At 45.9% G+C, this 71,054-nt stretch overlaps 4 protein-coding genes across 4 annotated transcripts in view; all 4 read right to left on the reverse strand.

Moving 5' to 3' along the window:
• The window catches only part of LOC102951453 (interstitial collagenase-like), a 15,341-nt gene extending 5,823 nt beyond the window's left edge, over positions 1-9,518 (reverse strand). Inside the window, 10 exon segments of the mRNA XM_015534785.2 lie at positions 3,150-3,248; positions 3,414-3,518; positions 4,103-4,264; positions 4,767-4,888; positions 6,303-6,420; positions 6,796-6,951; positions 7,951-8,076; positions 8,524-8,674; positions 8,768-9,010; positions 9,420-9,518. Of these exon segments, the coding sequence (XP_015390271.2) occupies positions 3,150-3,248; positions 3,414-3,518; positions 4,103-4,264; positions 4,767-4,888; positions 6,303-6,420; positions 6,796-6,951; positions 7,951-8,076; positions 8,524-8,674; positions 8,768-9,010; positions 9,420-9,518 (1,381 nt within the window).
• Positions 9,519-24,116: 14,598 nt separating this feature from the next.
• Positions 24,117-33,865, reverse strand: LOC102951156 (stromelysin-1-like). The gene is given in 11 exon segments (XM_015534784.2): positions 24,117-24,217; positions 25,238-25,341; positions 26,069-26,228; positions 29,037-29,170; positions 30,480-30,627; positions 30,813-30,977; positions 32,427-32,552; positions 32,656-32,778; positions 32,781-32,803; positions 32,895-33,139; positions 33,761-33,865. Coding segments are annotated over 11 exon segments (1,434 nt in total).
• Positions 33,866-43,721: 9,856 nt separating this feature from the next.
• Positions 43,722-50,422, reverse strand: LOC102970572 (interstitial collagenase). The gene is made up of 10 exons (XM_007075965.3): positions 50,315-50,422; positions 49,640-49,884; positions 49,398-49,546; positions 49,044-49,169; positions 48,729-48,884; positions 48,481-48,598; positions 46,302-46,435; positions 44,642-44,804; positions 44,017-44,120; positions 43,722-43,831 (listed from the first exon to the last, which is right to left on the reverse strand). The coding sequence occupies exons 1-10, from the start codon at positions 50,420-50,422 to the stop codon at positions 43,722-43,724; spliced, it is 1,413 nt and encodes a 470-aa protein (XP_007076027.1).
• A 17,444-nt stretch (positions 50,423-67,866) lies between these two features.
• Positions 67,867-71,054, reverse strand: part of LOC102970292 (stromelysin-1) — an 8,082-nt gene continuing 4,894 nt past the window's right edge. Inside the window, exons 8-10 of the mRNA XM_042958196.1 lie at positions 70,620-70,779; positions 69,445-69,548; positions 67,867-68,204 (exon numbers count right to left, since the gene is read on the reverse strand). Coding sequence (XP_042814130.1) covers positions 68,104-68,204; positions 69,445-69,548; positions 70,620-70,779 — 365 coding nt within the window. The 3' untranslated portion in view covers positions 67,867-68,103. The remainder of the gene's footprint in view (positions 68,205-69,444; positions 69,549-70,619; positions 70,780-71,054) is intronic.

A 71,054-nucleotide genomic window follows, 5' to 3' on the forward strand; every position in this document is an offset into this window, starting at 1 on the left:
TGCTGGTGGGAATGCAAACTGGTGCAGCCACTCTGGAAAACAGTATGGAAGTTCCTCAAAAAACTAAAAATAGAACTACCCTATGACCCAGCAATTGCACCACTAGGTATTTATCCAAAGGATAAACATGTGCTGTTCTGAAGGGGCACATGCACCCCAATGTTTATAGCATCACTATCGACAATAGCTAAAGTATGGAAAGAGCCCAAATGTCCATCAACTGATGAATGGATAAAGAAGATGTGGTCTATATATACAATGGAGTATTACTCGGCAATCAAAAAGAATGAAATCTTGCCATTTGCAACAACGTGGATGGAACTAGAGGGGATTATGCTAAGTGAGATTAGTCAGAGAAAGACGAATATCATAGGACTTCATTCATATGAGGAATTTAAGATACAAAACACATGAACATAAGGGAAGGGAGCAAAAATAATATAAAAACAAGGAGGGGACAAAACATAAGAGACTCTTAAATACAGAGAACAAACTGAGGGTTGCTGGAGGGGTTGTGGGTGGGGGATGGGCTAAATGGGCAAAGGGCATTAAGGAGGACACTTGTCGGGATGGGCACTCAGTGTCATATGTAAGTGATGAATCACTGGATTCGATTCCTGAAATCATTATTGCACTATAGGCAATAATGATGTAAATTAAAAAAAAAAGACTTCTGTGTATTTTTACTTGGGTTGTCATTTTATTATTGCTTTGTAGGAACTTTTTATCTCTACTGGGTCCAAGTCCTTAGTCAGATGTAGGTATTAGAAACACACATTTCCCCTGTGATCTCGTATTTCCACGAAACTGTCAGTCTCCCTGGACCCTGTGGATGGTTTTAAGGCCTGGGTCCTGGCGTGTTCTCTGCGAGCTGGACCAAGATAGAATGGAAGCAGCTTGGGGCAGATGTTTGGTAAGACAGTCCGCACTCCACTGTTCTCATTTTTCTCATCCTCATCAGTGGGTCCCGCCCCACCAGGAACCGCTCAGAAATTCTGTGTCCGGCTCCGAGCATTTCTGGGAGCCGCTGCCGTGTCCGGGCTGGGGGGACGGGGAGCCGGGTCCTTCAGGAGCTGGTCAAGCTGACCCCACACCTTGTTACTGGCGTCCCGGCTCCGCTGGCATCCCGCCTCAATTCTGTATTAATTTGTTAATTTTTTGCGTGTACCTCCTTGGCTCCCGAATTATAACAATGACAAACATCAAACAGAAACTAACAATGGCCCCTGTCCTCACGAGCCTGCTTTGTAGAGGGCAGACAGGCAGTAAACACCAGATGTAAGGAGAGACTGAATTACAGAATATGCTAGAAGGTGACCACTGTAGAGTGGTGTAGGACAGTCAAGACTCCGCGTCTCTGTGGAGGGGTGGTGCACACTGTACTAGTGACAGAGGCAGCCAGCGATGGCCCCCTGAGAAGGACATTTGAGCAGAGTTGCAGGAGACGTGAAGGACTCAACTATGCAAGTATTTGGGGGAATCGTGGTGAAAAGGCACTGAGGTCCGAATACATGTCACACGCTCCACAAATAACAAAGAAGCCAGTGCAGCTGGAATGCAGCAACCAAGAGGGAGAACGCTAGACAACCAGGTGCAGAGAGAGCAGGCTTGGAGGGCCTTGTAGGGACCTGAGCCTTCGCTGAGCGTGAAATAGGGTCACTGCCCTGACCTCACCCCTCGTCTCTCGCTCGTCCTGCCCCTTCCAGGCCTGCCGTGCCTATGTGGGGTCCACAGCAACGCGTGAGAGAAGGGGCAGCAGTAGAACCCGCTTCCACAATCCCGCCCCCGCAAGGAGGCAGCTGTCCCTCACCCATCGCGGTGCTGTTTCCTCTTCCCATGCCGCTCAGGCTTTCTCCCCGCTTGCGTCTATTCTAGGATTCACCGGCCTCCCCTTACTTCTGCGCCCTTGATTCACAGGAAGGAGCCCGCAGGCGGCTTGCCATCTTGCCCAGAATTACTGAGCATGCATTTATTATCTTGGTAAACAGAAAAAGAAAATACTCAACCACAAACATTATACAAATAGTTCACTATAAAATCGAGGCACCTTGAGCACAGAGCAGCATCAGGAAACCTAAGAGAAATCGGTTGTAAGAGCAGAAGAGAGGATTTGCACGGTCTCGATTGTTTTTCAGCAGCAATCACTAGCCTCTGCAAAGTGTATCTGCATAATGTGACCCACCCAGAGTGCTCTGCACGGAACAGTCCCTGGAGGACAAGAGCCCTCAGGCTACTGTTCGGGGACCAGCTCCTAACCTGATGAAGATAGCTAGGATGATAGCGGAGAAGTCTAAGCAGCCCGCTCATGTTTCTGCAGTAAATTTGAGGCTATGTGCTGGCTTCAGGCTCTGGACTTTGTCACTGAGAAATTGGAGAGAAGTCACCTCAATAGGGCTGAGGGAATATACATAAACCTACCGAATCCAGGGCTCCCTCCGGGACCCCCAGCCAAAGCTCAGTAAATCCCTACCACTGTGATTATTTATTAAAAAGCTGCTCATTTTTATTCTTTCTTTTCTTTATATATATATTTCTAAGTAAGTTCTATGCCCAATGTGGGGCTTGAACTCACCACCCCGAGATCAAGAGTCACATGCTCTACCGACTGAGCCAGCCAGGCACTCCCAATCCCTTCCATTATTTGACCTAAGGCTTAGTTTATAATCAAAACCAGAGAGGTGGGTCAATAACCAGCCCCTTCCCCTCAGGTGATGCCTCCGCCAGGAGAAAGGAATGTGCTTGAAACTCTGTACATCCTGTCCTCCCACAAACTTCATGGTGAACTTGCCTAGCCTTAGAGACACAACATGTGAGAAGGTGTTATCTTGAGAAGCATAATTACTTAAAATATCATAGAATATTGACAAAAAGCTTTTCTGTAGGTAAACCTAGGGATGAGCTACAGCCATGAGACCCTCAGCACTCAGGTCAAGCTACGGTGTGGAAGTTCGTGAAGGAGTACAATCTCGTTAACCCAGACTATCTCCAGATCGAGGTTAAATCAGATTGTACTCATATGCCTGTGCCTCAGTATCACCGAGAGACAAGAATAAAATACTGAAATATCTGGGTCCTCAGGGAAACACCTCCCCTGGGCTCATCAGGGGTATTTTTTCTTTTCTCCTTTGTGATAGTCAATCATCATTTACTTCTGCAGTGGAACCAGCTGTTGGTTTTCAGGACAGTCAAAATTTGCTTGGTTTTAGGATCAAATTTGTACTGCCTTTTTCCACGAAAGAAATAGAAATCTTAGGAAGAAAATGAAAGGTAACAATCCTATGAGACAAATAGATGGTGATTTTACACATGAACTCTTGAAAAAAAATATCCATTTCCACACAGGCAATTTGCTTTCATATCTAAGGAACAGTACATTTGTCATTTCTATGGCCACGAAAGGGAGACATCTTTACCTCCATCTTGGAAGACAGCATCAACTTTTTTGCCAATTCTGGGAAGGTCTTGAGTTACCTCTTTGGGAAAACCCACATCCATGGACTGCGTGTTTTCATCATACCCGGTAAAAAAAAAATATTAGAAATTTCAGAATGTGTGATTAATAACAATAAGTAATACTCAGCATTAAGTATCAAGTCACTGTTCTGAGTGGTTTAAGTATACTGCTTCCTTAACTCTTCACAATAAATCTGAGAAGTGGGGGCTGCCTTCATTTTCATTTTGTAGAAAACCACCGCTGTAGACAGTTGTGAGTGGGTGCATTGCCAGCATGGAAATAATAGGTTTCAACTGGCAAGGGTCCCAGTTCAATAGGGTTATGGGAGACTGGAACAGACTAGAGCAGCATCAACCCTAAAATCTGATTCAAACTTTATCTCAGACTCCATTGTCTGCCCTATCAAGGAGAACTACCGTGGGAAAGAAGGTTCCTTTCTGTTCCCGCTTTCTATCGTCCTTTTCAACTCCATCCTACAGGTCCCTTGCCTCGCAAGGACAGACATGGCGTGACGATAACAGAGAGGCTTCCGAGTGACTCTTGGTCTAGCTGCGTCCATTCACCAAGGGAGGATGGAGGTTCTGCAGGGTTTGAGAATGATTTTTAAAAAGGCAACTCCTTCCGCTGAGTGATCTGCCTGTCTTTGCCGCCAATGCTCGCTGGCAACAAAGAAGTACGTCATCCCAGTCTCCTCCTCGTGAACGGCAGCATCGATTTTCTTCACCCTTTGGGGGAAGCCGAAGGAGCTGTAGATGTCCCTGGGATAGCCATACAGTGCCCGGTGCCCCTTGATGGCCCAGTATTTACCACCTGTCAACAGAAAAACCAAGCATGAAAACACTGTGCCCAGGGCTCTGAGGACAGTAGTCAGGCTTTCCCGCAGACACTCATTCACGAGAGGTGGATACAGGGTTTTATTCCCAAGTGTGGTGTCCCCGAGCCAGGCATTTGTCCAGGGTGCAGGCGGCTGGCTTCCCCAGATGCACAGGGGTCCTGCGGCCATGGCGTCTCCCCGGGAGGCCCCTCTCAGCTCCTGGCAAAGGACTTGGTATGTGCTCGCTTAGCATCTCCAGCACATCAGCGCATCAGTCATGATGCCGCAGTATGAGCACAAACACGCGACCTCCTCACAAGAAGGCAGCGTGAGACCTCGTGTGTATATAAACCCTCCTGTTTTCTCCACACACGTTAGATCTGTTTCAACATTCTTGACTTATGGAAATGGCCCCCTTAATTTTCAACAACCAACAAAAACCTGATGAAACATGTAACTCATAAGCCCATCAACCAAAAAAACCCCCGGAAGCTTTACCTTTAAAAAATAAAACTTCATCTCTTCTAGCAACTTCATAAGCAGCGTCTACTCCGTTACCTAAGTCAGAAATGACATCGGGATCCACTGTTTCGTAGAAGACACCTGTGCATAGGAAGAACCTGATTCAGAAGAGAGGAAAAGATTGTCAGCGCAGCAGCCTGGGTTGATGACCAGCTCTTCTCCCTGGACACGAGTCTGCCCCCCACATGCTGGGCCCTCTGCGTGCGGGATGTCTCATCTCACAGAGATCCTACATGCCAGCAGATGACACAGGCCGACCGACGAGGCTAAAGAAGGTGTGAGAGGCTCCGACCAAGCTTCTTCATCGTAGGGTTTTCCGGTTGGGAGTTTTGCCGCGTTTGTGTCACGTCCTGGGGACCAGGGTGACAGCTCAGCACAGGCTCCTACGTGGGCTGACGGGAGTGTTCTGAAGACCATAGACACCAAATGGAAGCATACAGTGAGCCACCAGCCTTGGGAAGGACCAGAGGGCTCATGTCCTGGAAAGAACCTTCCTCGTTAGCCTCCTAGCAGGCCCAGCTGCTGCTCGCAGTCCCTGGACCCACCACCAAGCCCCCTGCAGTGTCGGCACTGGCCCCCATCATCCCTCTCAGCTCTTGACATCCCCTGGACCTTCCTTTTCGGGCCCTAGACTACATTGCCCTCAGCGCGGTGTAGACATCTGATTTGAGCAGTGTTGCTCGGAAGAACCTATTTGTTCCTACTCACTAACACGTTTATCATCCCAGACAGCAGAAACGTGAAAGGAGTTTCACAGCTCAGGGGTTGGTGAAAGGAGTTGGAAGACGAGTTCCAGCTCCATTACTGACAAGCCTGTGATCTGTCTGTCTGCCTAACCCACAAGTTTGCCTGTGGGCCAGTGTGGAGTGGAAGCCTTATAATACCTTTGACTTTATGAATTTTCTGGTGATTGAATGACTTACCTATGATAAAAATTTGGTTTTCTTCTTTCTATTTTTGTTTAAGTAATTTCTACACCCAGCGTGGGGCTTAAACTCACAACCCTGAGGTCGAGAGTCGTATGCTCTTCTGGCTGAGCCAGCTAGGTGCCCCTTATCTGTGATAAAAATTTTCAAAGAATAAATCACTTCATGCAAATGCACTACTATTAAAATGACCAATTAAAATATATTGCTAAAGAAACAGAGACCGTTCAACAAAAATGTCAGAACAACTTAAAAGCATAAATCAGTATTAATGGTGATTTTTTTCTTTCTTTCTTCAATTCTTTCTTTCTTTCTTTTTTTCTTTCTCTCTTTAAAAATTTTTAATGTTTATTTATTTTTGAGAGAGAAAGAGAGAGAGAGAGAGAGAGCAAGCATGGGTGGAAGAGGGGCTGAGAGAGAGAGAGGGAGACACAGAATCCAAAGCAGGTTCCAGGCTCTGAGCTGTCAGCACAGAGCCCGACGTGGGGCTCAAACCCATGAGCTGTGAGATCATGACCTGAGCTGAAGTCCGATGCTTAACTGACTGAGCCACCCAGGAGCCCCTCTTTTTTTCTTTCTTTTTTACATGTTTTTAAAGAAGAATGATTCTGCACGAATTTTGGTGACAGCATCAAATGTTAACTTGCTATCACAGGCTTGTGGGATTGGCGGTTCTTTTGGCTGGATGGGATTTTTGGAAGGTCCTAAAAAAGAAATAGAAGTTCTGAAGTAAGTTAAGTTGGCATATTATGTTAACACAAAAACATTTAGAATGAAGCCTCTATTTTTATTATTTTAGAGAGACAGAGGGCGAGCGAACGAAAGAGCAAGCAGGGGAGGGGCGGAGAGAGAGAGAGAATCCCAAGCAGGCTCTACACTCGTCACAGAGCCCAACCCAGGGCTTGATCTCACCACCCTGAGATCATGACCTGAGCCACAATCAAGAGTCAGATGCTCAACTGACTGAGCCATCCAGTTGCCCCACAGAACAAAGGCTCTTTGTTAAAGGACGCAGCTGAAAGCTGTTTATTTGAAACCCACATCTAGTTGTTTGTCCAGCATTTTTACTTTGTGCTCACCATAGATGGCCTAGATGGCATCGATGTCCTTCGGAGACGGCAGGGCATCACCATAGTAGATGTATCTGGGGAACATCAAAGAGCCAATGTCATCACTATGGAGTAGTCCAAGGGAATGGCCCAACTCATATGCCGCCACATAATACAAGTTGTAGTCTAAAAAGACCAACAGAACATGTTTGCAATTACTGGAATGCACTTTTGAGGAACCCAAGAGGGAAATATAAACATCCAAACCTCAGAAGCTTTATTTTTGACTTTCTTTGCGCAGATTTGGTGTGTAGCTGGTGGTATGTCTGTGTGGGGTATACGTGTGTGTGTACGTTTCGTCAAAGAAAGAAGAATGTCTTAATAATTTTAGGTGGGCTGAGGAAAGTCTGAATTTCTGAGATTGGACTAGTATAATTCCCGGAAGAAACTCAACTGACAAAGAAAAATCCCACTGATTAATAACTATCATAAAATAAGGTAGAAAGTGTTATATTCTAGAGGAATAATAGGATTCTATTGAAATGTATTATTGTTTTCTGCTCCTAAATCTTATATTATCTTCTATGTCTACTTCTGAAAATTTAGATAACGTAGGAAAGCGCCAAGAAAAATCCTCCCAAATCACTTTACCAAAAATAACCATTTGGGTATGTAATAATATCTGTGACAGTGTGATTTAAAACATCCTAGCAACATTTTTAGAGTAACGTACTTTTGTGGGTAAAATGGTATTACTTGCAGAAATAATATTCCCTTATTTTAAATAAATGAGACCAGGGGTGCCTGGGTGGCTCAGCTGGTTAAGCGTACAACTTTGGCTCAGGTCATGATCTCACTGTTCCTGCGTTCGAGCCCTGCGTTGGCTCTGTGCTCACAGCTCAGGGCCTAGAGCCTGCTTCAGATTCTGTGTCTCCTTCTCTCTCTGCCCCATCCCCACTCATGCTCTGTCTCTCTCTGTCTTAAAAGTAAATAAAACATTTAAAAAAAATAAATGAGATCAAAGAGTTACCATTGGCTTTCTAACCAATTATAGTTTTAATAAAAGCTTATGTTTACTAAAGTATTTAAGGCTGATCACAAAGCTGGCCCACTTGACTAAAGGCATTCTTGTAGAGAAAACACTGACCCACAAAAGCGGGAAATAGGAAGAATTTGTGGACTCACTTCTGAAGTCATCAGTCCATGTTTTTTCCTCATCAAAATGAACACCTCCTCCCATGCCCCTTCCTGGTGGGAACACATGAGCAAGCGGGCTTCTGATTCTGCCAAAGTCGGACTTATCACCATGATCTGTGAAGAACAGGACAGCAGGGGCGTATCCCCGTTATTCCTGGCTTCCCCGGGAAAGGCGAGGGCGGTGACAAAGAGCCCAAAGCTATTCTTAAAAAAAAAAAAAATAATAATGTTTATTTATTTTTGAGACAAAGAGAGAAACAGAGTATGAGTGGGGATGGGGCAGAGAGAGAGGGAGACACAGAATCCAAAACAGGCTCTAGGCTCCGAGCTGTCAGCACAGAGCCCGACGCCGGGCTTGAACTCACGGACCGTGAGATCATGACCTGAGCCGAGGTCGGACGCTCAACCAATTGAGCCACCCAGGTGCCCCCCAAAGCTATTCTTGATCTTTGAAGCTTCCTTTCTTTGGCCCATGAAATCAACACCCCTCCACCCCCAGTGGAGAAGGCCTGCGAGCATCAGGAGGTAAAGTCCAGAATGGATTTGGGAGATAAGAAGGGCTTACCTCCCCAAAGGATAACATTATGTCTGCCTGACCCTCAGAGAGCTTGGTGAAGGTCAGGGGTGAGACATCACTCCAGAGTTGAAAACCTTTGTCAATGGCACAGTCCACCTCTGCTCTTGGCAGGTCTGGTGTGTAATTCTCAATCCTTCACGTGAAATAAAACAGAGACATGTCAGACCTCCTCTGTCATGGCTCTGATGGGGAATAGAGTCCTTGCTCTGGTGCCGGTTCTCATTAACTGTAGGTCAGGTGTGTATGTTCCCATCGAGGGTTCCCCTCAGTGAGGACATAGGGAGCCACGTCGGGCACCCCACACCAGCCCTGCTGCATCACGTGCAGGGTCTCAGCATCTGGCCGCCCAGTCACCTTCAGCCCAAAGAATTTCTGCATTTGCTTCAGCTTCTCAACCACTAAACCGCTGTTTCTCTGCCTTCCAGATTTGTTGGTTCCAGTCTTCAAGTTGTCGTACTTTTGTAGGTATTTCTGATAAGGAGGCAAATATCGAAACACGAAACGTGAAACCCTTCTCATTTACTTCCTGAAAATCTTCAGGATTTCACTGTGGGGATAGAGAAGTTCTTTTGTCTTGAAGATTTCGGGCAAAGAGGGGGGAAAAAACCTTTCTGCATCTGTGATGATTTCATAGCCTTTATGAGGCTTACCAATAAATAATAACACTGTGAAGTCAGTGTTAAGGTAGTCAGGGGTCTCTCTCTCTCTGTTTCCCTCTTCCAAAGAAATGTCTACAGATGTGTAAAGAGATGTTTCGTTTTGTTATGAGGGAATCTGTTTCAGAGAAAGTAGTTACCCCAGAATGAATCCCAGACTTGCTTGAGCTTCTAGACCTTGACCTTGGAAAACGTGAGGATGGCGTGTGGGAATCAGCATTTACCTGGACCATCGTGGCATCTCGCTCTCGTGTTTCAGCAGGCGCTGTGAAGACGTGAACCCCCACGCCCCAGAGCAGCAGCAGCAGGGGAAGCCTGGGCATGCTCACCTAGGTTGTCCTTCTCTGCGGAAGACCTCCGACGCCCCCCACCTCCTGCTGCTCCAGGGTGTTCGCCTTAGGGCTCCCCCTTTTGTAGGGTCCTTGCAGCCCCAGAAAAACAAAGGCCAGCTGATGCACATCTGCCCAGAAGAGCCGCATCCTCTTGATTTGCAACGGGTGGGCTCAACTTTCAAAAATCGTGACTTCAAGCGGGGTAACCTTTCATCTTTCCTTTTGTCTTTACAATCTTGTGATTATGATCGAACAGGACATCGACAGAGACACACTTCCCCCCACACAGTTCTCTCATTGGTTCCTTTGCAAGGACAGTTTGCAGTCACTCCCGCCGTGGGCCCTTCGGAGAGGACCCGCAAGTGTGGACTGGACGAAGGAGCTGAAGTTCACAGGTTCAATTATCTGCAGAAACACTTCCCTGGATGATGAGATTCAGTGTGTTTTACTCTCCTTGGGAGGAATAATTTTTTAAGAGACGCCAGTGAGAGTGCGAGCGGCTGCTGAGTGGGTGTTTCGAGGGAAGGTCACTTCGCTTCCGCGCTGTCTCCATGCTTTGTTCGTGTGCGGCCAGAAACGTCGCCTCGCGGGTGTGCCTTATGAAATAATCCGGAAGGTGTTCCGAGTTAGGGCACACCCTTGATGAGGGCGCCGCCCTCACACGAGCCGACCTTCTCTGGCAGGTGCGGCTCTTCTGAAGAAGAGCCTCGGCGGGGACGAGCCAGGACCTCACTTGTCTGCCCCCGCGTGGAGGTTTGAGATGTATGGGGATGCCCGGGGCATCTCTGTGGGCTCTTAGTCATGCTGCAATCCAGACTATGACTTCCCTAATGTGTGTTGATTTCCTGCCTTCAGATCCCTTTTCTGTGAATCAGGTTCTGATTATGAAACAGATTATGTTCTGTTTTGCTGAATTTGCCTCAATTTGGACAGAGGAATTTTCACATGATGCATTGTTGTCTTATTTGTCTAGGTTACTCATGCCTCTGTCCTAATTTACTATGAGGCCAACTAGTTTGATCTATTGCTTTTCGTCAATTAGTCAACTCTTGGTCAAATGCGCACTGGATGAAAAGTACCACACGTACGTCCGCAGAGCTTCGTGCCTTTTACAACGTGAGCTTAACTTCGTCTTCGCCACACTTCTATAGAGCACTTAGGGTGGATATCGTTAGTTCCACCTGATAGATGAGGAAGCTAGCTCCTCACAATAATTAAGGGGACAGGCCTGAGGTTGCAAAGCCACCACCTGGCTGGGGAGGGTCTGCGACCCAGGTCTTTCGAACACAAAACAGGCAACCAAGCTCTAAGTACATCTCAGCGAATGATGCAGACATCTTGGCTTTTGAATGAGTTACTGAGAGAAGACAGATAGAAAGATAGTTGGATGGATAGATAAGTAGATAGATAGATAGATCATTATTAAATATTGATTCACAGGGCCTCCAACCAAACCATGATGTTATATTATTTAATTTTATTGACACAGACCTAGAAGTATGCTTTGTATTCTATGACTAGTGAGAACTGACTGGTTTTACTTTTGTTCTCCCACACAGATGACTGAAAGTTCAAGTCTCTTTGGAGCACATTAAATCAGCATAAAGTTGAGTGTTTGGCCCAGAATTTGCTCAACACATGATGCTGGCAGATAGTGTCTACACTTTGAGGGAATCCATCTAGTGTACTCCTAATCGAGGCACGTGATGTCAAGCCCGCAGGAGCAAAGGCAGACCATAAAGCACAATATTCGAAAGTTGAAATGTCTCCCAAATCAGGGCACATGGTTTCCCTCACGTGGGCGCCGCAGTCCTGCAGAGAGCTCTCAGCAATTCACCTGTTACTTCAGCTCATGCTGCGTTGCTTTTTACCAAGATCCTAGAGGATATCTGTACAATGACGAGGGAGGACAATCCCTCCCCAAACACCTACAAGTGACAAGGAATTGGGACTTAGATGACCCTCCTTGGGGTGACACATACCTGAGATTTAGGACCAGAATGAATGGATTTCTAAGTCAGTGTTCCTTCTGGTTTTCGTGGTTTGCTCCCTAGAGTGACAACCTGGGGTCTGAAGACAGTCACGCACGGGTAAAGGTGGAGGTGGCACTTTGATACCTTCCAAGCAGCACGTTTGATGAAGCCCAGCTGAGAGTCAGCGGGCTGGGGTTTGAATCCCAGCTCCATCCCTTGTAAACTGAGCACACAGACCGTCTTCTTAACGTCTATGATGCTCAGTTATAAACAAGGAAATTATAACGCTTCTCCCTCCAGGTTATTAAAAGCGAACTTATATTAATGAATCCTCCCTCAGTTGTACTGATGAAATTGTGATAATTATTATTTCCCTGGTAGATTTCCCCTATCATCAGGAATTACAAAGGTGAAGCGTTGCTCACAAAGCATCTCTCTGACATCAAAAGAGAGAGTACAAACTAAAGTAGTGAAAACACAGGACAAGTTTGATACAACCCTTAAGTGATTGAGACCTTAAGTAGCTTCACTGAAAATCTGAATAATTTCATGATCAAGGGTTCATGGGATGTTGGACGGAAGGCAGCCCTTTACAGGGAAAGGATTAATTTCACTTAACATCATCCTCTCTAGCTACATCCACATCGCTGCAGACGGCAAGATGGCCAAGTAATATTCCGTTGCGTATACACCGCATCTTCTTTATCCATTCATCAGTCGATGGACACTCAGGTTGCTTCCACAGTTTGGCTGTTGTTGACGGTGCTGCTGTAAACAGTAGGGTGCGTGTAACCCTGCTTACTGCTTTTGTACTTTTGGGGTAAATAGCCAGTAGTGTAATTCCTGGATCATAGGGTGTTTGTAGTTGTAACTTTTTGAGGAGGCTTCATACTGTTTACCACGGTGGCTGCGCCAGTGTTCATTCCCATCAGTAGTGCACAACTGTACTCAAATAAAAATAAACTGAAAGGATTAAGATTTTGGTGAGAGGCAGAGAGGAGTGTGAACCCTGACTGTCTTCTCTACTGGGCATGCAGAACGTGGCTGGCGGATTTTCCTGTGAAGCCTGCTTCCTTTGCAGGAGAACAGAGACAAGAATAATAATATCTCCCTAAAAGGTTTTCGGGAGAGTCCCACTCACTAATGTGTGTGATGTGTATGTATCAGTTCCTGTCACACTGAGATACATTGCTCAGTGAGTACTGATGTTTTTTTTTTTTTTTTTTAGAATGGAAAGCTATCTGTTAAAAAATAACCCAATTAAACCTCCTTACATGACAGAAGGGAAAACTGAGATCTGGAAGTGATTCAAGGGATGGGTGAGATCGGCCAAGGTGGATTTCAGCCCCTTAAAGGAGGTGTGACCCTGAAACAAATTGTTTCTGCAGTGAGACAAAACAAAGACAAAACACTTTCAGCTGTATCCACATTACAGACTCTGCATTGAATCATCTCCTTTATGACTTTGGGAGCCTCGCCCAAGAAACAGCCGTGTGGTCACGTGTTCCTTCATCATCACCATCACCACAAGTGTAATGCGATACTAGGAATAAGGAATACTTTCCAAAATAACATGCTTCCAAGAGAGATAAACTGTGCCTTGAGTCACGTATCTTACATAAGCAAGCCTGTGGTTTAGCTAATGACAGCGCAATGCCGCCCCTCGAATCTTTTCAGGAAAGCTTACTGATACAATCGTTTACAAATCAGGTTCAGGTATCAACTGATCTATCTCTTATCAAGTCCAGGCTCCAGGAAAGACTCTCCCCCAGACAGCTGTGTGCTCTATTGACTTTTCAGGGATCGAGTTTGCACGAATCCTTAAGTATCTGTGTGGCAGATAAACAATGGCCTTCAGTTTTTAGCATTCCAGCTCTCCTCCACCCCAGCCTTTGAGAGATCGGGTCTGTGTCCTTGATCTTGAATCCGGATGAATTCCGTGGTGGCTCTGGCCATCAGAATAACACAGAAATGGTGCAGTGCCGTAAGAGATTGGTAGCCTTTGGTTTTTGTCTGAGAACACTTGCTTTTGGAGCCCTGAGCGTCCTTGTACAAGATGTGACTTTGCTGAGGTCACATGCCCTGAGGGAGCCCAGCCCAGCCAGAGAGGCTGCAGGCGCGGGATCTGGTAACTTCCGCCCTTCCAGGCAGGCACCGGACAAGCGATGGAAGACGCGTGCAATGACCCCAGCCCGAGTAATCATCTGAGTAGAACCACGTGTGAGCCTGAGCAAGCAGTAGGGAGCTGCAAGTCAACCCACACAACCATGAGGGATCGTCGTTTTAAGCTCCTAAGGTTTAGAGTGTGTTTATTTTTTTATTATTATTTTTAATGTTTATTTATTTTTGAGAGAGAGAGAGAGAGAGAGAATGAGCAGGGGAGGGGCAGAGAGACAGGGAGACACAGAATTGGAAGCAGGCTCCAGGCTCCGAGCTGTCAGCACAGAGCCCGACGCAGGGCTCGAACCCACGAGCCTTCGAGCTGTGAGATCATGACCTGAGCCGAAGTCGGCTGCCCAACTGACTGAGCCACCCAGGCTAGAGTGTGTTTATTTGTATACAACAACAGATAACCAGATGATCTCCCTTGATCACGTCTGTCAGAGGACAGGCCATTCCTTCCCCCGCACACTTACCAAAATAGTGTGGGTGCACTGGGGGATTGAAGAAATGGAATAGGCTGTGTGTCCTAGCCGAGCACCTTCTTTTTCAGCTTAAGTTTTGCTTGTTTAAAAAAAAATGGGTTTGATGCTGTGATTAAATGATTATTGAATGAACAAATGAATGGTAAATGAATGAATCCTAGAAAACAAAAGGTAAAGCCAGACATGAACTCTGTGGAAACTTTTAACTCAATTGTTTCATATATTGAATAAAATCTCAGGCTCTTAATTATAAGTTGACAAGTTGAATGCTTCAAACATTTATCTCCACAATGTGCGTCAAAAGGGCCTACTGTTTTCTGGACTCTAACCAAACATCTTCCGAGTCCCCAAGCGTGGCATGTCCTCTCACACCTCTATGCCATTCCTCATACTGTTCCCTGCCCTTGGAATGCCCTTCCCCCTCAGATCTGTGGCCTGACAACTCCCAGTCTCTACTGTAAGCTGCAGCATTATTTCCTTTGGACCCATTTCTGCATTCACTCAACAATCTGGTATTGACCACCTGCTTCATGTCAATCCTTGTGCCCTTGAGTAGGTTAGAGTAGTAAATAATTCAAGAAGGTTGCAGCCTGATATGGGATAAATTTGAGGCAAGAAGTTACAGTGGAACATGAGAAGTATTTTAGGAGCCCCTGGGCACGATGTGTGTAACACACGTGGGAGAACAGAGCTGAGCCGTGGAGAACAAGGGAGAGAGGCGTGGGGACAGCCTTTGTGGTTTGTTTGAGCTTCTGTTTGTTTTGTTTTTAATCAAGTTTATGTTGTTTATGTTTTTAATCAAGTCCGTCACATTGCACAAAAGAGGGTTTATAGTCAGTCAGTAGAAGACTTGCATGGCACCCAGTGATAAGCACTTAGAAGAAGGGGTAGAAAGGGAGAGTGAGTTCCCCATCACTTCTTCCAGCTCGTTCCCTATCACTTCTTCCAGCTCGTTCCCCATCACTTCTTCCAGCTCGTTCCCCAACTCTCCCTGTTCCAGTTGCCAGGGCCCCACTCTCTCTCTCAGAATATTTGCCCTGGTGTTAGCAAGTGGGGGTCTGGAAGATTCAACTGTGACAATTCAGTCAGGTGCATGGGTAGTTTCCAGACCTGGTTTTCAAGAGTCTGAACACTGGCTACACCCGGGAAGTGCTTTCGGCAGGAGAGTCCGAGGTCCCCCTGTCCGTGATACATCTCTTCACTTGCAAACCGTAGGTCAGGGCTGCTCCAAGTGTTCTTTGTGCCCGTGAACTGTTGGTCACCCTCCTGTCGTTAAACACAGGAAAGGAGAACGAGTGTCTGGAAGTTCTCGCGGTTCGACAGTGAGTTGTGTCTATTGAATCGAGTAGTTTAAAAACTGAGCCCTCTTAAAATCTTTGACATTTCACTTTCCTAGTAATTCCTTTTCAATGCATTTTTACAAAAATATTGGTGTGTAATTTGTTGAAAGTTTAAGAAACTGGTCCTTTACTGCAGGTATTGTTAGGACCTCAGAGTGTGAGGTCCTAACGCCTCCCCAGACTCTCCTTGCTCCCTACCTGGGCCACCACCCTTCCCCTTGGCTCCTAAATCCTTGCTCTTTGGTTTTCCATGTGGATGTTTCTTCCTCTCGGTGACCTGCAGTGACCCTTCAGTATTGGATATTGGGATGGAGCCCCTTCTAGGTGATTCCACAGCTCCATGGGCTTCCCCCATCATGGCTGGGGTGCTTGGTACCAGATCAGCCAGACTGCTCGCTTCTCCATCCACAACATAGAGCCTTGTCTGCAGTGCTCTGTGCCCTGTGTCCTTGGTCTGGCACCCACTTGGAGAGCAATCAAGGCCGGCTTCGTAGGTGGACCAGCTCCACTCTCTCTGTTCCTGGTACGTGAGGCATAAGGACCTCGTGCCACGTTTTCTGTCTCACCTCAGGGCTGGGGTGACACTGCTCCCCAGGCTGCTCTCCCCTCTCCAACCCCCAGGTTACTTTGTAGGTGGCCTGGCCCCAGTGTAACTTCCTCACGTGGTTCTACACGATGTCATCCCAACCCTTTCCTTCTCCACTCACGGTGCCTCTCCTTCTCTCCACCAGTTCAGACTTCTTCTTCTTTGGTCTGCTCATGACCGGATCACCTTTGTGCATTTCAAATACTGTTCGCACGTCCTGGATCTCCACCATGTCACCTTTTCTTTTCTCTCTCTTGCTGTCTTCCCTTGTCTGTTTCACTGTCTCTAATCTCTCTCCCTCCCTCTCTCTCTGTTTTACTCTGACTCTACTATTTCTCTCTACATGTGTATTTAACACATGTACCCTCATAATTCTCAATAGCAAGACAGGGACATTATAACTCAAATGCATCAAACTCGTCATCATTCATAATTTCCTTAATGACTGAAAATGCAGTGTGATAGTGCTGCCTGATGCCTGATAAGAGGGTAAGTAAAAAATGCAGGAAGAGAAAGAGAAAGATACCCCAAATCAAACAAGGGCATCATTGACCAATTTTCCCTACTTCAAAAATTTGCCTTGAAGCTCCCCTTAGACACAGTCACGTCTGTCTATGTCAAGGGTATTGTGAGCTCCAAAAGGGGGTAAGACATTTCTGCCTCCAGACCTTCTTTAGCAGAACTGGATTTTGGCCTGAGTTCTCTGGATAATTGCTATGTGCCTGTAACCCCACCTACAATCATGTGCCATGTTAGATATGTATTGCTGCTTTTAAACTTACCACAAACTTGATGGATTAGAACATTATTTATTTTAGTTTATTATTTTAGTTTCTGTGGTCGTGGCATAGCGGGGTTCATAAAATCCCAAGGCATTGGCTGGATTGCATTCTCATCTGGATATGGGGGAGAATCTACTCCCAAGCTTACTCAGGTTGTATTCACTTCCTTTCTCTGCCATCTCATTGCCCCATCCTATGGCCATGTCTTGACGAGTTCCAGCCTGTTCACAACCCCAACATTCCTTGGTCTCCTCAAAGCTTTCCTGCAGATGAGGGCATCCTTTTTCCAATCGCCTGGACCAAAACTGGCCAGAGGTCAGTCAGTAACCTCTGATGCGCCTCTCTCTGGGAATCCTTGCCAGCTGAACATCAGTGCTGGACTCTGGCCGATGGGGGTCCTAATTGATTGCCACCTGGCTTTCCTGGTACCGCTTGCCTACAGCTGCACTGCCCAGCGGTCCTCCTGCTGCCGGTGTCTCCACCACAACTTGAAAGTTCACGCGCTTGACTAGGTTATGACCCGCCTCGGTTTGATACCCCTTTTGGATGTGTGTTTTTTGCCCTGGACTGAATCTCCTCATCGGCACCTGCTGGAGCTGTGTCTCGCTCTAAGAGAGTGGTTATGCTTAAACTGATTTCAAGACTGCGCGAATCTCCGTCAGAAGTTAATATTGCGTGGGAGGATAGCATGGACAAGGTGGAAGACGGTCCAGGCCATGAGGGGTGGTCGGTGTGGTGCAAGTAGAGATGGGGAGAGGGTTGAGAATCAGGGCAGCCTGAGCACAGCATGCAGTTAGACAATTACGAAGGCTGAACAACATCTCCCACGTGGCCTCCTCCCATCCCATCTGCCACTCTCCGGCTGACGCCCTTTATTTTGCTCTCTCTACACATGGCACATGCAGAATCCAGACGGCACGGCAACTGAGGGAATGTGGCCTGTGAGCCGGAGAAGATTCCAAGATGAATATGTAAGAAGAAGGTGGTGGGGCGCCTGGGTGTCTCAGTGGGTTAAGTGTGACACTCTTGATTTCAGCTCAGGTCATGATCTCACCAGAACAGTCCCCGTGTCGGGCTCTGCATTGACAGTGGACAGCCTGCTTGGGATTCTCTCTCTCTCCCTTTCTCCTTGCCCCTCCCTTGCTCATGCTCTCTAAATAAATAAATAAATAAATAAGTAAAGTTAAAAAAAAAAGAAGTTTGTGCTATTATCTGAACCAGGGAAGGCAGAAGAAAGAACAAGCCTGGGAAGGCCACATGTGTTAAGGGAACAGCAGAACCATAGGAGTCAAGTCTCTCCTGTCTCCAAGAATCTAAAGGGTTCCACACATGGCACAAAGGGCCATGAGCCCGACACTTGTCTGCCAGTTCTGAGGGTGAGCCAGAATCTTGTTTTGTCTCAGGGCTAACTGTCCTCCCCTGTTTTGATCTGCTGAGGTCTACACAATCAGGAACACCCTGTGCATTTAGTGCAGCTATCTCAGAGAACCACAATCTCGATGAACTTGTGTGCCTTTAAAAGCAAAGACGTTAACTAGCACATGATGGAGACAAAGCTAAACTAGTGTGGGTTGACTTGAGGTCTCTGATCTAGCCTCAAGAAGAGCAAGACGTTTGACCCACAGAGGTCTGGAGTAGGATCTCGGTGAGACTGTTGACTAGTTGTGGATCACGGGAAAGTGTATCCCCCAGAGTCTGATTCCTGCAATAGTTAGACATTACTGTTTACTATTGTTTTTATGAAGCCTGAATGGATTGCACAAATAAAGCACCTTATATGGGGCCTGTAGATTGAAAGTCCACTTTTTCCTTACCCCTCAACCAAATGAAGGCATCCATTAGCCTGGAAGCATAAGAGAAAACAGCTTCAGCAGATTTTTCTTTGCCAAAACCTCCCCGAGATTGTGCCCACTTTCCACTTTCTCACTTCATATCATTCTCAGTGGAAAACGTCAATGTTGTCATCTCTACATCAAGTGTGCCCTCACTTGCTCGCTGGCTGCGGCACGGAGTTTGGGGCTGAGCAAGTCTGAGCCAGTCCCGGGTGTGGGGTCCTCTCTCCTTCCCGCAGTGGTGGACGTAGCGTGGCCCATGAGGCACAGTTCACAGATGGTATGGACAGAGATAACAGATGGAGGAAAGATAAGGCCAGTGGCTTTTGGGCCCCACGAGAGAATCCGGCCTGAAGGATACAGCTGTTATTCTGAACATGGAGCCCAAACAGTAGTGGACACAACTCTTACACCACAACTGGAGATGGCCCTAAGACCTGCCAATCCGTCTACACTCAAACCATCCCGGGACACCGCAGCCACACTGCATGGAGTAAGTGGCACAGAACAGATGCACGGATGACGGGAGTAAGAACAGATGCACGGATGACGGGAGCGGTGCTGGGAAAGACAACTGGGGAAGCTGGAGGGAGAAAAACTTTATACTCAATAAATATGCTTTCTTCCTTTGGACTTTGGTCCATTATACTTCCAGTTCAGAGTCTAATGTGAAATACTTGAAGAAAAAATGTAAATGTTACATTTTTTTGAACGAAACAATCCCCTGTGGTGATGATTTGTGGTTAATTACTAAGTATTTCCGACTCCCCTCAGGCGCATGACAGGATGTTATGTGTGGATCCATGGCATTCGATGAGGCAAAGTGAACTTCCTTTGGCCAATGAAATGCAGACAGAAAGATGTTTGTTATATCCGCACAGAGTTGGGAGTCGGTGAGACACAGCAACAACCTTTCCCTCCGCACAGCAACAGACAAAGCTCGAGGGGGTGGCCATTCCATCTGCTGGGTCTGGAAGGAGGCAACTTGGAGTAGAAATCCCAACAGGACACCATGGTGGGCTTTTAGCTTTAACCCGCAGAAAGTTGGGAGCTGTTCGTGAGCACAGCATAGCGTGGTCTAGCCTGGGTGACACTCATGCCATGGACTTTGGTCCCTTACCACCCTCTCCTCCCTGCAGCTCTCCGAGCATGCCCACCTGTTCCCATGACTTCACAGACACCCCAATCTCCCACAGCATCATCTGCTCTGTGTTGGGCTCCACACTCCTTCATCAAATGGCCCATTGATGCCTTTACTTGGTTATCTCACAGGAATTTCTAACTTTGGAAAGTGAGATGGTTCTTCCTCACTCTTAACTATCTCTCACAAAACTGCTCCCCTCCCAGTGCCCCTCAACTACCCTGGAGTCACTGCTACTCCCGGTACTCATGCTGGGAACCCAGCGGTTGCTGTGAACACCTTCTTTGCCCTCAGGGATAGCCTGTTGCTGAATCAGATGATGTTAAGACACAGCTCATGCCCATCACATGTCCCAGTCCCCCATCACCTCCTTTAATGTGTTGTCCAACTTGCAAAATGACTTCCTTCCAATTCTCTCCAGCTAGGGAACTCACTCAGCATACACACTGGCTTGTGTTGGTTTTTTGCTTAAAAACTCCTTCAGCAAATCCATAATGCACTTAAAATACAATACAGCTCTTTAATACATCAGAAGTGACTGGATCCTTCCTTCCTGCCTGATACCTTCTTACTCCACTTTCCAACACACTTTCCAACTTCCCAACACACTACTTTCCAACACACTACTCAGGCGCCCACCTTCTTTCAATTCTGGGAGCATGGCAAGATTCTTTCACCTCGGAGCCTTGACATTATTGTGCATTTTCTCTTCCCAGAATGCTGGATCTCCTTCCACCCACTGGCCTGGCCAACGGAATTTATGCATTTTTTTCTTCGTTCTTGTCCCAGAGGGACATTTTGGAACAACTGGGCTTTAGCTGGTAGCTCCCTCCCAACCCTAACATTACTCTCCCTTATCATTCTGTCATTTCTTTAATAATATTTTTACTATTTATAATTATATATTAATTTGTGTTCGTGTTCTTTGATTTCTTACTCCCACCAGGCAGAACTCAAAGAGGTTGGGTCAAATGTTTTCCTCACTGTCCTACATGTTGTACTCAAGAAAGTGCCTGTCATGTAGGTGAATCAATAAAAGAATGACCAAGTCTCTGTAGGGTACCTGGAAAGGTGTGACGCATATAACTGAGTGATGATAAACCCACTTCAGCAAAACCATACAATTGGCAGGTCTATGGGAGCTATTATCGCTCAGGAGCTGCCAGCTACAAAATGGTAATGAGAGAATATTTTAATGAAAGAATGAGAAGGAAACGAGATATCTGGTCTCCAGGGCAGTCAGGGAGCACCACTGAAATAACACTTGGGTTCAAAAATGGTGGCTGGAGCCAGAGGAGCCAAGATAGAGGAACAGCATGGAAGTTTTTGTGTGTCTCGCATCCATGAAATACAGCCAGACCAACACTAAACTGTCCTGCACACCCAGAAAACTGATCTGAGGATTAACACAACAATCTGCACAACCTGAACCACAGAACTCTGCACGTACATGGTGCGGAGAGGTGAACTGGGGGAGAGAGAAGCCACAGAGGGCTGGAAGCTGTTTCTGCTTGTGGAGAGAGGACGGAGATGGGGTTGGGGGAGAGTTTGGGAAAATCACCGCCCCCCCCCCAAAAGCAGCCACAGAGAAAGTGGAAAAGTGGGAACAGACACAGGGACTGAACTAAAAAGGGAGAAAGGAGAAAGGAGAGGGTTTAAATTCCATTCAGACTATAAACAGGGGGAGCGTAGAGTCTGCAACTCCACAGCTGATACCTGGCGGTGCTCTGGTGGGAAGGGCGAAGGCTGGTGCCAGATGCGTGTTGTGATTTTCCATAATCCCTGAGGCGCTGCTGCAACAGGATCGTGAAAATGTTCCTGGGGGTGCCTGGCTCCAGCCACTGCTCAGTGAGACCCTCTGGCAGAGGATCTGAGCTGGTCAAAGCCACAGTCCCTCAGAAGCGAGGGGGCGGGAAACACAGCTGCATCTGAGATAAAACTCAGGAGGGAGGTGCCGCCTGGCAGCCTGAAGGCTTGGTCACGGACAGTGTAAAAGCGAGGAGTGAACGGAAGCCGGAGACAAAGGACGGGTACCCGATTGCTGGTCGTGGAGAACAGAGTTCCGATACTAGAGACTGGGTAGCTGGGTGACGCCATTTTCACCACTCTAGCACATGCGCATATGCACCTACAGGCATCATAACAATCCACCCCTGTAAACTAAGCAGCGCCATCTAGTGGATAACAGAGCCGTTACACTAAGCCCCGCCTGACTGGGCCAACCTCTCTCTTCAGGAACATGAGTCTCTCCCGCCTGCTTAGTTTACAGACTATAAAGCACTTCATAGTCTGACTTCTAGGGGAAACATGTAATTCCGATCGTATTTCAGTCTTTTCCCTACTCCATCTATTCAATTTTCTTTTTTCTCCTTTTTTTCTTTTCTTTTTTTTGAATACAGAAAGAGAAAAGGGTTATTTCTATTTCCAATTTTTATTAAAAATATTTTCTTTAATTTTTTTCTACTATATTTTTTACTTTTTTGTCAATTTTTCAAATTGTATTTTACTTCCATCATTTCATTTTATTCTATTTCCTTGTATTCATTTTTTCAAAATTTCAAACATTTTCCTTCCCTACCCCTCTTTTTCTCCAATCTATCAAAGTCCTTTCAACACCTAGACCAAAACACACCTAGGATCTAGCATCATTTGTTTGGTGTGTGTGTGTGTGTGTGTGTGTGTGTGTTGTTTTAATTTTTTAATTTTAATTTTTTTACCTTATTAATTCCTTTTCTTACTTTAAAATGACAAAATGAAGGAATTCACCCCAAAAGAAAGAACAGGAAGAAATGACAGCCAGGGACTTAATCAACACAGATACAAGCAAGATGTCTGAACCAGAAATCAGAATCACAATAATCAGAATACTAGCTGGCATTGAAAATGAATTACAATCCCTTTCTGTGGAGATAAAAGAAGTAAAAGCTAGTCAGGATGAAATAGAAAATGCTATAACTGAGCTGCAATCTCCAATGGATGCCATGGTGTCAAGGACAGATGAGGCAGAACTATGAATCAGTGATATAGAGGACAAACTTATGGAGAATACTGAAGCAGAAAAAAAGAGGGAGACTAAGGAAAAGAGCATGATTTAAGAATTAGAGAAATCAGTGACTCATTAAAAAGGAACAACATCAGAATCATAGGGGTCCCGGAAGATGAAGAGAGAGAAAAAGACGTAGAAGGGTTATGTGAGCAAATCATAACAGAAAACTTTCCTAACCTGGGAAAAGACACACACATCAAAATCCAGGAAGCACAGAGGACTCCCATTAGATTCAACAAAAACCAACCATCAACAAGGCATATCATAGTCAAATTCACCAAATTCTCAGTCAAGGAAAGAATCATGAAAGCAGCAAGGGAAAAAAGTCCTTAACCTACAAGGGAAGACAGATCAGGTTCACAGCAGACCTATCCATACAAACATGGCAGGTAAGAAAGGAGTGGCAGGATATATTCAATGTGCTGAATCAGAAAAATATGCAGCCAATGATTCCTTATCCAGTAAGGCTGTCATTCAAAATAGAAGGAGAGATAAAAAGTTTCCCAGACAAACAAAACTTAAAGGAGTTTGTGACCACTAAACAAGCCCTCAAGAAATTTTAAGGGGGACTCTCTGAGGAGAGAAAAGTCGAAAAAAAATGGTGGCTTGATTCCAAACTAGTTTTGTTTCCATGCCTGTGAGTGATAACATGCAGTAGATGATTTGCTAGGTTCTTAAGCTCCAATATTCTAGAATTCTATTTTCCAACATTGTTCAGACCCAGTCCTACTGGACAACTACGGGCTAAGCTCTTTCTTCCTTAGATGTGTAAGGAATGCTTACGATATCTGGGAGGTAAAAATAAAGATCCTGTTGGTGGAGAGAATGGGAGAGGGTACATGACCACCATATGCCACATCCCTGGAGCGTGTGTTTCCATTACACCTACCAGCAGAACAGCTGTTAAGTGCTCAGTCCACCCTGTGGTCCTTATATTAAAAATGAATTATTCTACAAAGAAGGAACAGGTCAAAAATAAAAATCTTTATTAAGTAGCAAATAAAACACCCACGGAAATACGTTCTCTGACTAGTGCACATGGATGTATCCAACTTCTAGTCAATGTAATTCAACAGCAAGTGAAGTGGCCCAGATAAATGCTCCATGACACGTGAAAGTGCCTGCAAGGCTCCTCTTCTTTGGCCACTGCACACACAGGAAAAATTCATCCCTCTGACTTAAAATAAAATAGGTGAATAATTATTAGATTCATTTAAAATGAATCTATCTCTTTCACTTCTCACTTAACCATATAACCGGTTGTTACTCTTCAATACACGTGTCACCATCTTGGCATTCGGGTCAAACTCAAACTGTAACGGTCCTCTGAAGAAATGGAAAAATCCTGTAAGTATAGATGAGGAAAATGATGAGACATTCTTCAAATAAATGAATTTTGTAACATGCAAAGCTCAGAATGAGAGGGAACTAATAATGAACGGCATTTATTCAGTTGTTACTCTGCGCCAGCCACTGTGCTGAGTGCTTACACGCTTTATGTCTTCTCTCTTAACTAAAAAAGTGTGAGATGTCACGAATGGGGGTAAAAATGAGAACTAGGGAGGTTTTGCAATTTCTGCAAGGTAACATCTCTAATGAAAGGTGGAGAGAGAACTGCATCTCTTCTGACTTCAAAGCCAGGGCTCTAAAACATTGGATTGTACTGCCTCCATGCTGACAATATTCTATGGTATTTTAAATACCCCACTTCCCCCTCTAGGTCCTAAAGTGCAGGTTGGGAGGCAACTGGACCCAGGAGAATCAGGCCAACAACACAAAACACTGGAGGTCATTTCCTACTCTGTATGCACAAAGGTCAAGATACCTTAGCAATAAGATCACACGCCTCATGACTGTCGAGCCCCAGCATCTCCCTCCAAAATGCCTTCAGAACAAGCACGCATGTCACCATCCCACCTAGCCAAGACCAGGAATTGAATTTTGTGTATTTTGAGCATAAGGGAAGACTACTATTTATTTACAAATGAATTACTCAATGTAGGCAACTACAGACTTCAACACAAGGCCACACAAGGCCCCCTGGGATGGGACGGGAGAGAGGAGAATGGCAGCCTGCCATCAGTAACCTGGCTCATACTTGCTTGTGTTTTTTTTACCAAATAGTGACCTGATGAATACTGACTACGGTGTGAGGAAGCACCCTTTCATTTTATGTGCAGGTATGAAACAGAGACTTGGAAAGTATCCAGGAAAAATAAATGTAAGCTAAAAGTTAAAATTTTCAAAAGTTGAGAGAATAAAGGGTATAAGACTGAATGATTTGAAGATTGACTCTCCACATCATTTTGATTCCATAAAATGCCCCATAGTGTCCCCACTGGCGATGAAGTGGGTACCTTCTTACCAAATTCCTGAAATACAGCATCAACCTTCGGCCCAACTCCTGGGAAGTCGTCAGCTATTAGTCTGGGGAAGCCTTGCTCCATGGACTGGCTATTTTCATCAAATCTGTACCAAGTGAAAGAAATACAGCCCAACATTGTTCAGAGGCCCCATTACATACGACAGTATGATATCAACATCAAGCAGAGGCCCCATTGCATACAACAGTAGGAAATAATGTTACTGCTCCAGTGTGGAATCCCAGATAATTCTCAGGTAGGGTAAAGAAGTGGTAAGCATTTTCAGGACTACAAAAATGTGCAACTTTCCTAGACCGTAAGCTTAGCACACAAACCAACGTTTACTCCAGAGGCAAGGATATCATGCTATTCCATCGGGGCTCCATTTGTATGTCTGAGGTCAAGTTTCTGAGCCTCAACACAGAGCCCAAGTGCCTTTCTGCCACAAATGCATGAGGACTGCATACATATAAGATGAGAAGTGAATTAATCATTTGGCTAAAAACAAACTCTGGTTATTTATCACACTTGCCCTGTAGATCATGTCTCTACAGCCTGATACACCTGGGCTTCCTATGGTGGCTTGCTGTCTGGACCTCAGGTGGCCTTTCGTGATGTCTTCTGCTGTCTGGATATATGACCCGGGGACCAGCCATTCTGAGAGCCCTATATTATATCTGAGAAGTGGGGTAACTCTAAGCCGTCTTCTCCATAATCAGGAAGTTGGAGGTTAGACCAAGTTAGAGGGTGGGACTGGAGGGAGGATATCCGTAAAGAAAGAACCTAACATCCCTAACCAGGCTCCTTACAGAGTCATTCCAACCGTGTCTTACCGCCAGTATTTGTCCTCTACAAAGAAGTACGTTTTCTTCTTTTCCTCATCAGAAACAGCGGCATCTATTTTTCCCAAGGCTGGAGGAAAACCCAGGGTGTGGATGTCTTTTGGATAACCTGCTTGTACCTCAGTTCCTCTGATGGCCCAGAAGTGATTTCCTTTGAAAAAAGGAAGCCAAGAAATTTTAGTGAAACCTTGTGGTTTTAGAGAAGCTATTAGCACATTGTTGTGGGAAACAGGAAATTCTGGTTTTAGTTCCAACCACTAACCCAACGCCCAGGTGATAGTATTTAGCAAACATTCCCTGAATGAGTGAATGAATGAATGAGTAGTTAACTCTGGTCTCTGTCCTTTCTGGGTCTTATATTTATTATCTATAAATAATACAGTTGATTGCAGTTTGTAATTACAGTGACTCGTCCTGGTCATCTCTTAAAATTGCTGGTGACTCCTTGGTCTGAGTTTCTACCTAGGAACCCTCTTGTAACTGCACATCACAAAGTCAGGTACTTATTGGATACTTTTCTTGGGTCCCACATGGTCACTAGTCCAGACTGTGCTTCTTATGAATAGCCTAGGAAGCCACCCAAATGTGAGTGAATCAGGACACTGAATGCTCATCAGTCTCTCTGCTTTTACTTCATCACACCCCCTGCCATGCCCCGAATCCCTCCCTAACGTTATTGCCAGGGTAACTGACCTAAAACACAGTCTGTCGTGTGTCTGTCTTGCCTCACCCGAATGACCTGCACCTGTCTGGGCAGCTCCAGATGTACTCTTGCCTTTGTGTAGACTGTCCCTCCTCCTTGAAGGCCTTTCCACTCTACACACTCGGTACTTTCCCACACAACAAAGTTCTCCGTCAGCACTCATCCTGACCATCATCCCGTCCCAGGGTCTTTGCTGAGCCCTGGATGCAGGGCCAGCGCTGTCCCCCATGGCACCTGCGAGCTCCCCTCAATCCCAGCTCTTATCATTCCTAACGCGTTCGATTTCAGCCCTGCTGCCCTCTCCAGAATAGGAGCCTCTTTCGGGTTTGAACTACACTAAGAAGTACCCTGCCTGGCACATTGCAAGGATAAATAAATGTCACATAAATCACCGGGTGAAAGCAACGCCTCAGAGTTAGAGAACATTTACAGTAGCCAGTGCAACTTCAGGTGATTTCATTTTTTCCTCATAAAAGTGAGATTGTCAGAAATACCTGACTTTTAAAAATCCCCACAGAGTTTGATGTTTACAAACACTCCCAAATAACTCTGAAGCAAGGGGAAAAATTAAAAATGGAAAAAAATTTCTAAAAACTTAAAAATGAACACAATGAAACTACTACACATCAAAACTGGTAGGAATGGAACAAAAGTTGAGAAGACAGGGATATTTTTAGGCATAAATGTTTATACCAGGAAAGAAGAAAGGGCTGGGAGTACCAAACTGAAGTTATAAAAAACAGTAACAGAATACATTCAAAAACAGCAAAAACGTGGGCAATAGTGACGTGGACAGAAAATCAAAATGCAGAGAGGGGATGACACAGCTGAGAGTCCTCTGAGATGCTGAATGAAATTGTTAAGTATCCTGTTATCCGATGAGACGGGCGAAGAGAGAGGCACAAAGACCCAAGAGCAGGAAGGAGAAAGGCAACAGAACTTCAGCGATAAGTGAAATAACAAAATAATACTCAGAAAGCTTCATCCCAGTCGATTTGAAAATGGACAGAATGGACACATTCCTAGGAAGATACGTTAGCAGCGCTGACTCCAGAAGTTAAAGAACTCAAAGAGCATATTCACAGTGGAAGAGACTGAACCAGCAGGTGTAAAATCTGAGAAAGGGCCAGAGAGTCCTGGCCGCCTGTTAGTGTCAACACGCTGACACGGTGTTCTCCACTCCAGTTCCAGCATGCGGCCATCGTCCCCGGCTCGTCCTACCTGGCTCGTCCTCCCTGGCTTGTCCTCCCTGGCTCATTCTCCTCCAGCTGTACCCTGGCTATTCTCGGCCTTTGCTTTCCCACGCAAGTTAGGGAACCAATTTGTCAAGTTCCATGAAAACTATTTTGGCATTTGAATGGAAAATATCTTGTATTTATAGATAAGTTGATATTTTTACTACACTGTCTCTATGTTTCCTACATTACATTATTACTATTTCCCTGTTCATGAACGTGGGGTAGCTTCTATTATTTAGGTATCATTGAATTTTTTTTTTAAGCAGGCTTCATGCCCAGTGCATAGAGCCCAACGTGGGGCTTGAACTCATGACCCTGAGATCAAGACCTGAGCTGAGGGGCACCTGGGTGGCTCAGTCAGTTAAGCATCAGACTTTGGCTCAGGTGATGATCTCACTGTTCGTGGGTTCAAGCCCTGTGTTGGGCTCTGTGCTGACAGTTCAGAGCCTGAAGCCTGCTTCTAATTCTGTGTCTCCCTCTCTCTGCCCTTCCCCTGCTTGTGCTCTGTCTCTCTTTCTCAAAAATAAGTACACATTAAAAAAAATTTGGGGGAGCCTGGGTGGCTCAGCCAAAGTTAAGCATCTGACTTTGGTTCAGGTTATGATCTCACAATTTGTGAGTTTGAGCCCCACGTCGGGCTCTGTGCTGACAGCTCGGAGCCTGGAGCCTACTTCAGATTCTGTGTCTCCCTCTCTCTCTCTGACCCTCCCCCACTCACACTCTGTCTGTCTGTCTCTCTCAAAAATAAATAAACATTAAAAAAATTAAAAAGAAATTGTTTTAACAAAAAGACTTGACCTGAGATCAAGAATTTGGACACTCAGCCAGGTGCCCCAGTGTCATTGAATAATGGAAAGTAAAACTTAGAATGTTCTTATACACATCTTGTCTAAGTATTGGCACTAGGTCTTTGCAGTAATAAATCATATAAAATTTAACATAATGGAGAAAATTCACGTCAGTGAAATTTTGGCAAGAGAACTTTTCCAACAACTTAAAATTCTTATATCTTATTTGCCTTTAAACACAAAGACGGTATCCTTGTTATTAACTTCATAGGCAGCATCCAAGCCTGATGGGAGAGAGGGCCAAAATGTAGAAATCAAATGAAATTCAGGTTCAAGGTTCCAGCGAGATCTACGCCAAAAATATCTGGAAAACATAAAAATTAATTACAATTGTTTTTCTCCTTTCAGTGTATATATAAAAGAACATATTCTCTCTCTTTCCATCAATGACAACTCAGAAGTCTGTACTGGGCCATCTTCTTTCCTATGATCCAAGATGATGAAATCCATGGTAATATAACTACTTAGCTCAGTGCCCATTGAAGGGAAGGAGAATTCTGCTCTACCTTCGGGTAGAATTAAATTTATGTGAGGCAGATTAACCAGAGAAAAAAAACCGAAGTTGTATTACGTGCCTGTGGAGGCCCAATAATGAAATTGGGACCCAGAGAAGTGAGTGACGTAGGGAATTGTCATAGTTTCGAGACAAAGAAACCATAAATCTGTGAGGCATTGACAGAGCAAGGAGAACTGAACTGTGGGATCTTTAATTAGTAAGGAATCCTCAACGGACTTTGGGCTGGGGGAGCACATAGTAAAAAGTAGCAAGGGTTGTTTACCCAGCCTTCTTGGCTCTAAACGTCCCATCTCTGGGGATGAAGATGTGTCTTTACCGCTTGGTACAGAGACGGCACCTTTCCCCTGGAGATTTATTTCCTGCACAGGCTGTCTCTTAAGTAACTTTTATTTAATCGATAAGCTACACCACTCTAGAAGTCCATAAAATGGTATGTATATTATGCCCTCATTAGTATTTTTTTAAAAAGTAAGAAAAAACATACCCATTTATGTTTGTATGTGAATAGAATAGCTTTGTAAAGAGACGAAGGAAGTTGTTAGCAGTGGTTGAACCTACGGGGAGAATAGGGACTACCTAGGTCAGAGACGGGAGAGAGATTTCGCTTTTCCTTCTGTGTCTTTTGGTGCTATGTTAATATTGTGCCAGAAACATATATCACTTTTTCTCAAATTAATCAATTTAAATAGTAGTATTTGTTAGCACAGGTCAAGGTACGGCTCGACTTCCAGAAGTAGAAGTTACCTGGTTTATGATAGTTAAATACACCAATTAGTCATTCAGTTGTTCGCCTTACACACTGCATGTCCTGGGCCCGTTATAGGCCCCCAGGATCAAAGAGTGAACAACACAGAGAGAACCCCGTGCCTTCACCTGGCTTACATTCTAGTGACCCAGAATCATCCTTCGTACGTCTGTAAAAAAAATGATTCAGGCTACTTTAAGGAGATGATAAAATGCAATAAGAACCAGATCTGAATGATTGTAAAGTGTAGAGGAAATATCTTATTTAAATATTTCTGTCAAGTTTCTGCTTTCCTTTCGAAGCATTGTACATTAAAAGAATAGATAGGGAAATAGAATCTTCTGGTCTGACCTGTCTTTAAAGAACAGGATTTCTCCCCTCAGAGAGCTGACGGCATCGAAGGACAAAGCAGGATCGCACGTGGCTGGTGTCCCAGGTTCTGGAGGCACGGATTCTGTGGGCACCACGGGGCCATCAGGGGATGATGTAGGGGGAGGTCCTAAAGGAAACAGACGTGGGGACCAAACATGAGGAGAAATGGGATGCTTCCGTCAATTTCTATGCTTTCCAAACACTCTCTGAGTGTGTTGAGACGGATTGCAAATGCTTTATGCAGCATTTTAAAGCTTTCCCGAAGACCATGGCTGCAAAGCTCCAATGCCTCATTTTTCCAGCATCACTCACCATACAGGGACTGGATGCCGTTCACATCATCTTGGGCAAGGTGGAAGCGGGTCAGGTCTGTGAGTGGGTTGTAGACGGGATACATCAAAGCTGTGGGGTCGGCCGAGTGATGGAGACCCAGGGAATGGCCGAATTCATGAGCAGCAACGAGGAATAAGTTGGTTCCTATTTGAAAAACCATAAATGTTCAGAACTGAAAAGCTGTTCTGTGAACACATACGTATAAACACATGCCAGTGACTATCCTTGGGACCACGTGGTACTATTCTCCTTATTTGTGGATTAGTTCGTTGATTGGCATATTCCATACTTCATAGAAATTTAATTATTTTTCAAGGTTGACTTGAAGTCAATATAATAAGAGATGGTTTCACCATATTCCTCCTCCCCAGTTTTCTCTTTAGCCAGGAAAACCTCGTCATTTCGCCTAGACTGACAGTGATAAACATTGTTTCCAAAATAATTTTTTGGAGGTACCAAGACTACATGTCAATACAGATAACTCTTCATTGTCTCTACAAATACAAAGTTAGTTATTGTTCAAATTTAGTAACATGTGCCAGCTGTAACCTAAGTTCAAATTAATCACAGGGTATTCGCCATGTTCCTCCACTCTTACACAACGAAACTAGTCATTTCCTGTGAGGACTTAATCTGACTTGTCCTTCCTCTTCTTCAAACATAATCACACAATTTTTGGTGGTTAACAAACGTCTTCTGTAGTCAGTGCCAATGGATAGGTACAATCTCTAGCTTAGAATAGAAATATGTCCAATAACAGCTTTCTGCAGCACAAACACAGCTGGCTTCAGCTTTTCTTTACCTTCTAAAAATTTTTATTGAAATTAATAGTAGAAATTATTTAAGCAAGTCTCCAAGCAATTATGCAGAAAAGAATGGTCGTTCCAATAAAGCAAGATCGTTGTTCGCGGCACGTGTGTACCCTCAGCAAAGATGCTCTTTGCATTTGCACCGAACATCCCGACCCACCTTGAAAATAACAGTTGTTCAACTGTGTGTTTCCAAACTTTAGAAGCCCCTCAAAAAAAAAATGTAGTTAATTTTGGTCATTGTGTTTAAACTTAGTAAAGTCTTTCAGAATTAATTTAGAAAAAGAAAAGGCTCCTAATGTAAAGATAGTTATATGTTTCCTTAAAGAGATGATGTAACAATTTCCTTTATTTTCTGGCATTTTGCTGATTTTTTAAGAGAAAAGGAGGCAAATGGAAAGAAAAGAAGAAACCCCAGGGCACATTTTAGGTTGGAACCAATTCAGTGCAATTCCTTCTACCTTTGTCATTGCTAGTTAAAGAAATGAGAAGCATTTGTTAACATGCTGATCCTAAAAAAGCTCCATGGGACCCTGAGCTGTGGAAATAAGATTGAATGGTGCCTCCCATATTGTGCTTGTTGGGAGCAAGGAAGCAAACACAGACATTAGAAAATGTTCATCAATGATGATTGAAACACCAGTGCTTCTGGCTGTTAGCACTCAAACCATCACAAATTTTAGTTATTAGGATGTTACATTTACTGCTCATACTGAATGATCTAACTATTCTTGGATAGCGTTAGACGTTGTTCCTGAAACCATCCAGAGAACCTGGTGCCCACCTGATTTATCCTTCCTCCACAGCTCGTCATCATCAAAGTGAACATCTCCATCTAAACCAGGGCCAGGTGGATAGGCATGAGCCAAAACGTTTCCTGATCCATCAAAAGGGATAAAGTCTCCATGTTCTGGCAGAGGGAAAAAAAATAATGGTAATACAAGCGTTTAGAATTTCTTTATGCCCTTTTCCAGTAAGCGCCAGATAGATGATACATGTAATTTTTTTTTTACCTCTAACTGCAAAAAAGATCATTATGTCAGCCTCTCCTTCGGAAATCTTGGAGAAAGTAAGTGGTGTCACCTCCTCCCAGGCTTTCAGAGCCTTCTCAAAGGCAGAGTCAACAGCCTCTCTCGCAAATCCAGTGTGTAATTCACAATCCTTTAAGAAAAAAATCGAAGACATTATTTTCCCCTGTGATGGTACTTGGTAAAATCGCAGTGTGACGTGAACACCTCTTTGGACCCGTTACCTGTAGGTGAGGTGAGTTTTCCTCCACTTCGGCAGGCCAGGGAAGGCGGTGAACTGGCCCACGTCGGGAACGCCGCACCGGGGCTTGCGTATCATCGCCAGAGTGTCAGGGTCCAGCTTCCCCGTCACCTCCAACCCGAGGAACTTCTGCATTTCTCGGACTTTTTTAACGACAGGTCCGCTGTGCCTTCTTCTGACAAACTGTGTCACATCCTTTGCGAGGTCGTAGTAGTTCTCCAGGTATTGCTAGTGGGATGTTAAACAACAAAAACTTCACTAATTTAAAAGATCAAACTGGCTTTATTGAACAGGTCATGAGTTAGTCAGCAACCCATCTAGGGAGTGTAAAGGACGTCTGTCCACCTACAGCAAAGGAACAGTGTTAAAGGCAGGAAGGGGGCAGAAATATACAGTTACTCCACTGCTGGTTCAAGACTTAACGGGGATAAAATCTTTTGCCTAAACACGATGAGTAACAACATGAACAGTATTACCTGAAATTATTGGAAAGTCACAATGAGCATGTTCCTCGGCCCTAATTATTTCCACCAAAGAAATTCTAAAGCCAGAGAAGTTTCAAGCACTTCCCATTTGTTCCTCCCCTTAGCGCCAAAGCAGCCGCCAGTGTGTTCATACAACCTCGAGGAGCTCAGACTTCTAGTCCCTATTCCCTTCCTGCACCTCTCTTCCTTCTCTGCTCAAACGTAGGGACACCCACCTCTAGCACTTGAGGTGTCCGATGCTACCTTAGTCCAACACAGTGACTGACAATCAAACCAGCCTAGTTTGTGTTGCAAGACCAAGCAGGCAGCTTCCTTTTCCCTGGGGGACTGGCCAGTGGCTGCAGTGGCCGCCATCACGATGTACCTGGACAAGATCCGTGCTCGGGTCCTTTTCCCTCACTGCTCCATTCAGTGGATGAGCAGAGCAGACTGGCAGACAAAACAGCACAAGGATTGCAGGATGCTTCATAGCTCAGGAAAATATCTTGCCTATTGGCTTGGGTGTCTACCCTCCAGGGGCTGTCCCTTTCTAGGGTGATGGTGCTTATATCTGAAGAGCATGATTCATGCTCGTGTTGTTTTTATTTTATCTGAACATCAAGAATATTCTTAAAAATTTAATGTAAAGCTGATCTGGTCCACATCAGAATTTCCCTTCCCTTCAACTTTTCAACTTGGGTAATGTAATCGTGATTAATTTCCAAGAAATGGTAAAGGTGATTTGGTCTACATCAGAATTTCCCTTCCCTTCAACTTTTCAACTTGGGTAATGTAATCGTGATTAATTTTCAAGAAATGGTTTCTGTGTTTGGAAAGAGGAAAAATAAAGAACTGTTCACCTCTGTGTGTTTCCTGAGAAGTAGCTGAAAAGCCTAGTAACACATCATATGTAGAGACATTTGGAAGCAGTGACCTTTTCTTTTAAAAAGACTGTATTTTGGGGCGCCTGGGTGGCTCAGTCGGTTAAGCGGCCGACTTCCGCTCAGGTCATGATCTCACGGTCTGTGAGTTCGAGCCCCGAGTCGGGCTCTGGGCTGACAGCTCAGAGCCTGGAGCCTGTTTCAGATTCTGTGTCTCCCTCTCTCTCTCTGACCCTCCCCCGCTCATGCTCTGTCTCTCTCTGTCTCAAAAATAAATAAATGTTAAAAAAAAAAGACTGTATTTTAAACTCAAATATAAGAAGGTTAGGTAGAAGTCGATGAATGGAAATAAAGGACAGGCACCGCTTTGGTCTAAATGTGGGCATTGTTATCTAGAAGATATTAGAAGAGCTATTTCATTTCTTGAGTCGTAAAACCCAGTCACCGCTGCTTTTCAGATGGATTTGCTGTCCCTGGGGTGGGGCTTGCTTGGGAAGGAAGCAGGTGGTGGAAAGGAAGGTCCGCAGAGGGGAGGACGGAGCACGTACTGATTCCCCTGTGGCCTGGCTTGTGCTGGATGGAGGCTATGGATTTCAGAAGGAAAGACACGCTCACAGAAACCAGTCCGTAAAAACCCATTAAATTGGAATGGAAATACCTCCTACCTTCTTGGCTTTAAGAAAAACCTCCTCGGTTCCTCGTCTGCAAGTACACAGGGCAAGAAGACGGACTGAGATATGTCACGGGGAATGATGTCAGACCCTCCCCATGCAGCCACTCACCTCTGCACACAAACAGCACTTTGTCTCTTTCCTTTTCTCAGCCAAACGCTGTGTTTTTCACATCATACGTCTGCAATACCTTATTTTTACCCAGTTAACCTATTAATACAGACAGCCCTAAAATTCTTGTAGAGTAGAATTAAGATTTTCTCTCGCTACAGACAAATTAACTCTACATGATAGGAGTCTAAGTTCATGAGTGTGCAGGAATCACCCATCAGCCCACCTGCCATTTAAGCCCCACCGAGGCAGACAGAGCTGGAAGAAGCGTGGGGTTGCCCTGAGCCAGTCCCGTCCACCTGTGGCTGATGGAGCCACAGGGTCAGCTCTACCAAAGTGGCATGGAACGGACCTCAGCTGGAGAATGAGGGACATGGGGCTCTGAGAAAGTCAGTGGGACTTAGAGCAATCTAAGTGGGACTTAGAGTATCATTTTTGTGGACCACTGTTTTGGCCTCTGTAGAAACAGGGTGGATGTAACCCGATCCGCAGGGAGGTTGTTTTAGGCTTGGAACAAGTCTCTTACCAGACAAAGCTTGTTGGCCTGACAGCTCCGTGGCAATGGTCCCAGGCACGGATGGGGCACACTCTGGGAGTCCTCGTCTTTATCTGAGTCATAATATTATTGCTGTCAAGCGTCCTGTTGATGGATCTTACGATGTGGTCATGACACAATGAGAATTGATGTGGTGGTAAGTGCTGTGATTACAACTGTCGAAACACCACAGCACAGGCCTCACACGAGCGGTGCTGGCGTGTACCGTGTCCTCCACTCACCCACCACACTGCGAAGGAATTGATGACCTGGGGCGGGAAGAGCACTATAGGTTTGTCTGTAAGTCATTCGTGGCTTTGTCAAGCTTCTTAAAGCGTGTGTATGGTCAGGCAAGTATAGAACTGCTCCTTAAAGAAAGGAGAAACCTTTCTAGGGATATGCCAGGCCCTAAAAGTGTGTTATTTCCCATGCTCAAAACAATGCCGTGGTGTAGATTAGGATCAGAAAAATGAAGTAAACCAGCAAACAAGTGATAAGTGATTACTCAGAATCCTAACCACTGCAACTTATATTTCCATCAACGAGCCTTTCGGCTCGAAACTTTGTTCTGCCCCCAATGCCTTTCTCTCACCTTTGTACACTTTTTGTTGGTTTTTCTCATTCTCGACACCTGGGAAAGGGCCTTCAACTGACCTCCGTAGCTTGTGTTGTCTTCTCAACGCTCTGACCATCCTGTGAATCCGGGCTTTTCCTTTGGTCTGTGTCCACCTGGTCCATCACCTGACCTTCTGGTGCCGGAAGGCGGAGGGAGACCAGTGATGTATCCTCCAGCCTGAGAAGTCACTGTAATGCCAAAAAACAAGGCAAGCCACTGCGCACCATTCACGTGGAGTTTTATTCAGGGTAACTTACTGACAAGGCAGCTGGGTGGATGACCCAGGTGGTAGGTACCGTGCGGCCCTACCACACAGCTATTCTCCCCTCCCTCCTCTCTCCCATTCTCTGCTCCTTATCCCCAGCTCTTAGGAAGCGAGGGGCACAGTGGTGCAGTCACAGGGTAGTTCTCTAAGGTGGATGCCACCTGTGCACTGGTGGGGGGGGGGCGAGAGATGGACTCAGTGTGGCCTGCACCCTTATGTGGGGGTTGTACGGATGCCATCCAGATAGAACCTGTCTATGATTCATCTTATCCTGTAACCAAGCCTGAGAAATGTAGGACGCTCCCCACTTAGGGACGGTCCAGTTCTTGGAAAAACTGGTTACCTATCAATTTTCAACATCCAGCAACCTCTGATTCCAAGACTGTAGATACACACATAACCCTAAATGAGCTGTGTCATGATACCAGCTACAATAATGTGCAACTTCTTCTTTCATTGGAAAGTCTTGATATTATTACAGGTTGCGGTTATCATCCTGGGTCACAGGTGAGGACAATGAGAAGTCCACTTCCTTTCCCATGCTTTTAAATAGCCTTTGTTGCAGAGTGGGAACATAGTTTACTGCTGAATTTTCACCCATTGTATTTCCTTCCTGGTATTTAGGTAAGTATTTTAAATAACAAGTTTCTGACATGATAAAGACTATCAGCTAAGGAGGCAAAATGTCAAAGCAGGGGTTAGACAAGTTTCAGAATTGTGGCTTCAGTGCCTCTTGTAAATATTCAGAGGCATGATTATACATGGTGACCTATAATAAGCACTATTATTAATACTTGTTGGATATGCAAAATAATGTTACTGTATTTTCAATCTGGATTCTGGTTCATTGTTGGGTTGGGTCATTAGTATCGTGTGCTTTTTTGGTAGAAAGAAACTTGTTAGTGAGGCAAGTAACAGCGATGAAAAACTCTGGGCTTAGGAGGGTGTGGGAAGGAACAGGCAGTTCTCATTTATTTGATATTTTCTATGTGACAGGTCTCTGCTGGGTGACGTAGACTTGTCCGTCTTCAGGAAAACCCTGCATTATGTTTCTTTTGTCACAGATAGGAAATGAAGATTCAGAAAGCCCAGATCATTTGCTTAACATCACAGAGAGTTGAGTAGAGCAGATCTGGCTTTCGCTGCAATTTCTTGGCCAGAATGCTGCCTCTTCAACACGCATAGAAGAGGTCTAGAAAAAAAAAAGCTACTATTTCCCCTTATCATGGTAAATTCTAAATTCTAAATTCTCCCAAGGCTTCCAACTGGAAAAGTTAGATTTGGGGCTAAAACCGAACCAAAACACTAAGAAGCCAATACTCTATTTTTCAAAGTGCATCTGGGCTCATAGAAGAAGGGAAATCTTCAGACCTTCCTCCTAAACCACTCCATGCTGAGATTCTGTGGCTCTTTTGATTTGCTCCAGTAAAGCAATTGTGTCTGATACAATAGCCACAGGGCATGCCACCTGCTGGGTTAAGTTTACAGAAGTCTGCCATCACCCACCATGATCCATCCACTTTGTGCCGGGGCCAGAGGGAGAAATCGAATGGAGTTGCAATAGGGACCACTCTCCTTGTTGTTTTGAAGTCTTTGATGTTATTACCTGTCTATGCAATCCTCCAGGATGTGGTACTGGTTTTTTTGGTGTTTCTAAGTTATCATCTTGCCAGAGAATTTAGGGAGGAGCAGTTTCAGAGGCTTTCATTTGGTCCTTCCCACACAAGGTTCTAACTCCACAAGTAAGCAAACCAAGAGGAAAGTTTGACCAAGAAAATGGCCATAGGATGTGTCCATGGACCCACTGGACCCACGATGAGCTTGAGTCAGAACTTTGTTCATTAAACTTTCATAAGGCTTCTTTAGTTTTTTTTAAGTTTTTAATTTAAATTCCAGTTAGTTAACATACAGTATACTCTTAGTTTCAGGTGTATCATAAGGCTCCTTTCTAAACTAGAAGATCAAGTTGCTGTTTTGTGACCTCTTTGTCATTGTCAGTTCAGATCTAGTATACAGTTTTTGAAAAATCTGGATGTTTCTCTTTCCCCAGAGCACAGTTACCTTGGTCAATGGACACAAGTCCTTCTGTGGGATAATTTACTACACATACACACACACACACACACACACACAGGCACACAGGCTGCATATTGTGGGCTGAATTTTGTCTCTAAAATTTATATGTTGAAGTCCTAGCCCCTCCATGCCTCAGGATGGGACTGAATTTGGACATAGGGTCTCTAAAGAGCCAACTGAGTTAGAATGGGGTCATTAGGGTGGCCCTAATCCAATATAACTGGGGTCTGTATTTGGAAGAGAAGATTAGGACACCAGTACATACAAAGGAGAGACCACAGGAAGAAACAGGGAGAAGATGGTCATCTGAAAACCAAGGAGAGAAGCCTCAGAAGAACCCAACCCTGTCAACACCTTGATCTCAGAATTACAGCCTCCAGGACACCTGGGTGGCTCAGTCACATGAGCATCTGACTTTGGCTCAGGTCATGATCTCTTGGTTTGTGAGCCTGAGCCCCACATTGGGCTCTCTGTTGTATGGGCAGAGCCCGCTCCAGATCCTCTGTTCCCCTCTCTGTCTGCCCCTTCCCCACTCATGCTCTGTCCCTCAAAAATAAATAGAACCAACCAACAAAAAAATCATAGCCTCCAGAATCATGAGAAAGTAAACTTCTGTTGTTTAAGCCATACAAATACATAAGTATGAAGAAGGATCCTTCTTCAAGGAGACCTAGACTCCTCTGCAATCAATGAGCTTGAGTTTGTAAATCTTTTTAGATTTGGAAATTGAGAAGGATTTTTCTGTTTCAGTAACTGATACCGGCAGTTTTTAATTTTTAAAATATCAGTTCAGCAGCACCTTTACCGTGTACTCATCTACTTACTGCTAGAAACACATGATCTGTGGAAATGAAGGCCTTCTAGTCCTAGTCTAGTCTCCATGTTAATGAGAGTTGCTTTGGTTTACCTTGCCTTTGATGGTTAGGTGTGACACCTGCCCTTCACATCCTGAAATCACAGCATCCCTATGATGCTAGAGAGCCCAATTCCAAGCAACACTTCATACTGTCACCCCAGCCCACAGAGAGCAACCATCATTGTGTATCTCAGACACCAGTACATCCCCTCACTAGTGCATTCTGTACAGCCTCAATGAATGGAGAGCCATCTGGACCAGAAAGGATCTGGGGGTGGGTCCCCCAATCTCATGTAATAAATCCATTCAAGATTCCCATCTCCTGGTGCCTTCTGGCTCATTCCCTAACACCGTGCTACAAAAAGGGCTGGCATCTCTACCTCATACACTGTAGGACATCATTGCATTCAAGATTAGAGACTTTATGTCAGCTGAGTATTGGACAAAGTCCCAGTTTCCTTGCCAGAAAACTGACTCTTGAGCCCAGAATGAGTGCACCATGTTAATAAATTCTTCTCAGTCCAGGCTTACATCCTTCCACCCTGGTCCAATGCCTTTAAAGTCCATTCTCATGCATGTTCCCCTAGTTCCTGACGGCACTCAAGGGCCATATCCTCTAATGCCTTTGGTTTGTAAGCAATTTCCTGCCATAGCTAGAATTTGAACTATACTGAGACCTGACCCTAGTTATTTGCTTGGGAACTAGTGAAGGAAGGAATTTGAGAGGAGGATTAACATTATCTTGTGAGGTACTGACTCAGGTAAGGGGTTTGTTGATTCCCTATGCAAGGGGATGTTGCCTTCCTCTGGCAAAGGGACTGCTGCCCATGTGGAACTTTCAGGAGAATTTAGGTGTTCCATATTTTCAGATTGGTACCCCCATTATTCCAGCTAGGAAGTGCCCAAATTTGCAATTAGATCTGGGGTTGATTTTCAGCACAGCCTGCAATAGATGAGAATTTCCTTAAATGTCATTAATGTCTTTTGACTTTCACAGTGGTTCTTCAGTTGACATTTAGCTGCCCCAAACTAATTACTTTCTTTTTATCAAATTCCAAGGGTGGTTAACCAGCCCGCTCGCCACTTCCTATAACCACCACTCCTGCCATGTCATTCAGGTGTTATGGCCAACTGATCACCCATTACTCATGATTCACCTTTATTCCTTCACAATCAACCACAGATGAGAATCTCCACCACTGTGATGACATTATATACCAAGGTTATCACTGCCCCACTTCTAGTACAAATGGACTTAATCTGGTATTTTCAGAAAGCAGAACTTGAAAAAAATTTTAAAGATAAGTGACTATTAAGGCATGTGATGTGGAGGGAAGCCTGGATTGAGGGTTGGGGAGAGCAAAACAGGGAAAGTGGAAGAGACAATACAAAGATGAATTGTCAGCCAGGCAGAGATGAGAAATATCTTGCTCAGAATGGCACTAAGGACCCACTTGGAATCCACCTTAGGAACATCCCACTGAGGAAAGAGGGAGATCCATTTACTCATCTGTGTCTGTCGCACTGGTACAATGATTGTTCCACGAGTGACTGCTCTTCGCACAGACTGCTTGTGTTCTGAGTGAGTTCCACAGCAGTGCTTGATGCAACACCAACAGGAAAGGCCAGGAGCCCTAGAGCAGAAAGCAGAGGCCTGATGAGAACAGCTAGAGGCTTAGAAGCTGCTTTAAAACCTGGACAGAACCAGTCACTGCTGCTGTGGCTGGAACACAAGACAGGAGGCCAAGGGAGAATCTGAAGAGGGTGTTTGCACTGGGAATCTGGATGACTCCGCAATTGCACTCTTAGGTGTAAAATCAACAGAAGTGCCTACATAAGAGCAGTAGTGTATGAGAGCCCCCAAATGGTCACAAATCAAAGTCCATCGTCAGTGGATGAAGTGCAGGAACATGATGTTGAACACAGCAAGGGAGATACGGGAGAATATATACTGGATCTAATTTAGTTCAAAAACAGGCAGATTTAATCTCAGATGTTCCAGGTCAGCATGATGGTTGCTTCTGGGAAATGGAGAATGTACTGGACACATGGTTGGTCGTGTCTCCAGACCCCCATTAGCACCAGTGTACCCATCCTCCTGCTTCTTCAAGGGTTGGTGGCTTGCAATTCTTAGTTGTCCCATTTCTTTGCCAAAGAGAAGTCATCTTGCCTGGGAGCTATGCACCCTCCCCCCCTCCCCCAAACCAGACCTCGGCTGATGACTAAGGACACAGGGGTACAAAAGCTGGTCCCTTTGCCTTGAGATGGGATTAGCTGTGATTCAAGTTTTGAATCATTAGATTGGAGCAATCTGGGACCATATTCTGTAGGTGTTTCCTCGCTCTCAAATGTTGTGTCCACTCTTCTCCTCAGAACACTTCTCTCCCAGTCTTCCTGTTTCAGGCTCTTATTCACGTGGACTGAGCTGACACAGACTTGAGCAGTGATCAAAGGGTCTTGATTGCTGTGTACCTGGTGATGTTCTATTTCTTGATCTGGGTGAGAGTTACATGGAATTGCTAACTTTGTGATAACTCACGGATAGGAACACTTAGGATTTGTGCATTTATCTGTATTTACCTTATATATACTTCAATATCAACATGTTTTTTAGAAAGAAAGAAACCTGGGCAAAGGAGAGGTTACACTTCTTTCCAAATTATTGAGCTGAGAACTGCCTGCCCCAGAATCATGAGTACCTCAAAATATTCCCAAGCCTCTTCTACGTACCAGAAAGTCCACCAATACCATGAACACCCATGAGCTCATCGTAAAACTTGCAGGGCTCAGATACTACTTGTGGGACTCCTAGTTACATGAACACCCTCCCAAATTAGGCATGATAAACCACATAAAGAATAACTAGATTATGCCGCTTGAACAAAATTTAGAATCTTAGGAGTTTAGAACAATCAAAGCTTTTTAAGCAAAATCTACTGAGGTTTGGGGTGATTGCTTTGAGTGGTGAGAATTCAGGCTTCTTCCATGTCGTGAATGCTCTGGCTGTGCTTTCGTGATCACCACAGCAAGAGGGTACCACTGGAGAAATGTGCACCTACAATTGTGTTTCCATCTGGAGGTGATATTTGATGTGGAAAATGTTGGGGTTCACAACCGATGGCCACGAACAAAATCTTGAGACATCTTTGGTGCAAAGGGTGGTTTTATTAAAGCATGGGGACAGGGCCCAGGGGCAGGAGGAGCTTCCCTGGGATTATGAGGAGAGACTGATTATATTGGGGGAGGGCGGTAAAGGCAAGGGGACGTTTCCAAAGGGACTTTCACATGCTAAAGACTCACAGAATACTGGAGGCTTAGATATTATCAAGCTACGGTTGTTTTTACTCTAGCCAAGCTTTATCATGAAGACAGTTGGGACTTCCTGGAGGAGTGTCTTACTCTGCCTGACCCAACTATTGGTCAATGGGCTGCAGGTTATAAGGAAATTTAATTTTATCTTCAATTCTTTTTGCCTTTGTTCTCCACATCATTATGGGTCCCTTCTGGGCACAATCTGCTGGCCAGGACTAGTTAGATGGCGCTGCCCGTCCCTCCTCCGTGGCTACAAGGAGTGGGACCTTAGGAAAGCAGAGCCTTCCCTCATGCTCAGAGGGTGAGGGACATGCCCTTAAACAACTCTACCAGGCTGTCAATGCTTTTGCCTAAAACCAATTTTGGAATCTTGACATGGGACACGGGAAATCGGTTTTAACCTCTTGCGTATGATGTAACTTCCATGAAAACGGGAGAATATTCCACCTTCCTGTGCACCCTCACTTCCCACATGAATAGTTTGCCTATTCCCACTTCAAACTTGAAAACTAGTCTCTGTAAGCATGGCTTTATCACCAGGAAGTAACAAAGTAATGACTTAAATGTACTAGAAAGTTTATAAAACAGTAGAGATACTCATGGCTTATTCCAAACATAAAACACTTTATTTTCTGTAACAAAAGTTGTTCTTTGCATATAAGGATGTTCTAGTGGCTGCTTAGATGTTAGGGGACTGCTTTTCCTCTGGCAAAGGCTCGTATCTCTGGTCTCTGTTCTTGAAGAGCTGCACTCCAAGATCAGGGTGAGAGTCTTCTACTTTGGGAAAGAGCCTCTCTGCAGAAATGGCCCATTTGAATCTATAACCCATGAACTCAGTTCTCAGTTGTGGAACTAAATTACAGCAGTACATAATACATTGCATTCTAAAGCATAAAAATGCATGTAGAATGAGGTATAAATAAGATTATACCTAACAGCTCTGTATTTCTTTTAAACAAATGGCTCTCCAGGAAGACACTTTCCTTAGGCTCCTGAAATATATTTTTCTGCTATAACAGTGGGTCAATAATTTCTGCAGTTGAACCAGCTATTAGCTTTCTTGAGAGACAGAACTCTCTTAGTTTTAGGATCAAATTCGTATTGCCTTGTTCCATGAAAGAAATAGAAAAATCCTAGAAAGAAAAGAAAAGAAAAGAGACTTACTATGTTATACAAATGGTTTCTAGGCTTGACTTGAATTCTTGAAAAACCCTGTCATTTGTGAGAATATTTTTGGCATCTGCCATCCCCCAAATAACAATACTGATGTTATTCTATCACAACAACATAGAGGAAATGTATTCATATATTCACTTACCATCTTTCTGGAAAACAGCATCAACCTTACTTGCAATTCCAGGAAAGTCATCTGCTATCATTTTGGGATAACCTGCATCCATGGATTGTTTATATTCATCATACCTGGTCAAAAAATAATTGGAGGCATCAGAATGCATCAAATGTGTAGACTTCGCAAAGTCATCAAAGGGAATTTGGCAGCAGGAATGTTTTAAGAACTTTTAACTGCAGAGATGTTGTGTGGTATGGGGGAGGGTGATATGGGATGCTGGATGGAAAAGATTTATAAGGTCCCTCTGAACGCCAACCACTAATTCTAATTCTCCGGGAAGTACCACACGACATCCCATTAAGGCAAACTGCAATCAAAGATACATTTCTACAGGCGGAAGGGCCCTGTGAAGATAAATGTCCTCCTTCTTAGGTGTCCTTTTTCAAATGTAGCCCCACGTGTTCCCTGGATTCCCAGTAGGGGTGTTGCACAATGATCTCTTAAGAATAGCCTTGGATACTTGCTACAGCCATTCACAGAAATGGCAGCTAGTCAAGGCAGTATGAGACTCCCGTGGGCAAGGTTCAATCTAGAATGTTCCCTCTATGTAGAAAGAGCTGGTGCACTACCACTTTCTGTCCTCGGTCTTTACCTCCAGTACTTGTTACCGACAAAGAAGTACGTTTTCCCAGTTTCTTCCTCAGACACAGCAGCATCGATGCTCGTCACAGTTCTGGGGAAGCCGAAGGATTTGTGGATGTTCCTGGGGTATCCATACAGCATATCCTGCCCCCGGACAGCCCAGTACTTATCGCCTGCCAATCAAAAAACAGAGATGAAAATACTTATCCAGGGCGCCAGAAGACGGTAGGCTGATTTCCAGCTAAGTTCTTAGCCACACATGCCAGAGCATTGTCTCACCTGTATGTTAGAACCATCCGGGGAGGTTTTTCAAGATGCCTAAGCTAATTTTGTAACCAAGGTCTATTAAATCAGTATGTTTTTTAAATATCTGCATCTGCTGCAAGCTTGGAAATGGCCCAAGCGTTCATCGCGCCACCTCCGTGACACCAGGCTCACTTCTGCGGTTTCCCCTCGACTCTGAAAGTTCCTGCCAATGGCTTCCCAAAGGCCAGAGTGTTGTAATGACTCACAGTCTATAATGACTTGCAGCCTTTGTCAGCAAAAACCATTGCATCTGGCTAGAATACAGTTCCAAACACTCATTTATGCTGTGTCCAGATCTATGTATTTAGACTTAAAAAGCCCCATGTCACATAACACTGGTCTTCCCCTTGAAGCCAGGATTATTCTCATTGCACAGATATGCTCATTTACCCCTTACGAAAAAGCAGCTTGAAACTTTGTGCATCTGACATCCTACTTAAGGGGAGCCTGGGGGGCTCAGTTGGTTGAACATCGGACTCTGGATTTTGGCGCAAGTCATGATCCCAGTGTTGTGAGATTGAGCCCTGCATTGGGTCTGTGCTGAGCCTGGAGCCTGCTTAAGAATCTCTCTTCCTCTGCCCTTCTCCCCTTCTCCCCTTCTCACATACACACACCCTCTCTAAAAATTAAATAACTAAATTAAATTAATTGATTTCCTATTTAATTTCATGATCTGAAAGCCGGTTTCCAAGTTTTCTGTCCACCTAAACTGCATTCGATCCTTTGCCTTGAGTGTATGACTGGATCAAGTACTTTAATGTTTGCATATATTGTTTGCAGAAATAGTGATGTTGGCCATAGTGTCTTCAAAGCCAGGAGCCCATCATTGGATTACGTTTCATTCTGATAGAATCAAAGAAGCTTGTCACATTCAATTCATGATGATTCAGGACTTCTCATCCCTTAATGTACATGGCAGCTGAAGGACGTGGACAGACCTTGAGGATGTCAGGCTAAGCGAGAGTCTGTGGTCTTAACAGACGCCCCAGGGATGTCCACGATACCTCCCCCTCCCTTCATGTGTCTGTGCTATCCTCTAACTTTGGCCTCAGTCTCTCCTTTTCATTCCTGAGCACCTCCAGGGGAGATTTGTAAAGAGCCCCACACAGAAAACATTTTCAAAATTCCAGGTTCATAAACCAGCAGAACACGGGTATCTGTAGTCACATGCTCTTTATGGAAAACAACTCAGAGCTGCACTGTATCGTTCTTAGTTACGGTGATGAGCTCCCACCGGTGTGAGAAGCGAGATCGTCAGATTTCCCGAAGTGCATGGAGAGAAAGTAGCTACAACTGTCTTCTATCTCAGCCCCAAAGCAGATGAAACATTAATCCACGGAATGGAACCATCGCAGAAACATTACCTTTGAAAAACCGGATTTCGTCTCTCTCTGCAGCTTCATAAGCTGCCTCAAGTCCATTTGGCACGTTTGGCCAGAAAATAGAAATGAAATTCTGCTCAACGTCCGGGGAGTAGTGGCTTATGCGCATGTAGAACCTGATGATTAAAAAGTAAAGAGATTTGAGCTAATGGGGAGCAAGTGTGGGCTGACATCTAAGGGAGTTTACTGCTGGCCAAGCGGGTCCTGGTGAATGTTGAACGTCCGTCGTCCGGGCTGGGGCCCGGGCGGCGGTGGGGAAGCCTGGCCCGTGGTGTCCACTCCCTTGCATGGTGACAGCACCACGGCAGAGTCCTGGGGCTTCCCAGGAGCGCACTGGTAAGTCCAGAGCACTGCTGCCGTCCACGCACGTCTGGCACAAACAACCTCAGGAGCCTGGACAGTCGACTGCAGCACAGTGACTACACAACCATCCGTGTCACTTATCTTTAGTGGCTTTGGTATTGATATGATTTAAGTTACTCAAATAATGGCTGTGGTTGACAACCAGCTTGCACCAATTCCTTCTGACGGCTGGCGTCGGAGCCGCAGGGAGCCTGTGGCAGAACATAGCCACATCCGTGCCCCTGCCAGCCCAGGCCCTTTCCCCCGTCACGCCTTTCCTCACAAGACCCTACGAGAGTGTGCTGCTCGCACCTCACAGAGGAGAGACAGGGGTCAGGGAGGGGAAGGGAGGTGTCTAAGGCAAAGGTCAAGTTTAAACTCAGAGCTGGCCGCCGGTGCCGTTGTCCTCTTAGGCTGGTGGCTCACACAGTCGGTCCTACAGTCCACAGGGACTGGGTGATGGAGGAGCATAGACTGTAACGCGGCCGCAGAAGAAGGTTCCGGACTGCAGGCCACGGGGAACTATGGGCCCGGCAGTCAGGAGCCCAAGTGGTGGTCCGGCCCCACCTCTGCCTGGCGGTGAGGCCCTGGGCAAACCCACTACCATCTCCAGCCTCCCACAGCTTCCTGCTTTGGTGCCACTTAAATGACAAAGGACACAGGTATATGAGTTCCTGCAAATCCTAGACTTACTCCTGTTCCTTGAAGAAATCCCTCAAACACTTGCTTTGCTAGGGGTGTCCTGCTCTATTCAGAGCTTTCCTTTAAAGCCAGCTGCTTCCTTAGCTTTCAGCCACACCCTATACGGCTTGCATGCAGCCTTATCTATAGGGGAGAAGAGGGTGGAAAGCATTTGGGACCAACACCCTGCATTCTGGGGTGGATGTGACCACAGAGCAGTCAAACGGCACGGACACGACTCTAGCAAGAGCGGCTGAGAAGTGAGCCCATCAAAGCACCCCTACTTTCTGGGCCAAAGCCCTGGTCCTTCCCCAGGGCTGTTCTTTCTGTGGACTGCATCATTCAAAAAAGGACTATGTTATAAATTTACACGGTCCTTTAGGAATCAGGATGACACAGAGAGCGGGCCTATTCCTTGGGAGGGAGCCCTGGATGTTTTGAGGCCACACACCGCACTGGGGGGTCCAGGACCCTCCTGTGAGGAGAGAAGCATGTCGTGACCCCACATATGTGCTCGAGGGAGGGCTCTCGTGAACTCTTGGGGATTTTCCCCACAACGGCTCCTGTCCTTCCCTAGGTCTCTGGGGATCGCAGGCTTTGAGGGGCATCTTTACTAGGATAGAGGGGTGACATTTAAGGGTGGCTACAAAACCCCCATCAGCATAACGGTGCTGTGGAAACCACTGGCTTCTCCTACCGAAGTGCTAACGTGAATCTCATCACGAGAGTGGACATTAACAAAGACAGCTCGTCAGTACGAGCCAGAAGCTCAGTTGCTTCTCTGTCACCACTCGTTGCACCAAAAGGATCTCATTCCTTCTCTCTGCCTTACTTTACTGATCTGCAAAATGGGACTATATTTCCTGAATTTTCTACTTCAATGTTTTTTTTTTTTTTTTTTTTTTTTTTTTTTTTTTTATGAGCACCAAACAACAGAACACATGTGGGGGGAAAAGTTGTCATAAGTTCATCACATTGTGCAAATGTGTGTAATTGCTTGCACTTAATCAAAATTATAATTATGCATGTAAGCATAAGACAAATAACATGTGGGGCAGAGTATAACGCATGGGTTCCCCTAGTCATGAGCGTTGTTGTGGTTATAGACACAAAACACAAAGAGGAACTGATGTCCTACCTGTCTTTAAAGAACATCACTTCTCCCCGAATCGTGGTGATTGCATCAAAGGTTAGCTTGCTGTCACACGGTTGTGGGGTTTGGGGGCCTGTTGGAGGGATGGGATTCTGGGAGGGTCCTAAAGGACAAAGAGATCTGCAGTTAGTTCTGCTGGAAAGCTGCATGAACCACAAAGCCAGCTTCTTAAAGGTCCCCACTGACGGCTGCTCTAACGGCCCCTCGTCCCCAGTGTTGTTCTGCACACTCACCATATATGGCCTGGATGCCATCGATGTCGTCCTGAGACAGATGGACGTCACCACTGTAGATGTAGTTGGGGTACATCAGAGCCCCAATATCAGTCGAGTGAGAGAGTCCGAGGGAATGACCCAACTCATGAGCGGCCACACGATACAAGTTGAAATCTAAAAGTTCCAATAGACCCTGTTTGTAATTCTTTGAAGGGTGTTCGTAGTGGAAAAATACATACTTCTAGTAATGCACCTTTTTAGTTAAGCCAACCAGTATTACAATGAACTGAGGAGGGGTGGGGGGATCAAGAGAGGCAGGATTAGCTGGCTCACCCCTGAAGTCGTTGGTCCACCTTTCGTCTTCATCGAAATGGACATCTCCGCCAAGATTTGGGCCTGGTTGAAAAGCATGAGCGAGGTTCCCTCCAGGTCCATCGAAGGGAGAATTGTCATGGTGATCTGCCAGAAACAGAATTCAACAGGTGTCCCTCTTGGTTCTAACTCCGGCTAACCCAGGAGGGTCAGCTTTGCTGAGAGGACAACAGATTCCCACCCAGTGTGGCATAGTCCCTCCTTCAGCCTGTAAAAGCAACACTCCTCTTGAGCAAGGTCCTCCAGCAGCTGAAGGGATCTAGGGTCAAGGCAAAGGGAAGGTGAGAAGAGTTTCCTGGTACAAGAAGGGCTTACCTCCCCACACAAAGGATAGCATTATGTCCGCTTGACCCTCAGAGACCTTGGTGAAGGTCAGGGGTGAGACATCACTCCAGAGTTGAAAGGCTTTCTCAATGGCACGGTCCACCTCTGCTCTTGACAGATCTGGTGTGTAATTTTCAATCCTTCACGTGAAATAAAACAGAGACATGTCAGACCTCCTCTGTCATGGCTCTGATGGGGAATAGAGTCCTCGCTCTGGTGCCCGTTCTGGTTACCTGTAGGTCAGGTCTGTGTGCTCCCATCGAGGGTTCCCCTCAGTGAGGACATAGGGAGCCACGTCGGGCACCCCACACCTGGCCTGCTGCATCACGTGCAGGGTCTCAGCATCTGGCCGCCCAGTCACCTTCAGCCCAAAGAATTTCTGCATTTGCTTCAGCTTCTCAACCACTGGGCTATGGTTTCTCTGCTTTACCATTTTCTTCCCGTCGTCCTTCAGATTATAGTAGTTTTCCAGGTATTTCTGATGAAAGATAAAAGTACTGAAACCACCGGATGAGAACTCTTTCTCATCTCTGAAGATTGACAACACGAAGTTTTCGCAGAAGTGGAGAGCCACTTCTAAAGATTGTGTTTGGATTTCAGGGTCCTTATTATTGGTGGAAACTAATCTCAGAGTAGGAATCTCCCGACCTCTCATTAGCATGAAGTCAGAATTACAATTGGCTCCTTTAGTTCTTGCTTCCCTCCAACTGGAAAAGGGAAAAGAATCTGTTCTGGGGAGAGGACCCTTCCCACCACAAGTTTCTTTTTGTAAGAAACCCACCCTTTATTTATTAATAAATAAAGCTCATTTCTTAAGTCCCTTTATGCTACTACTGCTTCTCTATAAAGCCATGGGAAAATGCAGATAAAGGCTCTTGCGTTTCTGGCATGTGAAATTCAGCACTTACCTGGACCATCTCCACATCTTTCTCTTGTGTGTCTGAGGTCACTGCTGGGAAACCGTGGGACCCCACGCCCCAGAGCAGCAGCAGCAGCAGCAGAGGAAGGCTGGCCATGCTGACCTTGGCTTTTCTTCTCTGGTGAAGGCCTCTGATGCTCTCCACCTGCCTGCTGTTGAAGTACCTCAACTAGGAAAAGCTCCCTCTTTATATAGTCTGTGTTTCCAGAAAGCTGGAGGCTGGCTGGCTCACATTGCATAACATCCTCTTTGATTAGTGATGAATACCTCCGGCAATTATCAGAAATGGTGACGCCACACAGATTATTTGGATCCACTCGGTGTCGCAACCTTATGATTAATATCAAACAGTCCGTGTGTGTGAAGGAGACACATTGGTTTTCTCCAGCTCCTGTCTGTCCTTTTTGAACAGGGCCTTGTCAGAAATCGTAGAGTAAGTATTCCATGATCGTGTGAAAAGGTAGGCTTTGCTACCTTTTGCCTTTGCCAAACTGTCTAGTATACTATTTCCATAGCCCAAGGTCTCCGTCTTTACGTGGGCCCAGGATTTGAGAACCTTGGCTCAGAAGCCCTCGTCCACAGGTCTGGTGAGATAACTCCCACCCTGTGCAGACACTGCCCATTGGCATCATGGGAGAAATATGACCCTTCTCTGAAATCTGTCACAATGTACCAGGGGAGGCAGGGGCTAGCCAAAGACCAAGTCTTATTGTCTTATTTTGAGTCTGCTGGGGCAGAGAGAGAGAGAGAAGTGGGGTTCACCTGATGGGTCGGGGGCTTGGGTCTCAAGCTCATCACCTGCTAGACTCGAACTCACAAACTGTGAGATCATGCCCTCAGCCGAAGTCCGATACTTAACGGACTGAGCCACCTGTGGCCCCTCTGCTGTCTTATTTTTAATCATCCTCATTCCCCTCGATGCGAGCACATGCTCGTTAGGGCTGGGCTGCAATTATTCTCTCATGTATGCATTCGTTCACGTATCTTTGCATTCATTCATCCACATGATCGTATTCAGCATCTTCTGGGCACCAGTTCCCACGGGAGGGAGTTAATTAGTAAACAGACATCGTATGAGATATCTTAAGGTGGCTTTAACAGAAGTCCATACAACGCTGCTCAGATTAGATTTACCAGGAAGTGCCAGATGCACGAGACTATAGAGCTGGTCCAACCCTAAATTTCCTACCGTTCACTAACCCTCCTATCTCTGTCATAGTTTTTGCCAAATCTTAGTGCCACCTGGCGTATTACTTTTGTATTTTTCCTTAAGTTATAGTTTGCCTCATTATAGGCTATCGTGTCTGTAAAAATCATCGCTTAATGGTTATTAGTTTTGTATGCATATTGAAATAAATACATGGCTATGTCATGAAAATGTTCATTTGTGTGTCCATGTGGGAATATGTGTCTTGGGGGCTATCCTTCTGGCCCTTGGTGAGAAAAGCTGATCTAAGTCTGTGGATTCCTCTGCTCACACCCCAGCCTCCTTCCTCCAAAGCGTTTAACGAGATACGAAGCTGAGAAACACCTGTGTCCTCTTTTCCCCTCCAGCACCTGACGGTGCCCCTGCCTTTCCCACCCTGGCAGGACAGCTTTCTCTGGACTTTTCTCACCGTACCAACTTCTGTTTTCCTCACCACACTAAGAACAACACCTTGTGTATAAATATCGCTTCAATATCTTTTGGACTGATGTGAAAGGGCTCATTTTCTCCCTAACTACCTAGCCACAACTTCCTCATAAGTGGACTAGTGTGTGAGTTCAAGACCGTGAGAGGAATTAGAAGAAGTTCTCACCAAGGTCAAAGCCTCTCCTTCTCATGGGCATCAGATGAAGGGTGGGGCTGAGACCAAAGAACACCAACGATTGAACTGACTTCAGTACAGGCAAGGAAAATACTGGAAGAAGCTTTTATATCAGAGTTGTGTTCGCAAAGTCAAGGGATGGCACATCCCCCCTGACTCCTAGGGAATCTGGTCAGTGTGAAGAGGATGCCCCCCACCCTCCGGGCCAGTGAGAAGCAAGGGTCACGAGGTTAACTCAAGAACATGTGACCTTCTGGGATTGGGCAAGGCATTACAAAGATATCACCCAGGACGAGTCTCATGAAATAGTCAATGTGGTGCGAGCTTACGTACCCAATGGTCTACAGGTTTTCCCACTTTTGTAAATGACAGTATCCTTTAAACAAAATCCCTTTTGGGAAATCACCTTATAAACCAGATGACAGCAGCAATGCTCTGAGGGACACAGAGCCTCACCTGCCTCACTCCCACCTGGTCCCCTGTCTCCTCTCCACTAGCAAAGCCCCCGACGTCTGTGCCACAGGGAGGATCCAGTGGAACGAAGTTCAAAAACCACAGGTCTAGCCCAGCACTCTGGTCTTCCCCACAAGACCCTGGGCAGCAGGGAGGTTGCCCACAGGCCCGCTGTCATGACTCTGAAGGGACAGGGGTGGGGGGAGGACCTGGTCGGAGGAAGCACGTAGAGCTGGGACTCAACCTTCTGCTCCTGGTATGGGTGCAGAGCTCCCGATGTAAAAGCCGTGTTTTTCCCTCCAACTTCATGAATGCTGACAGGGATCGGACACTGGTCACTTAAAATAGCTTTTTGTTACATCTCTTCCCAAAATAACAACGAGTTTTAAATTAAGTTTCAGTTCAACAGACAGCTTCAAAGACTCATGGTGTCCTGAATCTTGAAATTTCCAGTTAGGTATTCACAGCAGAACACACGAGCTCCTTGGCTAGTGCTGGCGTGTGAGCGATTTGAAAGTGGAGAGGAAAACATACAAATTGGGACCAGAAAGCTGGGGATTAAATCCTACCCAAAGCCTAGCAATGCCAAAACTTTGTATAGTTTCCAAGAAGCTCAAGACATGTTAGAATTCTATTGCTTTTATGTCTGAATGGTTTTTTTTTTCCTCTGGGAGCTTTTTTTCCCCCCATAATCCCCTTTCGGATGTAGTTTTGTGGAAATGATTCCTCCGTCGTGTATCCCCCAGGGGGGAACAGCGGACTTAGGAGGGCTTTTGAGAGTGTGACCACGTCAGCTGACTCCCAACTATTTCCAAATAGGCAAATTATTTCCAAGGTTTTCTTGGTCACTTCATGCTGCTCTGTGCAAGGACTCAAGCATGTTTGTGTTTTTGCATATGAAGTTCAGTCTTGGAATATCCATCTTGCTTCGTATTTTTTATGCTTGGAAATTCAGCCTCTTTCATTTTATAATTCAATTTGAGTCTCATTTTTTTTTCTAGTTTTTTTTCGTCCTACAAGTCTTGAAGTGGCCTTTTAGCCAGAGGCTTAATGTTTTAATAATTTTTGTTTTGGGAGTGACATGAGGGAAAGCTTTGCCCCGATCCGTATCTTCTCCCTCCCCATGGCCATATGGTGGCTTCACGGACAATCACTTTGTGTGTGCCAGACATCTGACAGACACTTTGCCCCTGTTGGTTCCTTCAGACGTCATGGTTTCCTTCCGGGTAGAAATGATGGACGCATCAACCTGGAGGCACTTACTGTCACGAGTCTGTGCAACTCCAGTCCACCAACCTCCACAGTGCTCTGTCGCCGGATAGGTCACACACGCTCTGGGTATGGAGACTTGGCCTCCCTAATGGAGAAATGCTGTGAGACACCAGGCCGGTTCCGTGACTTGTGTCATGTCTACGATAACGTCTCCATGACACCACCCAATCCCTCAGGCCTGAGAGAATCTTAATTGATCCCCGCAGACCTCTTCATATGCTTGATGCTGGGATGCATTTCTTTGTTCTCATAGGAAATTATTGTTGAAAAGCCGGTGATGTGGCACCATCCCTCTTTGCTGAAGCTGATGTTATGGTTCCCCTTCATGGTTTGGGGAAAGGAAACTAGGGATGTTCCCAGGCCATACAGCTTTCAAAAGGGGAGAATGTGTACAGATATGGTGACTAGGGCATAAAGGTGTTTAGAGAAATATTTTCCAAAGAGAAGAGCCAGAAGCCCTTAGAAGCCTCTATCCTACAAGCTACGCAACAGAGCATTGGGGTGTTTTCTTCCCTGTCCTTGGAGATCAGCCCGAGATCACAGAGCCCCTCGAATCCCCCGGAGTCCTCTGTCCTCTGCCAAGGTTGCAAAAGCAAGCCTACATCATCATTTATACCGCGGGGTTAGCACAGTCTCCGTATAAAAGGGGACCAGTGTGTTTTGCATATTTTATATATATGTGTAGATATATATTGATCTTCGTGACTCGGTATCTATAAATATGCAAACCTGTGTAACTTTATATACACAGATATACTTAGCACAGTGCCTGCAAAAGATATATACATACAATTCTACGGACAATAGATGTCATAGGATAATATATTGGGATGTAAAATTGCATTTTTCGTCTCATAGTTTGCCCTGACCTTGCCAAGAGCTCTGTATGCCCTAGTTCACAGGTGTCTTCAGGACTGCAATCAAAAGCGACTTGATCGAAGGCAATATCTCTTTCCAACTGTGGAAAAACCTGAGAACATTTGGGGGAGGTTATGACAGCATCTTTGGCGAAGAGGGGAGAGGAACCAGTTTTGAGGGAAGCATGAGACAGAACAGCAGTTTCCTTAAACGGGAAAAGGGAACGTTTAGTCAGTTCCACCAGGCGTAAAGACCCACGCTTGGCTTCCAGCACCCTGGAAGCTGCTGGGGTGGGGGTGGGTGGCCGCAGGGAGGCTGGATGCTTCCACACTTTGGAGATGGAAACACACATCACCTCCTCCGAGGCACCAGTATGTGGCTGTCCGTTTCCAAGATCAAAGTGCATTTCGACACTGGCGTTTGCTCACTCAACAGTGGCTTCCTACTGTAGGAAGCGTGGACGGTCACCTTGTGTTTGGGGAGGGTATGGATAAGAGAATTTTCTTTCAGGTCCCCTCCAAAAGGTGTGGTAGAAAAAGCACAGCGTTTTGACTCAAACGACATGGGTTTGAATCACAGTTGAGCAATCTTGGATGTTATCATCTGCAAAAAGAAATTATAATGCCTAGCCCTTTTTTTTTTTTTTTTTTTACAATGTGATTGAACAGGCAGGTACTTTGTAAATTGAATGACTGCATATGGTAATTATCATTACCTCCTGACCTTTGAGAGTATCTGCACCAACAGGTACTACCTAGTGATACAAGTTAACCAGGGTTCACAGACCCGAAACCCATTTTCTGGGTCTGCAGTTAGTATTTTCTTGAAATACGAAGATAAATTTGCCTTTAGAATATTAACCAAAATGTATGCGTGCATTACAAACTCGATTTACTCCCACTGACTGATATTCCAGGCGGCTTGATCGCAAACGTAGACTTATAATAGATGTACACAGACACAGAACACAGACCCGGCAGCAGCATTGTGATGTGAAGGAAATCTAATCTCCACATAAGGCAGATTTGAATTCAAAACTCAGTTTCGTAGCTTTTTAGGCCTTAGGCATATTAACCTTTCTGATACCTCATTGTCTCGCATATAAAATGCAAACAACAACATTATGATTTTCCATGACGGTTTTAGGGATACGTGAATCCCCAAATGCAAATATACATCATGCTTACTGTGTGATAGCTGCCCATTGAGCATTCATTGCTCCGAGAGGGAGAAGACACCTAAAATCATCTACGTTGGCCATTTTACATTGGACACGAGGAAATCGAGCCCCTACGTTTTTGTCTTAATTCTTGGAAGCAGAACTATTGCAATGATGAGTCCTGATGAGAACATGTCAATATGCCAAATATTGATAGTAAAAAACTATCTATAAATTAATTATGATTCTTGAAGAAATTGCTATTATGCAGTGACGTACAGCAAATCAACGTCAACATAATTTTTGGCTACCTGCACATAAACTAACGCAGTGAGTTACCTCCTTTACTAATTTTGGAAGCTCGCCCGAGAAGCAGCCATACTCTAAGGTGTAATGTCATCGTCACCTTCACTGACACCGGCTAGATGTGATTCGAATAGTAAATGGCAAGGCGGCAAATTCGTTAGTTGCATAAATCATGGCCAGGAAGCCATGTGTCATTACATACTCACCTTTAGTTATATCTTGGGAAAGTGAAACAGTTTCCTCTTAATCATGCTAAGGAGTTTTTATTAATAAATGCAGTTATGTTACGAATCAGCTCTTGTTCTGTGACCTGACACTTTTCAGGACCGTATCCCAGGGCGGGATTTCCCCCAAAGCAGCTTTTTTTCTACTGACCAATATGGAGCGGATGATGGGTGTGGATCTTTTTTTTTTTTTTTTTTTTTTTTAGTTTTGGGACAGAGAGAGACAGAGCATGAACGGCGGAGGGGCAGAGAGAGAGGGAGACACAGAATCTGAAACAGGCTCCAGGCTCTGAGCCATCAGCCCAGAGCCTGACGCGGGGCTCGAACTCACGGACCGCGAGATCGTGACCTGGCTGAAGTCGGACGCCTAACCGACTGCGCCACCCAGGCGCCCCAAGGGTGTGGATCTTGAAGCAGCTCTCTGGTGAGTCTGGAAGGCCCAGTACTTATCACCCGATTCTATGCCCCTGTTTTAATCTACTTCAGAAAGGCTTAGGAAATATACTGTGTGCAGGAGGTGATGCTTGCTGAAGTTAATAATTCAATGTATTGTTCATAGCCTGATGACTTCTCAAATGAATTTACTGCTGAATTATTCACTGACAGAATTAATTAATATGTTTTGAGGAGTGTTTTCTCTGTTGTCACCCTTATTAGTTGAAATGCCATGTTTTCAGCTATGTAATAGCAAGTTGAATTCTTAATACTCTTCCCTTTACAATATGACTCAGGGAAAAAAATGTTTTCTTCGCTACAGTCCGACCAATTCTTTGTGATTGCCCCAAATGGATAAAGGTATGTCATTCCCCATATCTTTACACCACCGCATATGCTGTTCCCTTATCCTCCATGCTTGGCCTGCTAGACTCCGATTGGCTGAAGAACATCTAGGATCAAGCATCGCTTCCTTCCTGAACTCCATTCATTCATTCATTCATTCATTCAATAAAAGCTTAATAAGCAATTGTTAAGAGGCAGGCATGGCGCTGGGCACTGAGGACAGTCCAACGTAGGACATGTGTGAGGATAGTTACTGCACACTGTGGATTACCGGGTACGCATAAGAGGAAGACTGAACACAGCCAGAAGGCAAGGTGGGCGGGTCAAAGAATGTGTTCAGGAGAAGGCAATCCCTGAGCTGGATCTTCAGGAGCAAGTCAGCTGGGAATATGACATCTTTGTTTTCATGGGGAACCATTTCATTGGAAAGAATGACTGACTTAATTAAGAGGAAGTTTATTTTAAAGAACCTGAGGGATCTTGTGAAATGCAATAATGAGAAGAGATTTGAAGGGGTAGTTGAGCAGGTAGGTCCCTCCCAGCCCTCAAGTTCTCCGTGTCCCCTGTCCTGTTATCGTCCTGAGAACACCCCACTCCTGGTGACACCCAGGAGGGCAGAGCATCAAAGTGCTGTGGTTGCTCCGTTTAGATATTTTCATAGTTTGAATGTGAATCACAGGCTGGAAGGGCTTCTGGCAACAGAGTTATTTACTGTTTTTCCCTTATTTCCAGTAAGGAAACATGGATCGTAAAATATGCCTTTCCTGGTAGACTTTAGATGACAAGAAGTAACCAACAACTTCAGACACCTTTACTTTCCATCCCAAGACCCTAAAACTTTGCCCTCAGAGAGCCCACAGCTGGAGTTTCAGTAGTGGAACCAGCTGCTTCTTCTCCCCTCAAGGGCTGTTGGCTTCACCTTGACCAGACATTTTCCTCTGCCTTGCTGGGTCCCCAGCACCATTTCCACATGTTCTCCGAAGGTCGGTGGTTTGTGCCCACTCCCACTTATGTCTAAGCCAAGAATCGTTTTGTTGGGAGGTTAATTCGAGTCGATCTACAATAAGAGGCTTGGGGACTCTCATGGAATACAATCTCGGGACAGCCTTCCTGAGGAATGGGAGGGTTCAGCCTCTCTGTCTCTGTCTCTCCCTCTCGTTCTTAGCCTGAGCCTGAATGTTTGCTGCTTTTCCTTTTTCCATAGACCAGCTTTGCTCCAAGGATGTTGCTCCCCTATGAATCAGCCTGTGTAGGACTTTGAGCTACCATGGTCCTAATCCTGGTTCACCCCGAGATGACCTTGTAGACCCTGTGCCCAATGTGGGGACAGGAGGGCTGGAGGAGCCAGAGGGAACCGGCTCACGTAGATAACTCCATGCGGTTGGGTTTGTCTGGGGTTAGCGCTGAGGGCGGGACATGGTGAGATGGCAGAAGGCCTGAAGTTCTGAAGTTCCTGGATGCCATACTAAGGGGCTGATGCGGATAGAAAGCCGAGCTGCATCTCCTTCACACCTTTGCACACGGGGTATGTACCTTGCACCTGGACGGGAACCCTCTTCCTCTTTGCTCAGGAAGTATTTACCGTGTGAGCTTCAGCTTAGAAGCACCTCCTCTGAAAGTCTTCCCTGACCTCCCCAAGCACGGTCAGTTGCTGTGTGTCTCCCCAGCTCTGCGTGCATGCTCTGGGCCGTGTTCACCGCCCACTCGGTATTCTAGCGCCCGTTCACTTTTCTGTCTCTTCTGCTGGAGGATAAGCAGGAACCTTGTCTGAATGCATATTCCTCCCTCGCCCAGGGCCTGGCCATCTTAGACATTCAGTAAATATCTGCTTGAGGAACGAATAAATCACTGAACGAACGACACAGAGAGAAGTCAAGTCAGGGTCGTACCCCTTTTCTGGCCTGAGGGCCAAGTCTGGCTTCACTTCCTGGGTGGACCGGCCAGAGAGTTCTTGACCCCCGGTCCGTGGGGAACGCACACCCTCCCGCAGGTCTCCGGGCTCAGCTCTGGGACCCTGGACCAAAGTCCTCTGCAGACACCTCTCTCCTCTGTGTTCCTGACTCACTTCCTACAATACCGATCGAGCCTCCTTTCTTCACGTAATTCTGTCTGTTGTCACCTTAATCCGTTCCCTTCTTCACTGACGTTTGCCCAGTTTTCTCCTAGACTCACTGAGACACTCCTTCCCCCATCACCTGCTCATCGTTGGATGCTCCTTCAGAGTTTACACGCTCCGGCCCCAAACTGCCCCCTCTCCAGGTCAGACACACTTATGTACAGACAGTAACCCCGGGCTCTCACAAGTAGCAGGAGGAGGCAGCCTGTCATTGTAGATTATGATACACCTGCTGTATTTTATTGACGAGTGTGACGCTTCAGGTCTGTCCTTGGATGAACACACACGTTGCAAGCATAACCCATGCCGGAAAGTGAGCCCGCGGCGTTCCCCCACAGCCTGCTCTGCCCTCGGCCCCCCCCCAGCGTCCCAGGTGGTGCCAACTTGGTGGCCTCTCCTCCAACTGCTTAGTCGTCCTGACCCTTCTCTGGTTCTCACGGTTCACAGCCTGTCCGTCACTAATCCTGTGGGCTCTCTGTTCATGTAAAGCCAAATACGTGCCTTCACTTCCACGCTGCCCAGGCGGGAGCCCCCTCCCCAGGCTCTGGTCCCCTGCCCTTGGTCCCCTCCAATCACATCCAGCACAGCCTGAGGACACTCTTCTGACCCGCTGCCCCCCCCACCCCATGCCCTGCCGGTTCACTCAGAGTTAGAGCCAGTTTTACCCCCCCGCCCCCTCGTGAGGTGCTCCAGCCCTGGCCTTACCTCTGACCGTGTCTTCTAGTCCCCCCTCCAGTCCCGGCCGGAAGTGGTTCTGTAACCCAACGATCGTCCATCCTCGGTTCTCTCCTGGGTGAGTCACGGGTTCAAACAGCAGGTGCCCTTGTCACACAAAGGACCATTTATTCTCAGCAAACAAGGAGACGGTGCGGAATGAGTCTCCGGATGTGACTCTCCGAGCAGGGGCACGGGGCCTCTGTCGCTCAGGGTTAGGGGCGTATGCGGAGAGGGGTTTGCCGTGCATGTACAGGTGGGCTGGTCGTGCACACGCACATAGGACACGAGCCTGGACACGCACCATGTGTGAATGAGCTTCCTCCTCGGGCACAGGCACCAACAGCAGAGCCAGGAGGTCACCGTGCGACACGCTGTGGTCAGCCCAGCACGTGCGGTCCTGGCCCCTGCAGCCCTCCCTGGTTTTCGCCTCAGAAACATGAGGTTAACGTTCCCGCGACAAAGCGGGGGCGGCAGGGGCAGTCCCTCTGGTGACGGTCTCCATCTCATGAACCCAGTGGGGCCTGGTTTCCAACCTGCAAAAGCCACTTGAGAACGCATGTGAGGGCAGTCTTCACTTCTGGGACAGCTCTGCGAGTTTTAGCACGGATGTACTGTCTCTGCTGTGGCTGGGCTACCTCCTGGCCACACAGAGACGGCTCGTTTTTGCATTTGCGGCTGAGGGTTTGCTTTCCTGCATCCCCAAAGCTCCCAGAAGCTTCCACAAGCAGCGTGCTGGGGGCAGGGAGGGGGAGCAGGGCAGCACAGGTCACGGACAGCGGCTGGGGGCCTACGGTGACTCCCTGTGTCCTGAAAGCCGGGTCTCGTCTTTCTACTTCGGGGTGGGGGGGAACAGCTCGCGTTGGCCACGCTCATTATGTTGCCAGTCCTACAGTCCTACCGCCTGCAGCGCTCTGTGTTTGCAATTCCCTTCCCTCCGTGGTTTTTCTTCTCCCCCCCCAGCGCACTTCTCCTAAGGTCTGATACAGTGTGTTTACAGCCCATCATTCTGGTTCTTGTCCGCCTTCCCCCCGAGGGTCGGTCTTAACAAGCCAAACGTCTTCGTCTGTTTTGTTCCCTGACGGACGCAAGGTCTTTGCAGAATGCCCGCACCCTGCTATCGCCCGCAGTGTGAACAGAGAAACAAATGAGTAGCTCCCGTCAGGGTCTGCCCTTTATGTTTGTCCCCACATCGGCCCGACCGTCCCCACACCGGGAGCCCCAAAAGGGCAGCGAACATTTCTGTCTGTGCCTAGCAGAGCAGAATTCTGACCTGGTGGCCCGCACCCTGCAGTCTTGTGACGGTGGCTCCTGTCTTACATTCATCCGCACAAGGGTGTAATCTGAGCCTGATTCATCACAGGACTGATGTGGGTTGAGAACATTGAGACAAACACTCATCTGCTTCAGAGTCAAATGGTGACAAATTAGGGCTTTGTGGGAAAAGAAGTTCAAAACCAGTTAACGTACAGAAAAAAATACAAGAATTAACTTGTCATTTTCAGACACAGAACTCAGGGATATTGATGTGAGGTCCTGTGCCTGGTCTGTGAAATATTCTCTGGCCTCAGAAATCTCCTTGTGGTTTCAGGAGTGTGGGGTCCCTCCACGCTGGGGATTTATGAGTCACCACATCTCTTCCTGTGGGTCAGGTTTTGCAGTGATTTCTTAATGAATTAATCCACTGACAAATGAGCAGACACTCTTGAATTATGAAACAGTTGCTTTATTTATTAATAACAGACCATATTCCTACTCACTTAGATGCACACGAAATACTCCATTACATGGCTTAACATTCCTCATCTAAATAGAAAAGAGCAGCACTTATCAGAACTTACAGGAACTTCTCAAGTTATGAGCCCTTGACTTTTGAAACGTTTCAATGTCTGCATCATATACCCACTCGTGGATCAGTCCGACCATCCCCTGTTGAATTGACCTGCTATAAAGTGCCAGCCCCTTTGTCTCTCTTTTCCAACTCTTGCCCTATTAACTCTGTCAGTCTCGGCTCCGCTCTCTCCTTGCTGTTAATCACGTTGGTAAATCAGTTCATGTCAACACTCAGAGAAGAGAGGTGGCAGAGAGGATCGAACATAAGCCTGGGGTCAGACAAGAAGGATTCGACCCCTGGCTATGCCATTTGTCATGTGCACGACCTTGGGGATGCGGCTTCGCCTGAGTCTCTTCACAGAGGGGCTGGGCTCACGACTAGTCTCGAGGTGGCTCTAGCCTTGACAATGGGCTTCTGGGATAGTAACCATCTGTACACCAGGTGCTGAGATTCTGTGACTTCTTTATCTTTTGTTTTCTCACTGGTGTTCAATCCACCATTCTGTGGGTTTATCGCCAAGTTCCAATCTGGTTCCCAGGTCCTGCTTTCCTTCCCCCATCCCCCAAACTAGACTCACTTCCTGTAATGCAAATGTACTCTGAATTTCCAAGGCAAGAGAAATCAAGCCAGTTCTTGAACATCATCCTGGGATTCAGCATCACGTCACCTTTAGGGCTGGGCTTGTCTTAACATGGGCTACAAGTCTGCCCCCCGGTGTTTGGCCTCCGCTTGGTGTTAAAAAACACGAGCGAATGGCTTGTGGGCACACAAGCACACTCCAGTCTTTCTGGAACAAGATTGCTTGGGGAAATTACAGAGGGGGGCAATAGCAGGTGTGAGGTCCCCCGTTGTCCGTTATAATGTCGGATAGCACAGGGGAATTTAGAAAGGTCAGATGTCAGATGTAGATGCAAGAACCTTGGCCTTCGGGCCGTGAGAGTTTTAAATTGTAGGACTGAGGAAGAATCAGCTTCCTCTCTGTGGTCGTGCGGTATGATAGAGCACAACGTCTAGTTCAGAGCGGAGTCTAAACTCAATGAGATATGGCCATCTGGGCTGGGTTATTGTCGGTTACTCTAGACAAAATAAGAACATGATCTTTGGACCAGGAAGAAAGGAAATCAGGTCCTGACTCTGCTCCTTGCTCTGTGACGGTGGCAGAGTCCCTGCGCTGCTCTCAACTTGAGTTTCTGCACGATGGAAACATGACCCCGACCCAACGGTCCTTACAAAGACTAAATGGACGCTTCACATCAAGCCCTGGGCAGTGCCTGGAAAATCCAGGCGTTCAGCAAATGAACAGTTGCTTGGTTCCAGTTCCCCAAACCAGCAAAGACACGCAGAAGGATGTGAATCGGGTCTGGTAGGACAAGGAACATGTATATTGTTTCCCTCCCTCCCAGCCCAACTTCGAAGCATTATCTGTACGTAGTGCTCCCACTTTCTCACCTGTGCAAGCCTCTTTGTGGTGGATGGACACAGATTTCTGCCTCAGTGTCTCCCCCGACCCCACTGCTGCGGCACCGTGGCCGGGTGAGATGGCTCTTCTTCACCGCGGTGACCGTTCCAGGATGACCCCACCATTACAAAAGATCCAAACAGGGGCGGCTCAGCAGTGTGGTTTGTGGTCAGCGCTTGCTTAATGGCGGGAGGTCTGACGCCCGGGCAGCTACCACAGGCGTCACCCCCCACCCTGAGGAGCACCAGGGTGAAGGTGTGGCTCACCCGCAGGCCAGCAGGGGGACCAGAGTGCGGGGAGGGAGCTGGGGCCACAATCGCAGCGAACCTACCATCTCCACGACCGCTGTGCTTTTAAGTAGTGTGAATCCTCAAGCTCTTTTATTTTTACTTTCATTGTTTTACTTCTTAACATTTTTCCCGAGTTGTAGTGAGGTATGACTGACAAATAAAAACGATGTATATTTAAGGTATATATACAGCACGGTGTTTGCATATTTGTACACATCGTGAAATGCTCACTACGGTCAAGCTAATTAACACATCCACCACCTCACAGAGTCACCTTTTACTGTGGGTTTGTGTGGTGAGAACAGTGAAGATCTACCTTCAGCAAATTTCAAGTCTACAATACAGAGTTAGTAGCCGTGGTCACCACGTGGTACCTCATCTCTCCAGAACCTATTCGTCTCACATAACTGAAATTTTCTATCCCATCACCAAAATCTCCCTATTTCCTCCACCCCCGTGTCCCTGGCAACCGCCATTCTTCTCTCTGCTTTTATGAGGTTGACAATTATTTTTTTTTCTGATTTCACATCTAAGTAAGATTATGCGGTGTTTGTGTTTTTCTGTCTGGTGGATTTCACTTAGCATAATGTCCTTGAGTTTCATCCGTGTTGTCATAAATGGTAGAATCTCCTTTTTTTTTTTAGGGCTTAATAATATTCCATTGTGGGGGTGCCTGGGTGGCTCAGTCAGTTGAGCAGCAACTCAGTCCGTTGATTTTTGCATTTTGACTCTGATTTCAGCTCAGGTCATGATCCCAGGGTTGTGAGATTGAGCCTCGCGTCGGGCTCCATGCTGAGCCCGCCCTCTTTCCCTCTCCCTCTGCCCCTCTCCCTGACTTGTGCACATGCTCTCTCTCTTTCTCTCAAACAAAATAGAAACTAAAAAAAAATAGTATCCCATTGTGTATACATACGACATTTTCTTTATCCAATCATCCATCAGAGGAGACCTAGGCTATTTCTGTGCTGGCTATCGTGACTCGTGCTTCAACGACGGTTGGAATTCAGATACCTCTTTGAGATATTGATTTCATTCCTCAGGATACGCACCCAGAAGTGGATTTGCTGGACTGTAGTGTGGTAGCATCGTACAGATGGTAGGGTAGTTCTGTTGTGAACTTCTTGAGGAGCCTCCACACTGTTTTCCGCAGCGGCTGCACCCGTTTGCACCCCCACCGACGCTGCACAACGGATTCCCTTTCTTCACACCCTCACCAACACTTTTCTTTTGAAAAGAAAAGTGATAAACTGTCTTATTTTTAAGCCAGTCGGCAGTTACTGCTGCCTATAACCCAAGGCATCCCAACCTGCCAATGTTTGTGCCCTTTCAGCCAGCATTCACCTTCATCGCGGCACCCACACTGCTGGAGTAGATGGAGACCCCCCCCCCCCACCAGGCCCCCTCCTCCTCCCTCTCTGCGCAGGCTTTGGAGGCTGACTTTTTCACCAGATGCACAAGTACGTGTATGGGAAAGACAGTAAAATATTGAAAATAACCTACTGATATGTCGCCAGCCGAAAATAATCTACGAGTCCACATAATTTTATTTGATGCATTTTCTATTTTTGATTTCAAACAAATTATATTCAAATATATTTTTCAAATGTATATTTTATATATCATTAAATTATTTTCCTTATAGAATATTTCTATTTCTGTCAGCTATATTTATTTTCTTTACTTTTGATGACGTTGTATTTTTAAATTTCATTTCTTCAATATATGCACTTATTGAAGTATTGATTTAGTCACCGAGAGGGGACTGGATACACAAATTACATGTTTATGTCATAGACGGCGGCCAACGAGAGGATGAAGCATGTACTTGTGTGGAATGGTTGCCAAGATGCGTTAAGTGAAAATAGCAAACAGCAGTGCGAATTTGCATGCCACCATTTTGGTTTCAAGAGACAGTGTTGATGTTTGCGTCTCTACAAAACAGCTCTGAAAGCTGCGTGTACGTGCCTGTGGTTATTTGCATGCACTCTTTCTTGCTGGACTATAATCTCGATGAGGGCAGGGGCCGGGTCACAATAGCTCTCCATGGTGGCCTCCGAGAAAATGCACTAGCTGTGGGTGACAGGTGTGAGGAAGGTTAACTTTGCAGTTTTTTACCTTTTGGAATTGTGTTGTGACCACATAGGACCCTGCAAAAAAAAAAAAAGGAAAAGAAAAGAAAACTGAATAAATTCAGGTGATTTTGAGATAAAGAAATGCTCAGTTCCTAGCAAAATGCAATCTCACATGTAGTCTCTTTTGTATTCATGGTTTTAAGGAGGATCTAAATGCTGACAATCCGTATATTTATACCTCTCCCTTTTTTTTTTAACATGAAATTATTGTCACATTGGTTTCCATACGACACCCAGTGCTCATCCCAACAGGTGCCCTCCTCAGTGCCCATCACCCACTTTCCCCTCTCCCCCACCCCCCATCAACCCTCGGTTTATTCTCAGCTTTTATGAGTCTCTTACGGTTTGCCTCCTTCCCTCTCTGTAACTTTTTCTCCCCCTTCCCCTCCCCCATGGCCTTCCGTCAAGTTTTTCAGGATCCACAGAAGAGTGAAAACATATGGTATCTTTCTCTGTATGACTTATTTCACTTAGCATAACACTCTCCAGTTCCATCCACGTTGCTACAAATGGATAGATTTCATTCTTTCGCGTTGCCAAGTAGTATTCCATTGTATATATAAACCACATCTTCTTTATCCATTCCTCGGTTGATGGACATTTAGGCTCTTTCCATAATTTGGCCATTGCTGAAAGTGCTGCTATAAACACCGGGGTACAAAGGCCCTGTGCATCAGCACTCCTGTATCCCTTGGGTCAATTCCTAGCAGTGCTATTGCTGGGTCATAGGGTAGATCTATTTTTCATTTGAGATACAATCGACATACAACATTGTACTCATTTTAGGTGCGTGAGGTGAAGACTCCACACTTGTCCATGTTACAAAATGGTCACCACCGTGGGTGTGGTCCACACCCATCACCTCCCACAGTCACTGTGCCTCCTTTTTCCAATGTAGACTCCTTATGTCATGGCCTACCTGGATATCCCACAGACATTTCAAAACTTAGAAAACCTAAGCAACTCTTCCCAATTCTTACCTTTTCCTCACAAAGCTGTGCATCTCCAAGTCGTCCCCCACCTCAGCAAAGCTGCCACCATCTGTGACATTTGTCCTTAGGCTTTGGGAGGCCATCTGGGAATTACTTCTCTTCTCAGCCCCATCGTGAAGTCCTGCTCTCTTCTGTATTCTTGTCTGACTCTGCAGTGTGACTGCTTCAGTCCCAGCCACGATCCCCTCACCTGGTTTCACACCTCCCTCAAAACCTCCCCAGTGCCATTCCCTCAAACGTTCAAAGCAGCCCAAAGCAGAGTAGATCTCCCTATTATTCTGTCAAAGACACCGATGGTTTTCCTTTGTGACTCGTATTACATTGATGATTGCATGTACATGTTTGTGGCTACCTGCATATATTTTTTCTTGCTGGATTATAATCTTGATGAGGGCAGGGCTGTGTCCATTTTCTGAGATTCCGATGCCTACAACCCAGCACAGTGCCTGGCACACGGAATATGATCGACAAATTATTCCCCAATGAGCAAGTTAAAGTGTGAGTATGCTCTTACTGTGTGGTTGCCCAGACATGCCACTTAGGGGCAACAAATCTACCTCAGGATAAGCATTTGCCCGTGGACTTCTCGCACAGACAGCCACAAAATGAGTACAAGAGGATACTTTCATGTGTGGGTGGACATGAGCAGACCACGAGGTCAGGCAAAGGGGCTCCACGGAGGGAACAGATACGTAAAAGGAAAAGATGAAGAGCGGGTGTGTTGGATTTTCTCCACCTGAAAAACAAAGTGCACGAACGAGGTGACTTGTGCTAACCGTGGGATCCCGCTTCACAATTTTCTCTAGAGCCTTCCCTGCAAGATCACTTCCCTAGATCCTTCTCCTGGGGTATAGCAGGAACACATACGACGTCTGGGGGGTGGACATAGGGACACCTCTTCGTCGGACACCAGGGGAGGACAAGGGGCACATTGTCTTCAGTTCGGGATGGGCTCATGGTGAGGTTGCCGCATGGAGACCCTAGTACTGACACCACTGGCCAAGGATCTCAGCTGCCTTCTGTTTCGCCCCTACCCCACCCAAGGTTGTGAGGACGAGTCATTCTCGAAGCAAACGAAACAATAAAGCAACTGGCTGATCGTCTTTATTAAATAACAAGCAAACAGTCTATATACAGTCAGTCGTCTCGCACACGAGTGTTCTCCCTTCTCCTGGGGAAGCTGCTCTGTGTGACCCAAGTGCGCGCCGAGCAGCCTGCTCGAAGGGCCCGTCATAGGTGAGGCTGACCGGCCAGACACGCAGCTTATACTCGTGCTCTGTCAGTGCATGTGCAGCAGGAAGTGAACCGTTTCGATTCACAAAGACTCAGGTGAAGAATCATCGGCTTCGTTTCAAATGCCCACGTGGTGCTTCTAGACACCTCAACAGTTCAACCAGCTGTTGGTCTTCAACACGTGTGTCACTTTCTTTGCGTTGGGGTCAAACTCCAACTGCGAAGATCCACTGAAGAAATAGTAAAACCCTGGAAATACGGACAAGGGAAATAAGGGGATATCTGTTCAAAAAAAGAAGTTGGCAACATGCAGAACTCAGAATAGTAGATGATGAAAATTACAAAGCGTTTATGGAGTTTCAATATGTGTCAGGGACGATGATAAGCATTTTAGATGATTGTTTTTTCATTGATTTCTGCAACGATCCTATGAGGGAAGTATATCTAAGTCCATTCTATAGATGAGCAGGTGAAGGCTCACAGTCTGCTTGCCCGAGGTCACCCCTGGGCGGGTTGGAGACGGCACTCCATTCCAGCGCAGTCTGGCAGTAAAGCCAGGTTCAGGTCATCAGGTTATTCTGCTCTGATCAGACAAAACTCTCTGCTTCTGTGGAAACTGTGATCTCTTCACTTTTGTTTTTCCTGACAGCCCTCCTCCCCTTTCCTCGCTTCATAGCCTGAGGGTCACGTGTGGCCCCAGAGAAGCACAGAAACTCTTTCCAAACACCACAGGACCCTTTGGGTTACCCTTCGAGAAGGATCACCAGCCACCAGCCATCTCTCTTTGATTAGGGGAAAAAAAAGTTTTTAAAAACTTTGTGCACACGCAAAAGCAATGACAGTAATGCCTTGGTTTGTGAGCATAATTTGGTCCAGAATCATGCTTGTAATCCAAAGCAGTCGTACATCAAACCGAACTGCAAGGACCATTGGCTCAGCTGCGATCATAGGACATTCGGCATCATGTACTACTCGTATTGCAAGACATCACTCGTGTATCAGGTTAAAGTGTATTAGAAATGTTTGCTTGTCTTGCGGAATACGCACAGAACAAGTTACTCACAATCCAAGGTTTTACTGTATTTGCAAGTGAGCCCTGTGGGCAATGGCTGACTACTCAGGAAAATCTCCCAACAGGATGGAGGGGAGGAGAAAGCCAGCCAGTTAAGAAACTTGGCCACACCCCCGAGGGGTTTTATAACGACATGGGAATCTGAAAGATAAGAGCTCTAGAGGTGAGGAAGTGACTCTCAAGCACTTTGGTTTTATCCACACGGACAAAATATAGGGATTTGTGTTGATTATTGTTCTGATTCAAATCAACGTACTATATAAAGTCGTCGTAGAAGTGGTACAGACCTGGTAATTGAAATCTAGGGGAGGGAGGTGGAAATTGGTTAAAGGAAACCCGTCATCACAAATCAATCCAGTTGCCCTCTTCCCTCTGACACCAAGTGGCCCGTTGCCAACAGAGCAAGTACCCTCTTACCAAATGCTTCAAAAGCAGCATCAACCTTCGAGTCAACCCCTGGAAAGTCGTCTGCTATTTTCTTGGGGAAGTCTGGCTCCATGGACTGTATCTTCTCATCAAATCTGCAGCCAGTCAAAGAAACACAGCTCAGCATTGCACGGAGGCCACGTTACCCACATTCTTAAGTCATGTTTGGTTTCATGTGGAATTCTAGTAAACTTTCTAAGTACTGCAAATAAATGTCAAACGTGTTTAGCACTACAGAAATATGGGACTTGAATGGAACTGCACACTTAGTTCTTAGAGCTGTACCTCCACCAGGACCAGAGTCAACAGCCCGATCTGGAAGATGTTCGTTACCGTATTTCTTAAGCCTGGACAGAAAGAACCTTAATCGTCTTTCAACCACAAAGACACGAAGGTATGCATGAACAGGTACATGAAGCGAATTGGCTCATTTGTCTCAAATACACATCTCCAGTTCTCTGCCATGCCTGACTCCTATACGTCCTCCCCACCCTGCACATCTGCATTTCCTAGGGCAGCCTGTTAGGAAAAGGCAGAGTGGCGAGAAGGAAATCACAGTGAATGTGTTTTGGACTCAGGGGCTGGACCTTGGTTGGTCTGCCCAGTTGTGTGGGCCGTCGGCCCAGGAATCAGCCTCTGTGTGAGTCCTGGGTTCTATCCATAAAACTTAAACAGGCAGCACTAATGAGGGGCGGAGCTTAAGGGAAGCCCTTCACAATCATAGAGCAAATTTGGGAAGATGAGACAAACACCCAGGGAGGCAGTGAGTCCACAGGAAAGGAATGCTAAACTGTGGCCTGGATTCTTGAGGCTTCTTTCAAATCCATCTGGGTTTGGAGTCCGGCAGGGAAGGTCCGTAGCGGGGGCGGGGACTCGAGCCAGGACTTTAGGGTGAGTGGGCTGGGGGGAGGGGCGAAGGAGAGAAGAGGCCGTCCAGGCAGGTGGGGCAACAGCAGAGGGAAGGTCCAGCCTGTGGCACAAGGGCTCAAGGCAGGAGCGCTTAAGAAATGCCGATTACCAGGCGCTGCTGCGTTGGAAAGTAGGCGTGTATCCGTCCTCCTCAGTGAGACGGAAGCAGGGCCGAGAGTGAGGTGGGGGGTCCCTCAGGGAAAGAACCTAACGTCCCTAATCAGGCTGCATACAGAGTCATTCCAACCGCGTCTTACCGCCAGTATTTGTCCTCTACAAAGAAGTACGTTTTCTCCTTTTCCTTATCAAAAAGAGCGGCATCTATTTTCCTGACACTCGGAGGAAAACCCAGGGTGTGGATGCCTTTCGGATAACCTGCTTGTACCTCGGTTCCTCTGATGGCCCAGAACTGATTTCCTGTTAAGAAAAATAACTCACGGAATTATTTCATTATTTCTACATTATTTACCTAATTACTTAGAAACGCATTTAATTTGTAAAAGTTAAGCCTTTGAGTTTTAGAAATACTTGTTAGCGCCTTTGGTTTTCATAGTAAAAATGTAATCCCCGGCTCAAAGTGGGCATTGAACAACAATGTGTGGATTGAATGAATGAACACAAATCAAAGAAGGGAATTTACAACTCTGAGCCATGTATTTTGCTATGTTCATTTCTATCATTTGTAAAACATA

Source organism: Panthera tigris, chromosome D1, assembly GCF_018350195.1.
Source record: "Panthera tigris isolate Pti1 chromosome D1, P.tigris_Pti1_mat1.1, whole genome shotgun sequence".
In the NCBI taxonomy this organism is placed as follows: Eukaryota; Metazoa; Chordata; class Mammalia; order Carnivora; family Felidae; genus Panthera; species Panthera tigris.

Bases quoted from the DNA above. Each gene is read 5' to 3' on its own strand.
- LOC102970572 (XM_007075965.3), bottom strand. From the start codon at position 50,422: ATGGCCAGCCTTCCTCTGCTGCTGCTGCTGCTGCTCTGGGGCGTGGGG. The intron at 48,885-49,043 runs GTGAGCCAGCTA...TGGAACTTTTAG, and splicing joins GTGGACCAACGACTTCAGGG to ATTTCAACTTGTATCGTGTG. The intron at 43,832-44,016 runs GTAAGTGAATAT...TTTTCTTTCTAG, and splicing joins TGCTGTTTTCCAGAAAGATG to GATTTTTCTATTTCTTTCAT.